The sequence below is a fragment of the Zea mays genome, chromosome 4 (assembly GCF_902167145.1).
Source record: "Zea mays cultivar B73 chromosome 4, Zm-B73-REFERENCE-NAM-5.0, whole genome shotgun sequence".
NCBI classification, from domain to species: domain Eukaryota; kingdom Viridiplantae; phylum Streptophyta; class Magnoliopsida; order Poales; family Poaceae; genus Zea; species Zea mays.
In genome coordinates, this window is record NC_050099.1 from 38,294,140 (window position 1) to 38,364,786 (window position 70,647).

Sequence of the window (70,647 nt, forward strand, 5' to 3'; positions counted from 1 at the left end):
TTTATTCTTATACCAACTCTTTTACATATAGGGTTTAATACTAAGCAACGCGTTGAGAGCGCAAAAGAATGCCGAAGACGAGAGCTATGATATTGCTTTCAACAACCTTCGATCAGAGGTTATTAAACTGAGAAACGAAGCTCTGGAAAAGGATAAAATTTTGCTTACATTGGTGGACAAGATAAAAGATGACGAAGCTGCCTCAAAGGCCCAAGCCGAAGCCCAGAAACGTGAAATTAAAGATCTTCAGAAACAGCTAGCTAGAGCTAAAGAAGAACGTATACTTGAAGAGACAAAACGAGAGCTTAGTGATCAATGGGCCAATCATCTAGAAATAAATGTTAAAGAGCTTCGTGCCTCTCAGAGAAGATGCTATGTTAAATCCATAGAGTGTGTTAAGAAGATAAAATCCAGCTTCGCCAACGTTGGCGCATTCTCTAGCGAAGAGAATTTCTCAAGGGGCAATCCTGAAGGTCCGATGGAATGGATCAGTAACGAAGCTGAGGCCTTCGAAGAAATCCTGAATAGCCGCGGAGACATATGTGCTTTTTCGGGTGCTAGAGGAATTGCTACTGTTTTGGAGAAGAAAGGTTGTGAACATGTAAAATCTTTAGCACAATCCGAAGCTACTTTGTCCTCCGAAGACATTAAAGACCCCTCAGCCGAAGCAAGCATGATTGGCGGAAATTTTTTCACCGATATCTGGGACAACGGCGGCCGAGAAATGGCGCAAGAAATTATTCAAAAAAGCGAAAAAGGCATTCATGATGCTAGAAAAGTAGCGGCGGCTGCCGAGAAAAGTACAGAGCCCGAAGGGCAAATAGGTATTAATTAGTGATTTTTATTATGTTGTAATTTTTGATTCCAGACTTTGTTCTCGGTTTGTAATAGTAATATAGCCGTATCTTTTCTTCCCTCAGAACCTGCTGAGGCATCTCCGAGCCCCCACCCGAAGGGGGACGATGAAATTAGAAAAATGGTCGAAGCCATTATGGACAAGGTTGTCGACCAATTACTGAACGAAGCTGCGGAAATAGTTCTTAAGGAGGATTAAATGCTATTGTAGAAACATTTGGAACGTAACGTGTGTAATATATTGCAACTTTGAATGTAATATATAATCTATTTATAGTTTAATTCTTTACGATGCATGAAATTTGCATACATACCATTTTTTGAGCCTTCGGCGAAAAAACACCTTCCCTTCTTTTCATGCTTCGTGAAGAAAATCTTATATCACAAGAATTTGCATACTTCTCTGATGAAGAATATCCAAGCTTCGTGAAATATTCTCCGAAACTATGGAAAAGTTTTTTGTTGTCTCTCTAACGAAGCTACAATTCTTCTTGTGCCTTAGCACGATTTTCTCTTTTCCAAAATATTCTCCGAAGATCAATACTGTATCCCCTTCTTGTTCCACATGCAATATGTTGTATGATGCTTATGTTATGCAGAATGGTGTGATGATGTTATGTTATGCAAAATGATATTTGTGTCGCAGATACATATCCCTGCAATAGAGCACACACACTTTTTATATCAGCGTTGATTTTTCGCTGTAAGCCTCCCTTAGGAGCTTCTTCGCCTTTTACTTTCAGCGGGATCAGCGTTTATTTTTCGCTGTAAGCCTCCCTTAGGAGCTTCTTCGCCTTTTACTTTCAGCGGAATCAGCGTTTATTTTTCGCTGTAAGCCTCCCTTAGGAGCTTCTTCGCCTTTTACTTTCGGCGGAATCAGCGCTGACTTTTCGCTGTAAGCTTAGAAAACTTACACTGCGCTCCCTTAGGAACGACTTTTTACTGCTTCGAATAGATTGCAGTGTGCCTCTTAGAACAAATTTTTGATAACTTTGAAAATCCTCCTTGCCAACATAAATTTTCATGCTTCAGCAGCTTAGGCCTATGGAGAAGATATATTTCTATTACAGAAAAAAGTGAAACTATTACAGAAAATTGAAAGGCGATAAAAGACATTGAAACTACCCTTAATTGTTCCTTATTAAAAAGAAAATAATAGTGAATATGAAAATGCGAAAGAGTTGCTGCTGGGGTAGGATATTTGTCAGTAAATATGCTTCGACTCTGGCACAATGCTATTGACTGTGCGAGCTTCGGACTCCTCTCTGAAGTCCCGCTGAAGGTTATTGCGCTGACTCCCTTCTGGCTGCTGACCTCTTTGTGTTGGTGGTGGCGGTGGAGGCTGCTGCCAAGATGCTTGGGGTTGGCTTGCCGAAGCGACAGAAGCTGCAGGGTGGTTGCCTACATATTCTGGAATGTAAGGCGAATGATACGAAGCAGTATGCATGACCTGCTTTGGCTGACTTTGTTGCGCTGCTGCTTCTGATATCTCCTTCTGCTTCTGGATGGTAACGTGGCACATCCTGGTGGTATGGCCCTTGTCTTCACCACAGAATAGGCAGTAAATTTTTCTTGGCTGATCTCCAAACCTTCCCCCGAAGCCCCTGGGGCCTCTGCCCCTTGGCGCTGGTGGCCGAAAAGAACTTTGTTGCTGCCCCGAAGCTTGTGAAGAGTATTGTGGCCTTTGCTGCTGGCTCCCACGATCATCACTTTGAGTGGAGTTATGAATTGACCTGACATGCCTCGGATGAAATCTTCCTCCGAAGCCCCTGGTCATCTTAGAGAACCTGAATGCCTCCTCCCTTCTCTGGCGAAAATCATTGTTAGCTCGGATGTACTCGTCCATTTTTTGGAGCAGCTTCTCCAAAGTTTGTGGTGGCTTCCTGGCAAAGTATTGCGCTGAAGGTCCCGGCCGAAGCCCCTTAATCATGGCCTCAATGACAATTTCATTGGGCACTGTTGGCGCATGTGCCCTCAGACGCAGAAACCTTCGGACATACGCCTGGAGGTATTCTTCGTGGTCCTGGGTACACTGGAATAGAGCTTGAGCAGTAACCGGCTTCGTCTGAAACCCTTGGAAGCTAGTTATCAACATATCCTTCAACTTCTACCAAGAAGTGATTGTCCCTGGCCGAAGAGAAGAGTACCAGGTCTGAGCGACGCTCTTGACGGCCATGACAAAAGACTTTGCCATGACTGCAATATTGCCACCATACGAAGATATGGTTGCTTCATAGCTCATCAAGAATTGCTTCGGGTCTGTATGACCGTCGTACATAGGGAGCTGGGGTGGCTTGTAAGACTGGGGCCATGGTGTAGCCTGCAATTCTGTTGAGAGAGGAGAAGCATCATCGAAAGCAAAATTTCCATGATGGAAATCTTCATACCAGCCGTCCTCATTATAAAAGCCTTCTTGATGAAGCTCTCTGCGCGGAGGCCTTCGGTTCTGATCATCTTGAACAAGATGACGAACCTCTTCCGAAGCTTCATCTATCTGTCTCTGAAGATCAGCTAGACGAGCTATTTTCTCCTTTTTTTTCGTTACACCTGCTGCTGAAGGATCTCCAGGTTTTGGATCTCCTGATCCAAGTCGTCCTCCGGAGGCGTTGGACTAGCGGCCTTCCTCTTCTGGCTTCGGGCCTCCCTAAGGGAAAGGACGTCCTGATTGGGGTCCAATGGCTGCAGAGTGGCAGCCCCTGTTGCTGAAGCTTTTTTCGGCGGCATGACGAAGGTGATGCTTGCCGAAGGTGTTCAAAGCTCAAGAAATGGAAGTGAGTTCACCGGAGGTGGGCGCCAATGTTGGAGACTTGTTCTCAAATGCTATGAATCAAGAACAAGGCAACATAAAATGTTAAATATCAAAGCCCTTCGTCCTTCGGATCATTATTTTCCTTAGGATATAATGAATCTAGGACGAAGGTCGTGAAGGTCATACCTTCATGATCATGATAAAAGATGGAGAACATTCATACAAAATACAGAAAGCAATATAATTTTTATAAACATTATCATTAATCTATTTCCATTCATATTCCTTGTACAAACAATAATAAACTGCAAGTGTACCTTCAGCTTGAAGGAATGAAAATACAGGCGTGACGCAAAAGTGAATGACCAGTCAGCGTGAACAGTACGGGAATACTGTTCACCTATTTATAGGCACGGGTCGCAGCCCATGCAAAATTACATTAATGCCCTTTACATTTATCAATAACTCTATAGTAATTCTTCGAGGTCTAATTTGGCTTTTCATCTTTAAGTCGGTTTCCTCTTCCTGCCGTTATGCCGAAGCTCTTCTGCGCGTAGCTTCGTGATCGTCTTATCCTTCGTCGTGATCGCCGTCCCAGTCAAGCTTCGTCTTAACCATGTTCTTGTATGCTCGCAATCTGACTTCGAAGGTACCTGTTCACATATTTCCCTTGGAAAACATAGTAAAATTACGTTTTTGAGGACCTTCGGAAGCCGAAGGCCCCCAACAGAAATAGTCAAAGGTATATGAATAAAATTGTGAGAAGCATTTTCGAGATTTGAAATTTTCTCCCCCTGTTTCAAATGCTTTTCCTTTGACTCAAACAAAACTCCCCCTGAATGAAATTCTCCTCTTAGTATTCAAGAGAGTTTTTCCAATATGAATAAGATTTAGATACCAATTTAAAAACCTCTTTTAAATATTTCATCATAAGAAACTAGTTGAAAACTTCTTTTTAAACTTTGAAATTGGTGGTGGTGCGGTCCTTTTGCTTTGGGCTAATATTCTCTCCCCCTTTGGCATTAATCGCCAAAAACGGAGACATTTGACAGCCCTCTTTACTTTCTCCTCAATGGTATGAGTAATAAGAGTGAAGATTATACCAAAGTGGAGAGCGGTGCAGAGTGACGGTGAAGGGTAAATAATACCGATAGAGTGGAGTGGAAGCCTTGTCTTCGCCGAAGACTCCATTTCCCTTTCAATCTAGGACTTACCATAGAAATACACTTGAAAACACATTAGTCGTAGACATAAAGAGATATGATCAAAGGTACATAAATGAGCTATGTGTGCAAAGTATCAATTAAAGTTTCAAGAATCAAGAATGTTTAGCTCATTCCTAAGTTTGGTAAAGGTTTTCTCATCTAATGGCTTGGTAAAGATATCGGCTAGTTGTTCTTTGGTGCTAACATAAGCAATCTTGATATCCCCCCTTTGTTTGTGATCTCTCAAAAAGTGATACCGAATGGCTATGTGCTTAGTGCGGCTGTGTTCAACGGGATTATCCGCCATGCGGATAGCACTCTCATTATCACATAGGAGAGGGACTTTGCTCAATTTGTAGCCATAGTCTCTAAGGGTTTGCCTCATCCAAAGCAATTGCGCGCAACAATGGCCTGCGGCAATATACTCGGCTTCGACGATAGAAAGAGCTACTAAATTTTGTTTCTTTGAAGCCCAAGACACCAGGGATCTCCCCAAAAACTGACAAGTCCCTGATGTGCTCTTTCTATCAATTTTACACCCTGCCCAATCAGCATCTAAATAACCTATTAAATCAAAGGTGGATCCCTTGGGGTACCAAAGTCCAAACTTAGGTGTATGAACTAAATATCTCATGATTCTTTTCATGGCCCTAAGGTGAACTTCCTTAGGATCAGCTTGGAATCTTGCACACATGCATACAGGAAGCATAATATCCGGTCGAGATGCGCATAAAAAGAGTAAAGATCCTATCATCGACCGGTATACCTTTTGATCTACGGATTTACCTCCCGTGTCAAGGTCGAGATGCCCATTGGTTCCCATGGGTGTCTTGATGGGCTTGACATCCTTCATTCCAAACTTGGTAAGTATGTCTTGTATATACTTGGTTTGCCTGATGAAGGTGCCCTCTTGGAGTTGCTTGACTTGAAATCCTAGAAAATACTTCAACTCCCCCATCATAGACATCTCGAATTTTTGAATCATGATCCTAGTAAACTCTTCACAAGTAGATTTGTTAGTAGACCCAAATATGATATCATCACCATAAATTTGGCATACAAACAAATCATTTGCAATAGTTTTAGTAAAGAGAGTAGGATTGGCTTTGCCGACTTTGAAGCCATTAGTGATAAGAAAATCTCTTAGGCCTTCATACCATGCTCTTGAGGCTTGCTTGAGCCCATAAAGCGCCTTAGAGAGTTTATAAACGTGATTAGGGTACTCACTGTCTTCAAAGACGGGAGGTTGCTCAACATAGACCTCTTCCTTGATTGGTCCATTGAGGAAGGCACTTTTCACGTCCATTTGATAGAGCTTCGACTTGTGAATATCCTTTGGCTACAAGTCAGGCTTTGTTCCTTATCACCACACCATGCTCATCTTGCTTGTTGCGGAATACCCACTTGGTTCCTACAACATTTTGGTTAGGACGTGGAATAAGATGCCATACCTCATTCCTCGTGAAGTTGTTGAGCTCCTCTTGTATTGCCAACACCCAATCTGAATCTCTTAATGCATCTTCCACCCTGTATGGCTCAATAGAAGACACAAAAGAGTAATGTTCACAAAAATGAGCGACACGAGATCGAGTGGTTACCCCCTTATGAATATCGCCGAGGATGGAGTTCACGGGGTGATCTCTTTGTATCGCTTGGTGGACTCTTGGGTGAGGCGGTCTTTGATCCTGTTCTTCTTGATCATCTTTCTTTTCTTGATCATTATCATCTCCCCCTTGACCATTGTCCTCCTCTTGAGGTGGCTCATCTTCTTGATCTTCTTCTTCATTATCTTGAGCATGATCCTCATCTTGGGTTGGTCGAGATGCTTGCACGGAAGATGACGGTTGATCTTGAGCTTGAGTGAGCTCTTCGAATTCCTTAGGACACGCATCCCCAATGGATATGTTCCTTGGAGCGACGCACGGAGCCTCTTCATCATCTAATTCATCAAGATCAACTTGCTCTACTTGAGAGCCATTAGTCTCATTAAACATAATGTCACAAGAAACTTCAACTAATCCAGTGGATTTGTTGAAGACTCTATATGCCCTTGTGTTTGAGTCATAACCAAGTAAAAAGCCTTCTACAGCCTTAGGAGCAAATTTAGATTTTCTACCTCTTTTAACAAGAATAAAACATTTGCTACCAAAGACTCTAAAATATGAAACATTAGGCTTTTTACCGGTGAGGAGTTCATATGATGTCTTCTTGAGGATTCGGTGAAGGTAGAGCCGGTTGATGGAGTAGCAAGCAGTGTTGATTGCTTCCGCCCAAAACCGATCCGGTGTCTTGTACTCATCAAGCATGGTCCTTGCCATGTCCAATAGAGTTCTATTCTTCCTCTCCACTACACCATGTTGCTGAGGTGTGTAAGGAGAAGAGAACTCATGCTTGATGCCCTCTTCCTCTAGAAAGCCTTCAATTTGAGAGTTCTTGAACTCCGTCCTATTGTCGCTTCTTATTTTCTTGATCCTTAATCCGAACTCATTTTGAGCCCGTCTCAAGAATCCTTTTAAGGTCTCTTGGGTATGAGATTTTTCCTATAAAAAGAACAACCAAGTGAAGCGAGAATAATCATCCACAATTACAAGACTCCCGCCGATGCTTATGTAAGCGATCGGGCTGAATAAATCCATGTGGAGTAGCTCAAGCGGCATGTCGGTCGTCATGATGTTCTTGTGTGGATGGTGGGTACCAACTTTCTTTCCTGCTTGACATGCGCTACAAATCTTGTCTTTCTCAAAATGAACATTTGTTAGTCCTAAAATGTGTTCTCCCTTTAGAAGCTTGTGAAGATTCTTCATCCCAACATGGGCTAGTCGGCGATGCCAGAGTCAACCCATATTAGTCTTAGCAATTAAGCAAGTATTGAGTTCAGCTCTATTAAAATCAACTAAGTATAATTGACCCTCTAATACTCCCTTAAATGCTACTGAATCATCACTTCTTCTAAAGAAAGTAACACCTATATCCGTAAAAAGACAGTTGTAACCCATTTTGCATAATTGAGAAACTGAAAGCAAATTGTAATCTAAAGAATCTACAAGAAAAACATTGGAAATGGAATGGTCAGGTGATATATCAATTTTTTCAAGTCCTTTGACCAAACCTTGATTTCCATCCCCGAATGTGATAGCTCTTTGGGGATCTTCGTTTTTTCTCGTAGGAGGACAACATCATTTTCTCCCCTATCATATGGTTTGTGCATCCGCTGTCTATTATCCAACTTGAGCCCCCGGATGCATAAACATGCAAAACAAGTTTAGGCCTTGTTCTTAGGTACCCAAACGGTCTTGGGTCCTTTCACATTAGAAACAAGCACCTTGGGTACCCAAACACAAGTCTTGGAGCCCTTATGTTTGCCCCCAACATATTTGGCAACTACTTTGCCTGATTTGTTAGTAAGCACATAAGCAGCATCAAAAGTCTTAAATGAAATGTTATGATCATTTGATGCAACAGGAGATTTCTTGTTAGGCATTTTAATATGGGTAGAATGCCTAGAGCTACAGGCCTCATTCTTATACATAAAAGCATGATGGGAAATATAATAAGTCTTCTTAGCATGAATTCTCCTAATTTTAAGCTCAGGATAACCAGTAGGATATAAAATGTAACCCTCGTTATCCTTTTGAGAGCACCTAGAGGGGGGGTGAATAGGTGATCCTGTAAAATATCAAACACTAATAGCTACAAAACTTAGTTATGAGTGTTAGTACGGCTAAGTAGCTTGAAGCGAGTTCTTGTGAACATAAACAATCACGGAGAGATCAACACAAGACACACAATTTTTATCCCGTGGTTCGGCCAAGTAACACTTGCCTACTTCCACGTTGTGGCGTCCCAATGGACGAGGGTTGCACTCAACCCCTTTCAAGTGATCCGATGATCAACTTGAATACCACAGTATTTTCCTTAGAGTATTTTCCCGTTTGCGAGGAATCTCCACAACTTGGAGTCTCTCGCCCTTACAACAAGGATCACAATGAAGGCACAGAGTAAGGTTGGGAGAAGCAACAAACGCAAGACTCAAATACGCAGCACACCCACGCACACAAGTGAAGACTCGAGCTCAAATGACAACACAGGGAGTTCGCGACTCGAATGGAGCTCAATTCTCTAACACAACAAAGCGAATGCGCGGGAGCAGAGTCTGGATGCCTTAGAATACTTAGTGAATGCTTGGGTGGCTCCTCCATGCGCCTAGGGGTCCCTTTTATAGCCCCAAGGTAGCTAGGAGCCATTGGAGACAAACTTGGAAGGCCATCCTTACCTTCTGTCGAGTGGCGCACCGGACAGTCCGGTGCGCCACCGGACAGCTACTGTAGCCTGTCCGGTGCGTGATTTCCTTCCAAATCGGGCACAGTCGACCGTTGCAGCTTCGGGCCCGTTGGCGCACCGGACACTGTCCGGTGCACACCAGACAGTCCGGTGCCCCTGCCGACCGTTGGCGTGACCATGTGTCGCGCGAAGATTACGCGGCCGACCGTTGGCGCTGACGACCGTTGGCTCACCGGACAGTCCGGTGCACCACCAGACAGTCCGGTGAATTATAGCCGTACGCCACCGTTGAGTCCCGAGAGCGGCGAGTTCACGCGTACCAGCCTGGCGCACCGGACACTGTCTGTTGCACCACCGGACAGTCCGGTGTGCCAAGCCGAGCTGGAGTTTGCTGCACATAGCCAACTCCTTTTCCAATTCTTTTCTCACTGTTTCTAGCACTTAGACAAAACACATTAGTACTAAAAACAATGTACTAAGTCTAGAAACGTACCTTTTTCTTTGATTTGCACTTCTCACTTTACTTGGCAAATAAGAACTTAATTAACTGTGTTGGGCACTTAATCACCAAAACATTATTGAAATTGCCCAAGGGCACATTTCCCTTTCAATCTCCCCTTTTTGGTGATTTATGCCAACACACCCAAAAGCAACCAAAAGAAGTGCAACAGCAATGCAATTGAGGACCAAATTGTTTTTGACTATAATTTGGCATATTTGGATCGCTCTTTGCCACCACTTGGTTTGTTTTTGCAAATCAACTTCATTTTCCTATCTCTAAGTCAAACACGCTTGTTTGGGCAAAAAGAGAGATATTCCAAGAGAAAAATTGATCAAGTGCCAAAAACTCCCTTTTCCCATCATCAAAAATTCTCCCCCACAAGAGACCAAATTTTGCAATAAGAGTATTTTAGAGAAATCAAAAGTTCTAACTCTATTGTTCACAAGTGGTAGCTGATCCATTTGTTTGGCCTTAATTTCTCCCCCTTTGGCATTAAGCACCAAAACGGGATCATTCTTGGCCCTTTAACCCCATTGTCGCACCAAAAATGTCAATTAAGAGCAAAAAGGCAATGAGAGCATAAGTATGAACTTGGAGGTGAGTACACTAATACTGGAGTGCAGTGGAAGTCTTTGCATTGTCCAAGTTCACCTTTCCCTTTCAATGCATTTTTGAGACTACATCAAGTATACTCAAACACAAAGGTTAGTCTCAAAGGGTCAAGTTGTAGCACATCTCCCCCTAAATATGTGCACCATTTGCATGTGGACTTGTGAGGTCCGGGGAGGTCATGTACAACTTGAGTACCACAAATATATGATGAGTAATGTAAATGCTTCAATGTAACATGATCAAAGGCATAGAACACATGTATGTTATAGATCAATCCAAGTTACGTGAATCTAAGACATTTAGCTCACTACGCAACCTGCAAAAAGTTTTCTCATCCAACGGCTTGGTAAAGATATTGGCTAGCTGGTTCTCGGTGCTAATATGGTACACCTCGATATCTCCCTTTTGTTGGTGGTCTCTCAAGAAGTGATGCCGGATGTCTATGTGCTTAGTGTGGCTGTGTTCAACAGGATTATCCGCCATGCGGATAGCACTCTCATTGTCACATAGGAGTGGGACTTTGCTCAGATTGTAGCCAAAGTCCCGGAGGGTTTGCCTCATCCAAAGTAGTTGCGCGCAACACTGTCCTGCGGCAACATACTCGGCCTCAGCGGTGGATAGGGCAACTGATGTTTGTTTCTTCGAACTCCAGGACACCAGGGACCTTCCTAGAAACTGGCACGTCCTCGATGTGCTCTTCCTATCTACCTTGCACCCAGCATAATCGGAGTCTAAGTATCCAATCAAGTCAAAGGTAGACCCCTTTGGATACTAGATTCCGAAGCAATGCGTAGAAACTAAATATCTAAGAATTTGCTTAACGGCCACAAGGTGACATTCCTTGCGGTCGGATTGATATCTTGCACACATGCATACACTTAGCATAATGTCCGGTCTACTAGCACATAAATAAAGCAAGGAACCTATCATAGACTGGTATGCCTTTTGATCAACAAACTTACCTCCTTTGTTGAGGTCGACATGCCCGTCGGTTCCCATCGGTGTCTTCGCGGGCTTGGCGTCCTTCATCCCAAACCTCTTGAGAAGATCTTGTGTGTACTTCATTTGGGAGCGGAAGGTGTCGTCCTTGAGTTGCTTCGCTTGGAACCCAAGGAAGTAGGTTAACTTGCCCATCGTCGACATCTTGAACTTTTGTGTCATCACCCTGCTAAACTCCTCACAAGACTTTTGATTAGTAGAACGAAATATTATGTCATCAACATAAATTTGGCACACAAAAAGGTCACCATTACAAGTCTTTGTAAAAAGAGTGGGATCGGCTTTCCCAACCTTGAAGGAATTAGCAATTAAGAAATCTCTAAGGCATTCATACCATGCTCTTAGGGCTTGCTTAAGTCCATAGAGCGCCTTAGAGAGCTTGAACACATGGTCGGGGTACCTGTCATCCTCAAAGCCAGGGGGTTGCTCCATGTATACTTCCACCTTGATTGGCCCGTTGAGGAAAGCGCTCTTCACGTCCATTTGAAATAGCCTAAAAGAGTGGTGAGCGGCATAGGCTAATGATATTCGAATAGACTCTAGCCTAGCCACAGGAACAAAAGTCTCCTCAAAATCCAAACCCGCGACTTGGGCATAACCTTTTGCCACAAGTCGAGCCTTGTTTCTTGTCACCACCCTGTGCTCGTCTTGCTTGTTGCGGAACACCCACTTGGTTCCCACAACATTTTGCTTTGGACGTGGCACCAGGCTCCAAAATTCATTCCTCTTGAAGTTGTTGAGCTCTTCCTGCATGGCCAACACCCAGTTCGGATCCTGCAAGGCCTCTTCTACCCTGAAAGGCTCAATAGAAGAGACAAACGAGTAATTCTCACAAAAATTAGCTAAATGTGAGTGAGTTGTTACTCCCTTGCTTATGTCACCCAGAATCTGATCGACGGGGTGATTTCTTTGGATCGTCGCTCGGACTTGAGTTGGAGGGACCCGTGGTGCTTCTTCCAGCACTTGTTCTTCCTGTGCTCCCCCTTGATCATGTCCCTCTTCTTGAGTTACCTGTACACCGTCTTGAGTTGGAGGATGCACCATTGTGGAGGAAGATGGCTGATCTTGCTCTTGTTGTTCCTGTGGTCGCACATCACCTATCGCCATCGTGCGTATTGCGGCCGTCGGAACATCATCTTCATCTATGTCATCAAGATCAACTTGCTCTCTTGGAGAGCCATTAGTCTCATCAAATACAACGTCGCTAGAGACTTCAACCAAACCCGATGATTTGTTGAAGACTCTATACGCCTTTGTATTTGAGTCATACCCTAGTAAAAACCCTTCTACTGTCTTGGGAGCAAATTTAGAATGTCTACCTTTCTTCACCAGAATGTAACATTTGCTCCCAAATACACGAAAGTAAGAAACGTTGGGTTTGTTACCGATAAGGAGTTCATACGAGGTCTTCTTGAGAAGGCGATGTAAGTAGAGTCGGTTTATGGCGTGGCAAGCTGTGTTCACAGCTTCCGACCAAAACCGCTTGGGCGTCTTGAATTCTCCAAGCATCGTTCTCGCCATGTCGATAATCATCATGTTCTTCCTCTCTACCACACCCTTTTGTTGTGGTGTGTAGGGAGCAGAGAACTCGTGCTTGACACCTTCTTTCTCAAGATACTCCTCCACTTGTAGATTCTTGAACTCGGACCCGTTGTCGCTTCTTATCTTTTTCACCTTGAGCTCAAATTCGTTTTGAGCCCTCCTTAGAAAGCGCTTTAGGGTCCCTTGGGTTTCTGATTTATCCTACAAAAGAACACCCAAGTGAAGCGGGAAAATCATCAACAATTACAAGACCATACTTACTTCCCCCGATGCTAAGGTAGGCAACGGGTCCGAAGAGGTCCATGTGAAGAAGCTCCAGTGGTCTTGATGTTGTCATCACATTCTTGCTGTGATGAGTGCTTCCCACATGTTTCCCTACCTGACAAGCTGCACAAGGTCTATCTTTCTCGAAACAAACATTGGTTAGTCCTAACACATGTTCTCCCTTTAGAAGTTTATGAAGGTTCTTCATCCCAACATGTGCTAGACGGCGATGCCACAGCCAGCCCATACTAGTCTTAGCTATTAAGCATGCATCTAGATCGACCTCATCTTTCAAAAAATCAACTAAGTAGAGATTGTCGTCTAATACACCCTTAAAAGCTAATGAACCATCACTCCTTCTAAAGACAGATACATCAACGTTTGTAAAAAGACAATTGTAACCCATGTGACACAATTGACTTACAAACAGAAGGTTGTAACCAAGCGACTCTACTAGGAATACATTCGATATGGAGTGCTCGTTGGTGATGGCTATCTTGCCCAAGCCTTTGACCTCACCTTGGTTCCCATCTCCAAAGATGATCGTATCCTGGGAATCCTTGTTCTTGACGAAGGAGGTGAACATCTTCTTCTCCCCCGTCATGTGGTTTGTGCATCCGCTGTCGATAATCCAGCTTGAGCCCCCGGATGCATAAACCTGCAAGGAATTTAAGCTTGGGTTTTAGGTACCCAACTCTTGTTGGGCCCTACAAGGTTAGTCACAATAATTTTTGGAACCCAAATACAAGTCTTGTCTCCCTTGCATTTGGATCCCAACTTCCTAGCAACCACTTTTTCATTCTTACATGAAAGTACAAAAGAAGTGTTGCAAGCATAAAAAATAGTAGTAGGTTCATTACACATTTTCTTAGGCACATGATGCACAACATGATTTTTCCTAGGCCTATTTCTACCATGCACAAAAGTAGAGCTAGAGGCAAACATAGCATGTGAATCATTGTAAGCATAGCTCTTATTATAATTGGAACTACTAGCAATTTTCCTATTATAAATGAAAGCATGGTTCCTTTGAGGACTACTTGCCATAGGGGCCTTCCCTTTCTCCTTGTTGAGAATGGGAGCCTTTTGGCTTGTTAAGTTCTTGGTTTCCCTTCGAAAACCAAGTCCATCCTTAATTGAGGGGTGTCTACCAACAGTGTAGGCATCCCTAGCAAACTTTAATTTATCAAAATCACTTTTGCAAGTCTTAAGTTGAGCATTAAGACTTGCCACTTCATCATTCAATTTGGTAATAGACATAAGATGTTCATCACATGCATCAACATCAAAATCCTTACATCTATTACAAATAACAACATGCTCTACACATGAACTAGATTTATTAACTTCCTCTAGCTTAGTATTTAATTCAGCATTTAAACTCCTTAAACTAGAGACAGATTCATGGCAAGCAGACAACTCAGAGGATAGGACTTCATTTCTTTTAATTTCTAAAGCAAGAGGTTTTTGTACACTAACAAATTTGTCATGTTCTTCATACAAAATATCCTCTTGCTTTTCTAGCAGTCTATCTTTTTCATTTAGAGCATCAATCAATTCATTGATTTTCTCTACTTTTGCTCTATCTAAACCTTTAAATAAACTAGAGTAATCTACTTCATCATCGGAAGATTCCTCATCACTAGAGGAAGAGTACTTAGGGGAATCTCGAATATGTACCTTCTTATCCTTAGCCATGAGGCAGGTGTGGCGTTCGTTGGGGAAGAGCGAAGACTTGTTGAAGGCCAAGGCTGCCAATCCTTCATCGTCGGAGTCGGATGAAGAGCAGTCTGAATCTCATTCCTTTCCAAGGTGTGCCTCGCCCTTCGCCTTCTTGTAAACCTTCTTCTTCTCCCTCTTCCTGTACTTTTCTTATTCCTAGTCATTGTCATTATCGGGGCATTGAGCAATGAAATGACCAGTCTTACCGCATTTGAAGCAGGAGCGCTTTCCCCTTGTTTTGTTCTTGGAGGGGTACTCTTTGCGTCCTTTGAGTGTGGTCTTGAAGCGTTTGATGATGAGTGTCATTTCATCTTCATTTAGCCCGGCAGCTTCTATTTGCGTCACCTTGCTTGGTAGCACCTCCCTGCTGCTAGTTGCTTTAAGAGCAACAGGTTGTGGCTCATAGACGGGTAGTGGAGCGTTGAGTGCATCGTCCACGTATCGAGCCTCCTTCACCATCATGCGCCCGCTTACAAACTTTCCAAGGATCTCCTCGGGCGTCATCTTTGTGTACCTGGGGTTTTCATGAATAAGATTGACAAGATGGGGGTCAATTACAGTAAATGACCTTAGCATGAGTCGGACGACATCATGATCCATCCATCTTGTGCTTCTGTAGCTTCGTATTTTGTTGACCAGGGTCTTGAGCCTGTTGTAGGTTTGCATTGGCTCCTCTCTCCTGATCATCGCAAATCTCCCCAGCTCGCCTTCCACCAACTCCATTTTGGTGATCATGGTGGCGTCGTTTCCCTCATGAGATATCTTGAGGGTGTCCCAGATTTGCTTGGCGTTGTCCAAGCCGCTCACCTTATTATATTCATCCCTGCAAAGTGAAGCTAGCAAGATAGTAGTAGCTTGTGCATTATTATGTATTTGCTCATTTATGAAAACGGGATTGTCAGTACTATCAAAATGCATTCCGTTTTCAACAATCTCCCAGATACTAGGATGGAGAGAAAATAAATGACTACGCATTTTATGACTCCAGAAAGAGTAGTCTTCTCCATCAAAGTGTGGAGGTTTCCCAAGTGGAATTGATAGCAAATGATCATTTGAATTAAATGGAATACGGGAGTAATCAAATGAATAGTTTTGATTGACCGTTTTCCTTTTTGAAGAGTCATCGTCGTGGTCGTGTGGTGAAGAAGACGAGGCATCACTGTCGTAGTAGATGATCTTCTTAATGTGCCTCTTCTTCTTCCCTTCTCTCTTCTTTTGACTCGAGCCTGAGTTAGTAGGCTTGTCGTCTCTTGGTTCGTTGAGGACGGACTCCTTTTCCTTGTCGTTGACCACCATCCCCTTTCCCTTAGGATCCATCTCTTCGGGCGGTTAGTCCCTTAGATGAAGAGTACGGCCCTGATACCAATTGAGAGCACCTAGAGGGGGGTGAATAGGTGTTCCTGTAAAAATCAAACACTAATAGCTACAAACTTAGTTATGAGTGTTAGTACGGCTAAGTAGCTTGAAGCGAGTTCTTGTGGACACAAACAATCACAGAGAGATCAACACAAGACACACGATTTTTATCCCGTGGTTCGGCCAAGTAACACTTGCCTACTTCCACATTGTGGCGTCCCAATGGATGAGGGTTGCACTCAACCCCTTTCAAGTGATCCGATGATCAACTTGAATACCACGGTATTTTCCTTAGAGTATTTTCCCGTTTGCGAGGAATCTCCACAACTTGGAGTCTCTCACCCTTACAACATGGATCACAATGAAGGCACAGCGTAAGGTTGGGAGAAGCAACACACGCAAGACTCAAATACGCAGCACACCCACGCACACAAGTGAAGACTCGAGCTCAAATGACAACACATGGAGTTCGTGACTCGAATGGAGCTCAATTCTCTAACACAACAAAGCGAATGCGCGGGAGCAGAGTCTGGATGCCTTAGAATACTTAGTGAATGCTTGGGTGGCTCCTCCATGCGCCTACGGGTCCCTTTTATAGCCCCAAGGCAGCTAGGAGTCGTTGGAGACAAACTTGGAAGGCCATCCTTGCCTTTTGTCGAGTGGCGCACCGGACAGTCCGATGCGCCACCGGATAGCTACTGTAGCCTGTCCGGTGCGCGATTTCCTTCCAAATCGGGCACAGTCGACCGTTGCAGCTTCGGGTGCGTTGGCGCACCGGACAGTCCGGTGCCCCCTGCCGATCGTTGGCGCGACCACGTGTCGTGCGAAGATTGCGCGACCGACCGTTGGCGCTGGCGACCGTTGGCTCACCGGACAGTTCGGTGCACCACCGGACAGTCCGGTGAATTATAGCCGTACGCCACCGTTGAGTCCCAAGAGCGGCGAGTTCACGTGGACCGGCCTGGCGCACCGGACACTGTCCGGTGCACCACCGGACAGTCCGGTGTGCCAAGCCGAGCTGGAGTTTGCTGCACATAGCCAACTCTTTTTCCAATTCTTTTCTCACTGTTTCTAGCACTTAGACAAAACACATTAGTGCTCAAAACAATGTACTAAGTCTAGAAACATACCTTTTTCTTTGATTTGCACTTCTCACTTTACTTGGCACATAAGAACTTAATTAACCGTGTTGGGCACTTAATCACCAAAACATTATTGAAATTGCCCAAGGGCACATTTCCCTTTCACCTGTGCCATGGGAGCCTTGCCCTTAACAAAATTGGACAATCTCTTAGGAGCATTAAGCTTGACATTGTCTCCCTGTTGGAAGCCAATGCCATCCTTAATACCAAGGCGTCTCCCATTATAGAGCATGCTTCTAGCAAATTTAAAATTTTCATTCTCTATCTCATGCTCATTAATTTTAGCAGTTAGTTGAGATATGTGATCATTTTGTTCTTTAATTAAAGCTAGGTGATCATGAATAGCATCAACATTAATATCTCTACATCTAGTGCAAATAGAAATATGTTCAACAGTAGAAGTAGAGGATTTGCAATATCTTAATTCATCTATCTTAGATTTTAGCATGGCATTTTCATCTCTAAGACAGGAAATAGAAACATTGCAAACATTTAAATCCTTAGCCTTAGAAATTAATTTATCATTCTCAATCTTAAGGCTAGAAATTGATTCATTTAATTTGTCAATCTTAGCAATTAAATTATCATTATCATTTTTAAGATTGACAAGAGAGTCATCACAACCATTTAACTTCTCAACCTTAGCAAGTAATTTGGCATTCTCAGTTCTAAAGTTAGAGATAGTGTCATGACAAATGCTAATCTCTTTAGACAAGTTTCATTTTTTCTACTTCCTGAGCATAAGCATTTTTAACTTTAACATGCTTTTTGTTTCCTTAATAAGGAATTCCTCTTGGCTATCAAGAGTTCATCCTTCTCATGAATGGCACCTATCAATTCATTCAATTTTTCTTTTTGTTGCATGTTTAAGTTGGCAAAAAGAGCAAGCAAATCATCCTCATCATCGCTAGAGCTACCCTCATCACTAGATGTTGTATATTTAGTGGAGGCTCTAGATTTTACCTTCTTATTTTTGCCATCCTTTGCCATGAGGCACTTATGGCCGACGTTGGGGAAGAGGAGACCTTTGGTGATGGCAATGTTGGCAGCGTCCTCGTTGGAGGAGGAGTCGGTGGAGCTCTCGTCGGAGTCCCATTCCCAACACACGTCGGCATCGCCCCTGTCACTGTCACTAGAAATAGGACATTTTGCTATAAAGTGACCGGGCTTACCACACTTGTAGCACACATTCTTGGAACGGGGTTTGTAATCTCTCCCCTTCCTTTGCTTGAGGATTTGGTGAAAGCTCTAGATGATGAGCGCCATTTCCTCGTTGTCGAGCTTGGAGGCGTCGATGGGGAGTCTACTTGATTTAGACTCTTCTTTCTTTTCTTCCTTCGCTTTGAATGTGACGGGTTGCACCTCGGGTGTGGAGGTGCTGCCTTGCTCGACGATTAGTTTGGAGCCTTTGATCATCAATTCGAAGCTCACAAACTTTCCTATCACTTCCTCGGGAGACATTAGCTTACATGTAGGATCACCACGTATTAATTGAACTTGAGTAGAATTATGAAATACTAGTGATCTAAGAATAACCTTGACCATTTCATGGTCATCCCATTTGGTGCTCCCGAGGTTGCGCACTTGGTTGACCAAGGTCTTGAGCCAGTTGTACATAGCTTGTGGCTCCTCTCCTTGGTTGAGGATGAATTGACCGAGCTCCCCCTCGATCGTCTCCCGTTTGGTGATCTTGGTCACCTCATCCCCTTCGTGCGCGGTCTTAAGCACGTCCCAAATCTCTTTGGCACTTTTAAGCCCTTGCACCTTATTATACTCCTCTCGACATAGAGAGGCGAGGAGTATAGTGGTGGCTTGGGAGTCAAAGTGCCGGATTTGGGCGACTTCGTCCGAATCATATCCTTCATCCCCCATGGATGGTACCTGTGCTCCAAACTCAACGATGTCCCAAATGCTAGAATAGAGTGAGGTTAGATGATGCCTCATTTTATCACTCCACATTCAATAATCTTCACCGTCAAAAACCGGTGGTTTGCCTAATGGGACAGAAAGTAAAGGAGTTCATTTAGAAATGCGAGGATAGCATAGGGGGATCTTGCTAAACTTCTTGCGCTCATGGCGCTTAGAAGTGACAGACGGAGTGTCGGTGCCGGAGGTGGAGGGTGATGAAGAGTCGGTCTCGTAGTAGACCACTTTCTTCATTTTCTTCTTCTTGTCGCCACTCCGGTGCGACTTGACGCGGGGAGGTGATTCCTCCCTTCCTTTGGCGCCGGACTCCTTTGATGGAGCCTTCCCGTGGCTTGTGGCCGTTTCCATCTCCCTCTTAGCGGATCCTCCCGACATCACTTTGAGTCGTTAGACTCTAATGAAGTACCGGGCTCTGATACCAATTGAAAGTCGCCTAGAGGGGGATGAATAGGCGAAAACTGAAATTTATAGAAATTAAGCACAACTACAAGTCAGGGTTAGCGTTAGAAATAAAATCGAGTCCAAAAGAGAGGGCAAAAACAAATCAACCAAGAAATAAAGCGAGTGACATGGTGATTTGTTTTACCGAGGTTCGGTTCTTGCAAACCTACTCCCCGTTGAGGTGGTCACAAAGACCGGGTCTCTTTCAACCCTTTCCCTCTCTCAAACGGTCACTTAGACCGAGTGAGCTTTCTCCTTAATCAAACGGGTCACTTAGACCCCATAAGGACCACCATACAATTGGTGTCTCTTGCTTTGATTACAAGTGCTCTGAAGAACAAGAATGGGGAAGAAGAAAGCGATCCAAGAACAAGAGCTCAAAGAACACGAGCAAAAACACTCTCTCTAGTCACTATTTGTTTGGAGTGGATTTGGGACTTGGAGAGGCTTTGATTCTTTTGAACTTTGTCTTGTATTGATTGCACTAGCTCTTGTATTGAATGAGAGGTCTGAAAAACTTGGATGCTTGGAGTGTGTAGCACCTAAAATTCTATTTTGGGAAATGACTTCCAATAACAATTTTATTCATTTATAGAATATATATTTCTAAAGTAAACACATAATGATAACTAAGAATTTGGTATTCAAGATTTATATCCAAAACTTAAAACTAAAAGGTTGGACAACAAATAAAAGAGAGACTTTCAAGCTATTTATTATTTCCTGTATAAACTATACAAATAATACGCCCCTTAAAAATATAGTTGAACTAAAATAATTTATGGGAGATTACGTATTAACTTCTTCTAAGTAGATATGTAATGAAGATTATCTTTTCTAAGTGTGCATTCAAAGTAATTTTTTTCTAAGTAAATAAATAAATACCATGTGTATATTTCATTATTGAAGTATTCATCTAAATATTTATATATATATATATATATATATAAAGAAAGAAGGAATGGATCATGCTATAATTTTGTATGTGCATTTAAAACACAGATTTGAAATCAACTTTGAAAACTGGAATTAAAAAAAAGAAAGAAACAGAAAACTATAAAAGAGAAATAACTTCCCCCTACGCTTGGGCCTATTCCTCTCTCGGCCCGCTCGACCTTTCCCCCCTGGCGGCCCACTTGGCCCGCCTGCGCCCTTTCCCCCTCTACTGTCTAACCGGGCCCACCTGGCAGCCTTCTCCTCTTTCTTTTCTCACTGGGCGCAGAGACCTACCTGTCGGATCTTCCCTCATCCTCGGGCGGCCGTTGCGACGCTTGCGCCGGCGACCTCGCAACGGACTCCGCGTTGCGTGTAACTCGTGCGGTTGTTGCGTACCAGGGCCCGCCTCCTAGTGCTTATATAACCGGGGCACTGTTCCTCCTTCTCATCTCTGGGGCTCGACCTGGGTGCTGCGCTAACCGAGAACATCCATGGGGTAGGAGAGAGAGAGTGAGGGAGAGAAAATCTGTGCGCCGCTACCCGCTTATGATGTCACATGGTCTCGACTTATCGCTCAGAGGATCTCACCGGGGCCACGTTTTATCCATGGGGTAGGAGAGAGAGTGAGGGAGAGAAAATCATGTGCCACGTTTTAACTCCGTTTTAGTCCGTTCAAATTGCGTTAGCTTAATAATATTATTAACTACACGGTAATATTATTATTTGTACCATATCACTTACTTTTATAATTAGATGTTGTTTAAACCTATGTTTAATAAATTAATCTCCTTAATCAAAGATTGTTTGTCTATGATTATGATCTAACTAAAATATGATCTCTACTCAAGTATAACATAGATTAGAGTTATTTATTTAATATCTTTAACTCATGATTTATAAAATCAACATAAAGATCTAGATCTAATTGGTTAATCGAGTAGGTCTTCCGAAAACCATATATCCTTGACCATAAATCCGAATTTAGTAGTTTTTGAGCCTACGATCTCGTAGCAATGCGTGGAATATTCTTACGTAGTTTGTTCTTATGTTTGATGTGATGTTAATTTTGTCTATACCATGTTTGTTTGTATTGCTACGACTAGCAGTGAGGTTACGAATCTCGAAGATCATCCTGGTACCTGGAATCTTAAGTCCTAGGCAAGTTGTGCCCTTGATCACTTGTTTTTACTCATTCATGTTCTGATTAATCATAATGATCTGCATAGGTTAATTTTGATGGGACCTAATAGGTTACCCTAGTTTGACTATCTTTATACCTTGTTCGCCACTGAATATTTGGGTAGTACCTGCTATTGCTTTATGTGGCTTTGGGTATGGAGATACATTATTCATGATTACACTTTTGTTATCAATTGTTATTTACTATTCATGATAAGATCATTATGTTAATTGGAACATGGAGCGACCACCCGGGAAAACAGTGTTACCACAAGGGTTTAATGGGACGCCCTTGGCTGATTAATTAGGAAAGCTAGTGGAGGACTACCTTACCCGAAAGGGGCAAGGGCAGTAGGGGAGTGGTCAGTGTAGGGAGGTCCTTGGTTGATTTTGCTGCGATGGCGGTCAGTCGAGGGATCCCTGCATTGGAGCTTCCTATAAACTGTAGCGGGTTTTCTGAAGCTAGTGGAACTTTGTAAAGGCCTCGTAGTGTTACCCTTCCTCGCTTCCTTGGTAGAGGTGTATGGGGCCCGTACAACCCCGTGGTAGATGGGTAACATGACTTGTGGGTAAATATGTGCAACCTCTGCAGAGTGTAAAAGTGGTATACTAGCCGTGCTCACGGTCATGAGCAGCTCGGACCCTCACATGATTAACTTATGGAACTAAATTCAATTTGTCATATGCATTGCATCGCAGGTGATGTTGTTACTTCTGTTCTACTATTTAATTGGGTTGGTATTTACTTATACTTAGTAACTGCTAATAAAATTTTGACCAACTTTAAAAGCAATGCTCAGCTCTAACCATCCTCTTTGGTAAGCCTTACACTTCACGTGAGCTCCCATCTTTGGCGAATTCATGCACATTATTCCCCACAACTTGTTGAGCTATGAACGTATGTGAGCTCACTCTTGCTGTCTCACACACCCCACAGGTCAAGAACAGGTACCACGGGATGAGGCGCATGGAGGATGCTGTGATGAGTTCATGAGTGGTCTAGGTCGTCGTCTTCCAGTCAACTTTGGGTTGCTGGACCGTTGTCTCCTTATAATGTAATTATTTATTTATTTTGTATAGAACTCCTATTATATAGTAAAGTTGTGACATTCGATCCTGTGCCATGATTCATCATATGTGTGAGACTTGGTCCCAGCACACTTGGTGATTATGTTCGCGCCCGGGTCTTAGTGCCCCTAAAACCCGGGTGTGACAGAGTGGTGGTGGTTGGGGGGGTATTTATTGCCCCAACCACCAAACCAATCGTTGGGTGGTTGTCTGTCGATGGGCGCACCGGACAGTCCGGTGCGCCACCGGACACTGTCCGGTGTGCCAGCCACGTCACCCAACCGTTAGGGTTCTGACGGTTTCGACCGTTGGATCTCTGACAACTTAGGGCACCGGACAGTCCGGTGCCGCACCAGACAGGCACTTTTCACTATCCGGTGCGCCTTCTGGCGCTGCTCTGACTCTACACGAACTGTCTGCGCACTGTTCACGTTTGTAGGCAATCGTTGGAGTCGACCATTGTGCTTCTTAGACGTTGCTCCGCTAGCACACCGGACAGTCCGGTGACCCACCGGACAATCCGGTGAATTATAGCGGAGCGGCTCTCCAGAAACCCGAAGGTGAAGAGTTCAGCCTGTACGGTCCCTGGTGCACTGGACATTGTCTGGTGGTGCATCGGACACTGTCCGGTGCGCCAGACCAGGGTTCTCTTCGGCTTCTTTTGCTCCTTTCTTTTGAACCCTAACTTTGATCTTTTTATTGGTTTGTGTTGAACCTTTAGCACCTGTAGAATGTATAATCTAGAGCAAACTAGTTAGTCCAATTATTTGTGTTGGATATTCAACCAATAGAATCATTTAGGAAAAGGTTTGACCCTATTTCCCTTTCACTATTGAATCGTCACTTCTTCTAAAGATAGTAACACCTACATCTGTAAAAAGATAGTTGTAGCCCATTTTGCATAATTAAGAAATGGAAAGCAAATTGTAATCTAAAGAATCTACAAGAAAAACATTGGAAATAGAATGGTCAGGTGATATAGCAATTTTACCCAAGCCTTTGACCAAATCTTGATTTCCATCCCCGAATGTGATAGCTCGTTGGGGATCTTCGTTTTTCTCATAGGAGGAGAACATCCTTTTCCCCCCTGTCATGTGGTTTGTGCACTCGCTATCGATTATCCAACTTGAACCACCGGATGCATAAACCTACAAAACAATTTTAGGCCTTATTGTTAGGTACCCAAACAGTCTTGGGTCCTTTGACGTTAGAAACAAGCACCTTGTGTACCCAAACACAAGTCTTTGAACTCTTGTGTTTGCCCCCAACATATTTGGCAACTACTTTGCCTGATTTGTTAGTAAGCACATAAGATTCATCAAAAGTCTTAAAAGAAACATTAGCTCATTTGATGCAGTAGGAATTTTCTTTCTAGGCAATTTAACATGTGTGGTATGCCTAGAGCTAGATGCCTCATTCTTATACATAAAAGCATGGTGAGAAACATAATGAGATTTCCTAGCATGAATCTTCCTAATTTTGTGCTCAGGATAATTATCAGGATATAAAATATAGCCTTCATTATCCTGAACCATAGGTACCTTGCCCTTCACAAAGTTAGATATTTTTTAGGGGCATTAAGCTTGACATTGCTCCCCTGTTGGAAACCAATTCCATCCTTGATGCCAAGGCGTCTCCCATTATAGAGCATGCTTCTAGCAAATTTAAACTTTTCATTTTCAATTTCATGCTCATTAATTTTAGCAGTTAATTGAGTTATATGATCATTTGTTGTTTAATTAGAGCAAGGTGATCATTAATAGCTTCAACATTAATATCTCTACATCTAGTGCAAATGGAAACATGATTAACAAAAGATGTAGAGGGTTTGCAAACATTTAATTCTTCTATCTTAGCATGTAATATGTCATTCTCATTTCTAAGACAGGAAATAGAATCATTGCAAACATTCAATTTTTTAATCTTAGAAATTAAGCTAGCATTTTTAGTTTTAAGACTAGAGATTGAGTCATGGCAATCATTTAATTCATCAATCTTAGCATTTAGACTAGCATTTTTATTTCTAAGATTGATAATTGAATCATGGCAAATGCTAAGCTCCTTAGTCAAGTTTTCACATTTTTCTACTTCCTGAGCATAAGCATTCTTTAACTTAACATGTTTTTTGTTTTCTTTAATAAGGAAGTCCTCTTGGATTTCCAAGAGATCATCCTTCTCATTAATAGCTTCTATTAATTCATTTAATTTTTTCTTTTGTTCCATGCTAAGGTTGGCAAAAAGAATAAGTAAATCATCTTCGTCTTCACTAAAGCTACCCTCATCACTAGATGTTGTATATTTGGGGATGGCCCTAGAGTGTACCTTCTTTCTCTTGCCGTCCTTAGCCATGAAACATTTGTGGCCGACGTTAGGGAAGAGGAGGCCCTTGTTGACGGTGATGTTGGCGGTGTCCTCGTCGGAGGAGGAGTCGGTGGAGCTCTCGTCGGAGTCCCATTCCCGACATACGTGGGCATCGCCGCCTTTCTTCTTGTAGTACTTCTTCTTTCCCTTCTTGTCATCATCCCTGTCACTTTCACTAGACATTGGACATTTAGCGATGAAATGACCGGGCTTACCACATTTGTAGCACACCCTTTTGGCGCGGGGTTTGTAGTCCTTCCCCCTATGCTTGAGGATTTGATGGAAGATCTTGATGATGAGCGCCATCTCCTCGTTGTCGAGTTTGGAGGCGTCGATTGGAAGCCTACTTGGTGTAGACTCCCTCTTTTCTTCTTCCGTCACCTTGAATGCGACGGGTTGCACCTCGAGTGTGGAGGTGGCACCTTGCTCCAAGTTGACGATGTGTTTGGAGTCTTTGATCATAAGTTCAAAGCTCACAAATTTACCAATAACCTCCTCGGGAGACATTAGTTTATATCTAGGATCCCCACGTATTAATTGAACTTGAGTAGGATTACAAAATACGAGGGATCTAAGAATAACCTTGACCATTTCATGGTCATCCCATTTGGTGCTCCTGAGGTTGCGCACTTGGTTGACCATCGTCTTGAGCCGGTTGTACATGGCTTGCGACTCTTCTCCTTTGTTGAGGACAAATCGACCGAGCTTCCCCTCGACCGTCTTCCGCTTGGTGATCTTGGTCACCTCGTCCCCTTCGTGCGCGGTCTTGAGCACGTCCCAAATTTCTTTGGCGCTCTTTAACCCTTGTACCTTGTGAAAGGGAAATGTGCCCTTGGGCCATTTCTAAGTATTTTGGTGATTGAGTGCCAACACAAGTGCTTTTGTGCTAATCTATGCAAAATGGTGGACAAAGTGCAAATCATATCAAAAGGTATGTTTCTAGACTTAGTACATTGTTTTATGGACTAATGTATTGTGTCTAAGTGCTGGAAATAGGAAAGATTGAATTGGAAATGAGATGGCTTTGTTCAGCCAAAGTCTGCTCAGTCTGGGTGCACCGGACTGTCCGGTGGTGCATCGGACAGTGTCCGGTGCGCCAGGCTGGCTCTGGCGAACAGGCTGCTCTCGGGACTTCGACGGCGGTGTACGGCTATAATTCACCGGACTGTCCGGTGGTGCACCGGACTGTCCGGTGAGCCGTTCACAGGCAAACTCGTCGCTCTCGGGAGATGATTAACGGCGTACGGCTAAAATTCACCGGTCTGTCCGGTGGTGCACCGGACTGTCCGGTGAGTCAACAGTCAGCCGGGGCAACGGTCGGCCGAGGATTTCGCGCGTGACGCGTGGCCGAGCCAACGGTCACATTGGTGCACCGGACTGTCCGGTGCGCCAACGGCTCTCAGACTCCAACGGTCGGTTTCGCCAAATGAGGAAGGATATCTGCACCGGACAGTGTCCGGTGGTGCACCGGACTGTCCGGTGCGCCAGTCGACAGAAGGCAAGATCTGCCTTCCAGGATTGCTCTCAACGGCTCCTAGCTGCCTTGGGGCTATAAAAGGGACCCCTAGGCGCATGGAGGAGTACACCAAGCATTCCTTGAGCACTCTTGATCACTCATACTCCATTCTTGCGCACTTGTTCGACATTCTAGTGATTTGAGCTCCATTCTAGTGTGCTAGTCTTTTGAGCTTAAGTCTGGGTCTTGAGTGTGTGTAATTGCTGTGATCTTAGTGTCTTGTGTGAGTTGCTAATCCCTCCCTTACTCCGTGCTTCTTTGTGAATTTCAAGTGTAAGGGCGAGAGGCTCCAAGTTGTGGAGATTCCTCGCGAACGGGATTAAGAAAAGCAAAGCAAAACACCATGGTATTCAAGTGGGTCTTTGGACCGCTTGAGAGGGGTGGATTGCAACCCTCGTCCGTTGGGACGCCACAACGTGGAGTAGGCAAGCGTTGGTCTTGGCCGAACCACGGGATAACACTGTGCCATCTCTATGATTGATCTCTTGTGGTTATTGTGTTTTGTTGAGACTCCTCTCTAGCCACTTGGCGATTATTGTGCTAACGCTTAACCAAGTTTTTTTTGTGGCTTAAGTTTCAAGTTTTACAGGATCACCTATTCACCCCCCTCTAGGTGCTCTCACCTTGTTATACTACTCTCGACACAAGGAGGCGAGGAGTATAGACGTGGCTTGGGAGTTAAAGTGCTGAATTTGGGTGACCTCATCTAAATCGTAGTCCTTGTCCCCCTCCTTAGGTACCTACGCTCCATACTCAACAATATCTCAAATGCTTGCGTGGAGTGAGGTTAGATGATGCCTCATTTGATCACTCCACATGCAATAATCTTCACCATCAAAATATGGTGGTTTGCCTAAGGGAACGGAAAGTAGAGGAGCGTGCTTAGAAATGCGGGCATACCGAAGGGGCATCTTACTATACTTCTTGCGCTCATGGCGCTAAGAAGTAGTGGACGGCGAGTCGGAGCCGGATGTGGAGGGTGACGATGAGTCGGTCTCGTAGTAGATCACTTTCTTTATTTTCTTCTTCTTGTCACCCTTCCTACGCATCATGGTGGAGGAAGAGGATTCCTCCTTATGCTTGTGGCTGGACTCCCTTGAGAGGGTTCTCCTTGAGCTTGCGGGCATGTCGCCGGTCACGATCTCCCTCTTGGTGTGTTCTCCCGACATCACTTCGAGTTGTTAGACTCTAATGAAGCACCGGGCTCCGATACCAATTGAAAGTCGCCTAAAGGGGGGTGAATAGGCGTAATCTAAAATTTACAACTTTAAATACACACTACAAGTCAGGGTTAGCATTAGAACTTATATCAAGTCCGGGAGAGAGGGGGAAAACAAATAAAATGGAAATCAAGCGAATGAACACGATGATTTGTTTTACCGAGGTTCGGTTCTAAAGAACCTAGTCCCTGTTGAGGTGGTCACAAAGACCGGGTCTCTTTCAACCCTTTCCCTCTCTCAAACGGTCACTTAGACTGAGTGAGCCTTCTCCTTAATCAATCGGGTCACCTGGACCCCGCAAGGACCACCACACACTTAGGTGTCTCTTGCTTTGATTACAAGTCGCTTTGGAACAAGAATGAGGAAGGAAGAAAGCGATCCAAGCAACAAGAGCGCAAATGAACACGAACACACACACTCTCAAGTCACTAGGTGGTTGGAATGAATTTTGGACTTAGAGAGGCTTTGATCTTTAGAAAAGTGTCTTGGAGTGAATGCACTAGCTCTTGTATTGAATGAGAATTTCAGAAAACTTGGATGCTTGGAGTTGTGGTGGTTGGGGGGTATTTATAGCCCTCAACCACCAAGAAGCCGTTGGGGAAGGCTGCTGGCGATGGGCACACCGGACAGTCCGGTGCGCCACCGGACAGGTTCTGTTCACTGTCCGGTGCGCCGCCACGTCACCCAATCGTTAGGGTTCGGGGCTCGGTCGACCGTTGGAGCTTTGTCTTCTTGCGGCACCGGACAGTCCGGTGCTCCTCTGACTTATGTGTTGCACTGTAGCTACACTGTTCACCTTTGTAGAGTCGACCGTTGCGTGAGTTAGCCGTTGCTCCACTGGCACACCAGACAGTCCGATGGCACACCGGATAGTCCGGTGAATTATAGCGGAGCGCGCCTGCTGAAACCCGAGAGTGGTTGGTTCAACCCTGTACGGACAGTCCGGTGCGCCAGACCAGAGCACACTTGGTTTCTTTTGCTCCTTCAAATTGGATCCCTAACTTGAATATTTATTGGTTTGTATTGAACCTTTATGCACCTGTAGAACATGTATTCTAGAGCAAACTAGTTAGTCCATATATTTGTGTTGGACATTCAACCACCAAAATTAATTGTGGGAAAAGGTTAATCCTATTTCCCTTTCACCTTCCCTTTTATAGTCCAAGGGAGGCACATTACAAGGGAGCTAAAGCCCCTACTGGTGGTCCTAAGAGTATTTACAACATGGAACATTAAATGCCAGATTGGGCTAACAACGCTAGATCTTCCTGAGCGTGTATCCCTTCTTGGTCGTCGCGCTGGCTCTTGACATCTCATCCTCCTGTTTAGTCTAATCGGATTACATGTGTATCTCTTGTTGTAGGTTGCGGCATAGTCTGATACACTATCATGCGTAGGTGTGGGCGGTGTCGTCTCGTCTCCTCCACTCGTATCTTCATGCATCGGTAACACACGAAGAACAGTATAAGTCATAATGAAGGGCACCCAAACGACGCATTGGGTCAATGCTCTTGCCTCGGTAACGTGCGAGTAATAGTAAATGCCGCACGTTGCAGACTTGGTGCATCGCGCGCATTTAATGCAGGGGATACACTACCTGCCATTGATGTGGGTAAGTATGGGTCCCATCTACATCCACTGTTGGTGTGCCCTATGTCAGAGGCTCATGTTAGGTACGTCTAGCCACGCGTTGGCACCAAACCTCTACCTGGACAAGGGGTAGGCCCGGGAATAAGTGATGACACGGTATTCCCAGGCTCTCCATGATCGTGGGCCCAAACCACACCCGAGGGTTCCAAGTCTCGGTCGTACTAATCAAGACACGTGGTGACATCAGACCTCACCTGGCCTAAGGTCCGGATGGTATTTTCTAGGCTCGGAGCTACTCTGAAGGCTTGGTGCTGTAGCCAGAGAATGTCTTCTTCTCAAGGGTCATGAGGTCCCTCCAGACCCCTTTCTCCAGGGATTCGATGGGCCCACGAGGAGGTCCGAGTTCCATTTGTAGGATCCTAGATCTATAGTTGAAGTTGTCAATTCCTCCCTTTATAGGGCTTTTATGGAGATGGTGATCTAGCCCAGGAGATGAGCTTACCCCGTCCATGACTCCATATGGTGGGCCTTAGCTAGCCATCCGTAAAACCCTCAATGGTAGCCATTGGGGTCTTACTTTGACATAGCTGGAGTGGGTACCCCATATTTAGGGTATCGATAGAGGCCCCCAGACCCACTTTGGGTGAGGCGGCGAACCCGCAGGTGGGGCCATACCCGCGTCTTATTCTAGAAATGCCAGTCTCGTGCAGCAGCGCTGTGCCTGTAGCTTCATGTTGAGTAAGTTGCCTATCAGCATACTGCTGTTGTTGCATAAGGCAAACAAAATGACTTACCCTCGTGTTTATCAAGCTTGGTGAGTCAAGAGTTTCTCTTTCTCGCCCCCTGTCACTAAGGCTCACTGGAGGTTGTCCCAGACGTGGGGGTTACCTCTAGGCCAGGGAGCTACCCCCCAAGAATGGTTCAAGAATAGTGATGAGCAGCGTAAGCTACCCCTTAGATTTGTTCAGGAGTAGTGCTTAGCAGCGTAAGTGTCGTGGTTTCATAAATCGGGGCACAATAGATTTGTGTTCGATGGGGGATGCTAGCGTGGACTCACTTCGAATGTTGAACCACCAGGGGTTCAATGAGAAATCTAAGATGAGGTTTATACTGATTCGGATTCGCACCCTACTCCAGTGTAGTGTTAATCGTAGTATTGCTTTGAGCATGTTATAATAGGTGTGCTCGAGTGTCGAGAAGAAAGAGGGCCTGCCCTTTTGTAGCTAAAGGGTTGGACCTTACATAGGAGATCTATTTTCTACAAGAGAGAGATCAGCTCCTCTGGGTTATCGTTGTGGGTCCTCTGTAGGATCGTGCGTAGTTGTACTCCTAGTATGGCATACCTATCGGTGTTTAGTGTTCGACGCGTGTCTAGAATGGACCTGAATTTTTCACTCAATTCAACAGAACTTTACAAGTGTTGTGTTCGTGTTTTCTCCCAACCTTGGTTAGCCAGAAGCTGAGGATGGCACGCGCCGCACCACCCGTCGTCCGACGCCCTCCGAGGCGCATCCGTCGACCGCCTATCGCCCTTCGACATTGGCCGCTTCGCGGCTCCCCCGTTCGCCACCTCAGCTCCGCCCAATGCTTGCCAGCTCAGTGGTTTTTCCTTGTCGGTTGCCATAGAGCCACAACCAAGAGAACCATCGAGCCAGGTCGCGGCGCCTGCTACCTGCGGGCTACGATGGTGTTCACCCCACTATTGCCGCCATTTCTCTCTTCCGTAGTTTCGTGAAAATCACACCCGCAATACTGGCCATGTGCCCATCTATTATTAGCAAGAGGCTCGTATTTCTTACCTCACATATGTTTTCTAATCATATATCATTTTATTTGATTTTGGTGGAGACTATTTCTTTATGAAAATTCGTATGTGTTAACCTTCAGTGTTGCTAAAAATAGTAGTTCGTGATCGCTTTTTGCTAAAAAATATCGATCGTGTGTCCATTAATCATGGACAAGAGGCTACTATGGGCATGTTTGTTCAGCTTTTTTCTGACCAGCTTTTCTGATAATTTGGATGTGGGGAGAATCTGGCTGTGTGGAGAATCTGAGTAACATTAGGATTACCTGCGGAGGAAGATAAATGTGTCCATAGGGCTCAGGATCTAGAAAGTGACGGATTCATAATATTGCAACGACTCAACAGATTATGTGTTTATATTGATTTTGAATGGTTTTTACTCAAACAAATTTTATAGAATCTGGATGAAAAGCTGAGTATTTGGCAGTCCGCGGCATTTTTTGGTGGCCAAAAGCTGCAAAAATCTGAAACAAACGGGGTATGTCTTTGCGAAAAATCTATGTGCGGGTGCCCAAGAGCAGTGGCCCACGTAAGGCCCAAGCCCACCACGTTTTCTCGACGCCACCCGCGCACTCCTATTAGGGTTCGGCATCTCTCCCCGTCTATATATACCTTCTGCCGCCGCCATCCTGACCCTGTTCCCCACCCATATCGTGAACCCGCCGCCGACGCAGCAGCAGGAGACGCGCCAAGGAGAGCCCGCAAGGAGGCGACTATGAGGGCCAAGGTACATCCTCCATCCCCCTAACTCCTACGCGCGTGCTATCTCGTCACGTAGATTCCTGTGGCGTAGCAACTCCTTGACACTCCCTGCCTCGAGTAGCTGTCTGCTCGGTTCATCCATGTCCCGAAGCTGCGATTGCAAAGAGAGCGATTCGTCCATGTAGGGGCGCTGCGATTACAAAGAGAGTTGTTCGTCCATGTACCGGGGCTGTGATTACAAAGAGAGAGGCTCGAGTGGCGCAATTCTTCTGGGACGGCGGATCTCGCCGTGCGTGCGTGGCGCCCCTCGTCGCAGCGGACGGGTCTGTATCTTTGGCATGGGAGGCTGATCTATGAGCTGAGCCGAACAGTGACTGATCGTTTCGTGTGAGCTTGGTATCTCTTGTCCCGTGGCCTGGCTCCGCATGGTCATGCCGCTGCGGTCGGTGGAGGTGTCGCGCTTGTGGCGCCGCCGCCTGCTAGCAGGTTCTTCCCCGGCCACGGTGGAGGTTCCTTCGCATACATTTGATATGAGCCCCATTCTAGTTAGGATATATTATTATGAAATCTAGTTACTAGTTAGGATATAGAACTATTGTTCTAGCAGCATCTGATGGTGGCTGAAGAGATGTTGCCAGTGCTTTATTTGTTGAGATTTAGATACTTCGTGACTTGATTGATGATTTGTTTGCACTGGAATCTGGCACTTGAAATATGTAATTTACTGTTTACCTAACTTGTAGATACCTAGCTTTTCTACAATGATAGATGTACACTATGTATAGGTACATATGTATCTAGAAAGTACAATAACAGTCCTGTTCTGCGTTTTACTTGCTTGCATTCTTGCCTCTTTTGTGCTATATATTTTTCTTGTTATCTAATTCTATTCATTTTCATCTGTCAATCTTCAGTGGAAGAAGAAGCGCATGAGGAGGCTGAAGAGGAAGCGCCGAAAGATGAGGCAGAGATCCAAGTAGGCTGATGGGGATTGTGGATGGTGGTGTCGGCATAGTTGTGTTACGTTTCTTCGATGCGTGAGTTCATGGAGAGATGTCACATCCTAGTTCGTCGTCACCGTTTGCCATGGGTCCAATGGCTCGTCTTGGAAACCTGCACTTCAGTAGGCCATCTATCGTGGTTTCTAGCTATATCCAGAGTTTTGTGCTAAGACAAATCAGTCAGTCGTTTTGTGAACCTATTATGATGGAGCTTTATTTGCTGCTAATATCGACCTACCTGTTAAGTAATTGCAACGTTCGTCTATGCTGTGCTTGTTTGTGATACCTGTTAAGTAATTATCAGAGAAACAACGGCCAGCACTCGAGCTGTGCTGAAGAGCACACTGATTGGTGTGCTTCAGTGGAGTGGAGCTTGTCATGCTGTCTGCTTCTGAAGATGACCAACGTAGAATATGCAGCTCGGTGCCTTGCGTTGGACGAAGCCGACACCTAACATCGTGTCTCATTGTAGTAATTCCATTGGTTTTATGACGTTCTCTGATGCTAATAGGTTGGGTTTCCCTTGGTACTTCGACGTTCTCTGGCACTCAATAAGCCTTTTTTCTTGTTTGGTTTGTGAAACACATTCTTTGGTTTGCGAAACGCAGTGCATTGATGTATTTTGTTTGGTTTATGAAATATAATACATCGATGTATCGTTATTTTATTTCTCATAAGCTAATGATTAATTAGTATAGACTGGTGTATCGTCATTATATTTCTCATAAGATAATTATTAGTATTGATATTAGGAATAAATTTATCTTATTAAATTTAAGGAATAAACTTACCTTATCTAAATTAGGGTGTGTTTGGTTTGACTTTTGGCTTTGATTTTTACCTCCTAAAAGTCGAAAGCGAAACCAAAGGGTCAGATTCAGAAAGCAGTTTTTTCTAAAAGCCGACTTTCTCGCAGTGCAAAACTGAAAGCATCTTGGATCTGCTTTTAGTGACTTTCGGATAGAACTATGAAAACATATATTGAAGAACTTTTAATGACTTTTAGTAGTTTCGACCAAACAATTTTTAATTTTTTAACAGCCCACAGCCCACAACAGCTTTTTTCATAGCTCACATCCCACAACAGCTTTTTCCACGGCCACAACCCAACCAAACAGACTTTTAGTATTGTCATTATCAAACCACACCCTTCAGAGCAACTCTAAGACTCTAATCTCTATCTTCCAACTACTCTCTAAAGTAGAAACAAGATATAAAACTCTTGTAAATTCGAAAGGTATAGAGAGTGGTTCTAGGTAAGATATAAAAAACTGTTGGAAATTGGAAAGATGTAGAAAGTGGTTTTTAGATAAAACTACTCTTAAAATGATAATTTTAAGAATGAAATTTAGAGACACTCTAGGAGATGTTTTTAATTCTCGGTTTTTTTACATTACATAAAAATCGCTTAACCTCGTCTAATTGGACTAGCCAACCACAGGAAATGCACAATCTACGGTCCGTTTCAAAGCCCAACGCGAAGCTCTATTTGGGCCTTCCGTTTACGCCCAACCGACAATGCGAAGCCTTATTTGGCCCAACCGAAGGCCCAACGCGGTCAGCTGATGTCTCTTTGACTCTTTCCACCACACGACCACACTGCTCGTGCTCTCTCGATGCGGTCACCAGTCGAATGGACGGCGCGGATATCCCCTCCCACTCCGCCGCCGATGGCGACCGGCCTCCGGAGAACGCGGACGACGGCGGCGTGGAGGACGAGCGTGCCGCCGCGCCCCCTCCGGAGCGGTGCGGGGCGTTGGCTTCCGCAATCGCAGGGGTGCTGGCCGGCGCGCTGCGGGAGCACGAGGAGCGGGCGGCCGCCACCGCCCGGAGCCAGGACGAGGTCGCCGCTGCCATCGACCGCCTCAACGGAGGTAGGTGCCTCTCCCCGCCCCAGCCTTGGGCTTTCTCTGCTGGTGGTGTCATGCGTTGCGCGCGTTGTGGCTTAGACTTCTCCAGCTTCGGATGCGTACCATTCTGTGTAGACACTAGAGTATGCGTACTGTATTGTGGAGTTCATTTAACCCAAGACTAGTGAGATTTAGATGACATACTAGCAATTGAGTTGTGAGCTCTGTATTTTATCTATCTACTTGCCTCTTTTCTTGAACTAGTCAGTACTCTTCTGTAATTTCGTTGCCATGGCATGGAAATGCAGCGACAGCCCAAAAATGTTATTTGCCTCTTTGGCGTTCAAACCATGAACAGGGTCAAGTCCATATTGTAGCCTGTTAAAACTTGTAGCTGTAGTTTAACTGATGCATTATATACTGTCTGAGAGGCTCAATGTAAACAATCCAATTCCTCTTATAAACATAGCTGTTCCTGGTTGCACCTGAATCTACTTTTTATGTAGTGCAATTTCAGCCTCTTCGTTATCTCAAGAGAGTTAACAAATAAATGGATGAACTAGAACATTCTAGCAGTTTAACAGTATACAGCGAATAAAATTATTGTACTGAGAAATTCATGATTCTGACATGATCCCATGTGTCAGCGTCCAACTTGCTTGCAGGTGGCCAGGTTTCCAATCCGATAAAAATAAAATTGTACACACCAAATACCACTTGGAGAACCCTAAAGCCACTTGGAATGGTCTTGTAGTCCCTGTTTGGGAGGGCTCTGCTCTCTGATTCTCTAGCTCCGCTCCTTAATCTCCGATGGAGTGATTCCATTGAATTCCTAGGAGGGAGCAGGATGAGGAGCTGATGAAAATTGATTCTCTGTTGAATGCTGATCCATACCAGAATTTAACAGGAAGCAAGGTGCAGGTTGCTCCTAGTGTAAATGGAGAAGTGATTCTCTCCTGATCCCTGCTTGAATTAGTTGGCGTTTTGACCACTTGATTGGTTGGGAGTGATTCTCTTCGGAGAAGCTAAAGTCGGAGCTCTCCCAAACGGCCCCTTTTACATTTTCCAAAGCCCCAAGGCTCCACTCTTTTGTTCAGATTGTCTCGCCTATTGCTATTGTCTGTGTACACATTTTTTTGATGGAAAGCATGTATATATATCCAGTAACTGTATGAAACTAAGACTAAGTGTTTGCAGAGCTAGACAGGCTATTAGAGAATGCACCCACAATGGTAATAATGCATCATTCAGCAAGGATTTCCAGCATCCGCAAGAGGATTTCAGCAATGAACATGCTGCTCAAGTCCATACAACGACGCATAGATAGCATGGATAGAATTATTTCTACTGGTACGTCAAGTGGTTCTGTCTATCATTATAATGTTTTTGCCTTGTTAATCTTTGTCTGTGGATCGGCAGAGTGAATCATTATGGACGCGTTGCTTTGTGTTTGCAGACCATTCATCTCCTGTACAGAAAGCCGGTAATGAAGTTGGAACAAGGTGCACCACTTAGTTCACCTTTTTTTTACTACTTCTCGTTGTTTATCTTTGGTGTAGTCATGGTAAATCTGAACAAGCAACGTTAAGTACAGTTATGGCTTTCAATATCACGAAGTTAGTGGTGGAGAGGTGAGCTTTTCCTGGGCTTTGGTGCTGTGGTATGAAATACAGTAAACAATAAATAATAGAATAAGTAAATCTCTGGTTCCCCCATTCCGATTTGCTACTTTATTTATCTAGTCCTTAGTTGCATTCTTACACAATTGCTCTTGATTACAGGTTCTAGCAGAATTCTGGTGGTGTCCCATCAATTGCGCACCATTTCTGTTTTGGTAGAGCTGCCATCCAACAATCACACGGTGCTGTGCATAGAAGTGAGACGTCATAATGTCGATTTTTTCCCCAGAGATGTGTCATCAAAATATTTCAATCCTTTTTGTAGCATATTGGAGTGGGGAAAGTCTTTTGTACTGGATGGTCAATGTTGCAGACAACGAATCGTGCTTTCAGCTTTGGCGTTTACCCTTGTATTCAAACATGAAATTGTCTTCAGAAATATTATCATATTGTCACTGTTGAGCGGTTTTGATGTATACTTGCTTGTTGAAGATGGCAACATCTGGAATTCGTGTTGTTATATTTTATCATAAATGCTTCTAGATACGAATGTGCCATGGATATAATTCGTTTGAACGTGCCTTCTGGCCAGGCTTGCCACCAAATGTCAACCTTCATACGGAGGTACCTGTTTAATCGGTGGATCCAATAAGCACACCTGCATAAACAATTTTGCAACTTTCATTGCTTGTGCAGGAGACTTAGTCATGTTCCAAATTGCCTCAAGACTCAGTCATGTAGCACAAGGTCTGCCGACCGCCGGCAATCGGCAATGTAAAATTGCCAGGTATGTTCAGTAAGGAAGTGTTTGAATGCATTAGAGTTAATAATTAGTTGCTAAAATTAGTTGAGACATCTAAACATCCTAACTAATAGTTCAGCTATTAGCTATTGTTGGTAAATTAGTTAATAATTAGGTAGTTATTTGTTAGCTAGCTAATTTCACTTACAATTTTTAGCCAACTAACTATTAGTTATCTGGCATGCAGCAAAGCAATAAAAACAACAGCATATTTCAGAATAAAAGCCATAGCTGTTGCTCCGACTATTTATTTCAATACGCTGAAAACAGGCAGGAATTCGCTGCGTACAACTATGAAACACGTCCACCTGGAACAACAATGACAAATTGTCGTGGGTGGTCTTCATTGAAGAACTAACACATTTTCAGAATAAATAAAAGGTGCAGTGACAGCCATGAATCTACAACAAAAACAAACTAAGCAATGAACAAGGTATGAACCTCAAATGGAGCCATGGAGGGTCTCCTTCAAACCTGTACATGTGTTGGCTATCTAGGATCTTTCCCCACAAATCTTACACTTACAACATCACTGACAATCACCTTACAGCTGAAATGGACACCGTAGTTTGCAACTGTATTGTCGTCATAGGCGCATGTAACCTTCCTTGTGACCTTTGAAGAGTTTCAGATGTCTTCTGTTCTGAGAGTTGCTCCGGGTCAGCTCACGGCGGGTTCTCCATGACGTCACATGAGAATATAATGAAGGAAACAAGAAACACAGCAACAGAAGTAACAAGATTGCAACACATATTAGCATGACATTCATGAAGCCATCCCGGTTTTTAGGGTTCTTGTTCTGCCCTGTCCACGGCACACCACCGACGTTCATCCCGAAAACTGGCAAGTTTTGCAACGTAAATAAATCAGGTAAAATGAGAGACCTGGAAAAGAAACGAAATTGATCCAGGAAAGTACACGAGCGAGCACCAGGACACTGAACTTACCTCCAGTGACAATGGAAAGAGGCAGGAATATTATGGAGAGAAATGAAAGGTAGTACAAGCTTTTGTTTATCTGCTCCGATTGCCAACTGTCCAGACTAGCCTGAAGTGTGGTGATTCTATTTGTAATGAACCCTAGGTTTTCTTTGAGCCTTCTGAGACGACCTATCAGATCTTCAAGGGCTGCTATATCTCCTGTTGCGAACCAACTCTTGCTCGCACATTTTTCCTTCACGCGGGGGAATACTTGTTCACAGTGAGAAACAACCTACACAAACAAAAACAGTAGAATCGAGCCTGTGACTTCTGTTCCATCTCGATAGATTAACTGAAATCAAGTACCTGCACTTTTAGAACCTGAAAGCCAAACTATGAGCAACACAGCATGCCAATAAACCTCAATGTCACATCAACAGTCACTTCATGCAAGTTGCCATTTTGGCTAAATCAGTGCAAATTATAAAATAGCATTCCAGGTTCCCAATGTATTTCCCAGAAACTTGAGAGAGAACTCATACCTGAAGCAACCGCTGTAGATCCAGATGCATTTTTGGGAATCTCCTGCCATCCAGCAAAAGCTTCCTCAAAAAGTGACCACCTGCGACAATCACAATCCACAGATCAATAAAAAAAGCAGGGTCCCTGAAGATAAAAAGGCTAGAATGCTAAATAATGTGTTGGTACTCCTCTAGATTTGCACAATGCTTATAAACCTTTGCTTAAGCTGTTAAGCACACATCATTTGACTAGGCATAAGTCGCATAGCTTTGATGCAAATTTTAGATTGGTTGGAACTTAAGATTCATAGCATTTCAGGAATACAGGTAACGGAGACAGAGTCATCCCTCGAAGGTACATTCAGCACCTGCAACCTGCATTCAACCATTTAGAAACGTGTGGACAAAGGCATCCATCCCACAAAGCATACCAACCCCAACCCCTCCTAACAAATATTGAATCCATTTTTTGGAGAAAACCTCGTATGCAATCATCAGTCAAATTATCTAACACCATGGATTAGGACCCCAGGAATCCATTGATCTAATTCTAGCTTATTGATCTGAGTTCATGCAGCAAGAGATCAGCATTTTGGCCGTCACCAACTAACAATAGAAGTGTAGGTTACCAGCAAGCGAATACTTTTATCCAGATGAGGAATGAATGGGAGCTTAACGCGATGATTGCCCAGCAAGAAAGCGACCTCCGACCGCTTACCTTTGTCGAGCTGCAGCTCGACGGCGTCCAGGTCCATCTCGAGGCGCGTGACAATGTCGTGGACGTGGTCTACGTGCGTGCCGAGGACGTGCACGAGGAGGTTGGACACCGTCCGCGGCACCGGGTTGTCCGTGTGCGCGCCGTCCGCGTGGTTCATGGCCAGCAGCGACTCGAGCAGGCGCTCATCGATGATCACGCCGCCGTCGACGGCGCGGCCCCCGCCATGGCCCTCGTCGGAGAGCGAGGCGGCGACGCCGAGCGGAACCTCCGAGAGGAGCGACGCCTGCCTGGTCCCGAACGCGAGGCGCGGGACCCCGCCGACGGACACGGTGACGACGGAGCTCTCGGTGACGCGCGCGGCGAGGCGGAGCGCGTACGCGCTGCCGACGGGGCCCGGCGCGCTGACGCGGAGCAGGAGCGCGCCGTCGCCCGAGGAGGCGCAGTGCGGGCCCGTGGCGACGAACGCGAGGATCTCCTGCAGCGTGAGCGGCGGGCAGAGGAGCTCGATGAGCGCCTGCGCGTGGTGGAGCGGCTTGGCCGCCGCGGCGCCCGCGGAGCGCGGGAGCTCCACGTGGTGCCACGTGAACTCCCCGGTCCGCGACGAACCGGACACCGCAAGGCCCCAGGGTGCCTCGGAGAAGCCGCCCTCGCCGTCGAACACGAACGCATGGCGCGGCACCGCGCCGGACGGGAGCGGCTTCCCGACCGCGGGGGACGGGGACGGGGGTGGAGGCCCCCGCCGCGGCCGCAGGTGGTTGCAGCCAGAGCCGAAGCCGGACGCCTCCGAGCGCGGACCGGGCTCGCCCGCGCCGGCCGCGGCCGCCATTGGCATTGGAATTAGCGCCCGCGCAGCGCCACGTGAGGGCGTATTATTGACAAGCCGCAGGGACCTTGCAGTGAACTAGCAAAATATCTATGGACATTTATGCAAAACGATCTCGGTTAACACTATATTTATACACCAAATTAAAATCCCGTAACCTACATTAAATCCACCAAACAAATTACGCTTAAATTTAACACGCTATTAAACTAATAGTTCATATCACTCGATAACCACATCATACTTACCCAAATCTAATAAATAATATTATTTAATTATCTATCATCTCTCTCCCTCCCCATGACCTTACTGCTTCTAGCCTCCCCTCCCACCTCCCCGCATCCTCTCACTCACATCGCCGCCAACTCCTTCCCTCGAGCCGCCACCGTCATCATCGATCTCTCCCTTCCGCGGTATCATAATGTTAGCATGGGATCTATGCTAGTAATACAAATACTAGAGTTTTCAGTTTTTTTATAGAAATAATCATATCATAGCAGTAATAGTAATTCCATTTTATTAGTGAAAACCCACTACTACATGCATATGTTATGAGTAGGACTATTTTTCTAGGGAAATGCTTCACCTACGATCCACTCGTACAATTGAACTATTGTTGTTGCCTCTTGTTCTGAACTAATAAATCATGAACCATTAGATGATTCTAGTCTGTCTATCGGTCTAACACTAGAACCGTACGTGTAGGAGCACCCATTTTACAAAAATACACTAGTACAATGCCCGTTGCAACGACACACGACCAATTTGATACCAAAAAATATATCAAAGTGAATATATGCTCCCTATATCAGATATTAATCAGATAAGGACAAATATTACCCTTTATTTTAGCCAAAAGGCTGAGAAAAAATATGAGTTAAAAAGAAGCCCGATCCCTCTTTTTATAGCTCGCTCGGTCGTTCATTCTCCTTAAGTTAGCGAGATGGTAATATGTGCGAGCGTTGCGTTGTGTATGGCTTCCTGTCGTGTTGGTTTTGGGTCGTTTCTCACGGTCTTTCTGTTGTGCAACGGCTCATTATTGACTATGTATAGCAATAGACTCTAAATATCATGTACGCTATATATGGCGTCCGACAATGCTTGCAAGCGTCCAGCAACGAGCGCTATAGCTTTTGGTAAAATAGCGGAGGCAGCCAACATCCTCTAAGTGTGGCGGTTCTTCTTCGTACTCTAACGGCTGCGTTGTCATCGTTGTTGTGCTCTCTGTCCACGGGGCAGCGGGGCATCGTTGTGTTGACCTCGCGCCAGTTCTGGACTGCGATCGAAGCATGCTGCAGATAACATGCTGACGGGAGCTCAGGGAGTAATTAAGCCCCTTTTGGCAGAGCTCCGGCTTCTTTAAAAACGGCTCTGGCTCCTTGGCTTCTCTAAAGGAGCCAGAGCCATTTTACATTTCGTTTGGCAAAATAGCTTTTCTGGTGTTTTATTGGAGGAGACTATGACAGTTGCGGTAATTTTATCAAGGATTTGATAGGAGGAGCCGCTATAAGCTAAATTTTTTATGTTCTGGCTCCTAATAATAAAATAGTTCTAACTTTTGAAAGGCTCTCGATGAAAAGTTGTTTTTATGTGGCCGTTTGGTAGAGCTTTACGATGAGTCCAAGCTAAAGCCCCCAAAGAGCTGTGCCAAATGGGCAATAACTATAAGAACGTTTTCATGTGCTCCTCCGAAGTCCCGTTCTTTTGTTTTTAGTTCTTTTGTTTTTAGTAACTATATATAACTATTTTCTACGAACAAATGCATATTTTTTTTAACAAATACTACGGTTTGTATAAATTACGCTAATATAATTAAGTGAACGGTTTTCTACTAACGAATGCATATTTTAATAAACAAACAGTACGGTTTGTATAAAATCCGGTAATATAATTAATGATAAATATAGAGGATAAGATATAGAGGACACTGTTAGAGTGAATAAAGATATAGATGACGAAATTTTCTAGAGGGTGCTGTAAATAATGAAGATTTTTTTATGAATTAAATTTAGAAGACGTTGCTAGAGACAACTTTAGGCGAGAAGTAGAGAGAGGAACACAGACCTACGTATTTCGCACGTGCCGCTCGAAACTGATGCTTTGAAAGAGTAGAGATGTGCAGTTAGGGTTAGTGTCGGTGATTACTGATAAATATTTTATGCAAGATGGTTTGATTAATGTGAGGGGAAGAGGATGAGGGTGGGTGTGGGTGATCTTTGTATGGGGTTGACTGAAACTGAGAATCTCTCTGGTGCTCCGTGCTTGGAGGGCTGGAGGTGGATCACATGCGTGCAGTATTTTTTTTTATACTCCGGTTTGGTTTAGGTCATACGCATGCATGTGAGCCTAGTCAGCTTTTAATATGAAAAAAAACTAAATTACTAAGGTCCAGCCATGCGCCCGCGAACGAGGCCCAGCCCGTTACGAAAGCTGTTGTGGTGCTCTCGTGGACGAGAATCGCTACCACAGCCCAGCCCAGCCCACCGTGGAACCCCGGCCGGCGTGTTCCGCGGCCACGCTCGAGCTGTCTCCGATCCGACGACTGGTAGGTGAGAGAGACAGAAGCAGTCAGTCAGGTCGCCGTCGCCCAGGCCGCGGAGGTGAGGTGATCGATCGAAGTCGGGTGAGACAGTACAGAAGCATGGATTTTTGCATGAACTTGCAGTCTAGTTGCCGCCCACATCCCCATCAGGCATCGCTGAAAGGTGCCTGTTTCTGTTTTCCTTTCGTTCTTTCTTTTGCCTTCTGGGATAACCACGTCGAGATCAGCAGCACTTTTCAGTTCAGCGCACTGTGAAAAAAAAAACTGAAAACGACCAGCGCAGTTTCTGCATAAACTGCCTAGAGAGTTTAGGCTGCAGAATCTTATCATGGGCAGCACTATCCTTTCTCTCGGTTTTTTTTTTTCAGCCGGAGAATCCGAATTTGCAGATAAAGCGCTAGAGTGCAGAGTCGACTCAGCGTGTCTGACCTTGGCAGGGCAAGAATACAATTCCAGGGGCACAAAGGCGCACACGGGTGGCTATAGCATGTAATGTATTTACAATTTTCAGATCTTTTGCTGCTCAACAGCTACTGCTACTCTGCCTCTTTTCTTTTTTTCCTTATATGAAAAACATCAAGCGCTTCAAAACACACTTGATTTTACATTAGCTGTCGTCGTTGTCGATGATGACGAGATTAGCCGGAATGAAGTGAGTTGTTGGTCATCTTTTCCACGAGGTGACACCAACGGCAACACTGCTCACCTGCAGGAGGCATATCAGGATTTCAGAACAGTCAAGTCTGATGACTGATTATTGTTCATAGCTTTCACTTGGTGACTTGAAAACGATCGAGCGAATTATGGCCGTGGCGTCTGAGAGATAGATATATAGTCTCACCAGTTTGCCCTTTTCATCCAGCGTCTTAGGATTCTCCACCAGAACCATCGTCTGCTGCGGCCGAGCATCCTGCAAGTAGGAGGGAGCATGGAAGTTGAGCGAATGAAGAATAAGCCTGTTTCAATTCGTCATCGACGATGAGAAGACAGGTTCGTCAGCTGTGCGTGCACATACCATACGTACCCTGGTTGGAACTGGATTGACGTTGCGGCATGTCGGGCACCCGACTGTCGTCGCTCCCGGCGGGTATGCCAGGGTTGTCCGGCATTGCCCGCACGACAGGTGCCCCATCTGGTTTCCTGCTTCGGTTTAGGGTCAGTAATAATCTTTCGTCAGTTGGCAGCGCTGTAGCAGAGAGACTAACAGGGAGCTGGGCATGCATGAGGTTTCACCTGATCTTGTCGAGCCGAGCCTGCCGCAGTGAGGGCACCGTACGTTAGTTGCGCTGCGGGAGTGCACCAGCATGGTGAAGCAGCCGCCACACACGAGCTCAGACATCGCCGGCCCAAGCATGCAAGCTAATTAATACGCACACGAAAATTGGAGAAAGAAAGGGATCCTGTTTATTCGTTTAAATTGCTGCTGCTGGCAAACCTAAACCCAATCAAATGCATGCAAGCTATATGCACACCAAGAAAAATGAGGGCTTTGCCAAGGGCAAGAACCCCAATGCAAGCTAGAGCTGGCTGTGGTGTGCAACAAGAGCTAGCAAGCAAACGAGAGAGAGGGACGGTGGAGATTGGAGAAGCAGCTGGATGGAGAGAGAGAGAGGTGCCGGGGTCTTGGTTTCTGGAGCTCCACGGTGGCAGGAGATGGGGGGCGGGGATTTAAGGGCGGGCGGGAGATTCGGGGCGGAATGGGATTGAGATAGATGAGTATTATTCGCTGGCCTCTGGCCATGGAGCGAGGAATCTATATATCCCGGAAAAGAAACCGACGTCGGCGCCGGGGGAGATGATGCTGAGTCATGAGTGGATGGATTTGGCGATGCGTCGGACGGATCGGAATGGATGGATGCCTTTTCGGATATGGACGGCTGGTGGACGCCTCTCTTCTCCGACGACCTCTCCTCCACCTCCTCCTCCTTCCATGCATGGAATATAATCTCCCCGGCCCCATGTTGGCGCCAATAATTCCGCTTGCCCAATCGTCCGGGCTGGCTTCTTTTCGTTTCAAATACAAATCTACACACACACATATATTTGTCGCGCAGTATTTTTCTAACATGGGGATCGATCAAACATTTAGAGTCAAGGTAGAGAGCTCTCTAAACACACCACTTAGTATAAGAAAGAGAGAGAGTAAGGAGAAGCTTGGTGAGGAGTAGTAGGGGCTATCAACATGTCAACATCCTCTCTCTCTTGTGTACCTCAACGAACACAACTCAACTCTTGTTTGAGTGACATCTAGGATCTTCTATGATAACTAAAATCCTTTGGAGTAACTAATAAGCGTTGATTCATATATCATTGTTGTTTATAGATTCATCGGTCTTTATAGGATGCTCTAGTCCGATCTAGATTAGAGTAGCACACTAGTACACAGAGGCTCTATAGTGGCGGTTCTAGAGCTGTTTGCACTGGCGTTTTTCAGTGCCGCCAATGCTAGGGGCCAGTGGAAATCGCCATTTCCACTGGCGGTTATTCTAGAACCGTCTGTGAAAATATCATTTCCACTGGCGGTTTTCTTAAGAAAACGCCGGTGAAAATAGCATTTTCACTGGCGGTTTTATTAAGAAAACCGTCAGTGGAAATTGTATTTTCACTGGCGGTTTTTTATTTAGCCGCCAGTGAAAGTTTTCCCGCCTTTTTTTAAATTTTCAATCAGTACTGAAATTTATATATATTTACACACACAAACATATATATATATATATATATATATATATTGATATTGATATTGATAAACATGTAGTATTGATATTAAAAGCAACATGGAATTAAATTCTATCATACATTTATATACATCAAAGTCTTGTTTACAACCATGTATGCATCACACATTATATACATCAAAGTTTTCACGAAAGCTCTAATAACTATCTCGGCTAAGAGATAGTCTACTAATTTCTGTTAGTATTCTAAACTCTGGCAAAGCTAATGTTCCGGAAGCATCGTGATATTTCCCTTCTGCGGGAATGACCTCTTTCAATATGAATGTGCACAGGTCCTCAACTATGCCATATAATGCACCTTCAGTCAAGTTCTCCGGGCTTCCTTGTTGAAATTGCTGTAAAGGAAGTTTATAAACATCATCTATTTATACTCAATAATAACACATTTGCATCTTTAATGACATAAATACATACGTGACTATTACTAATAATACCTTGCCAGGGTTCGTGATGTATCGTCCGTTCATTCTCATGAACTCGCACACGTAGAACCCACATAGGACCGATCCGGGTGGTTGCTTGTGGCACTACATAACAGGAGATTGGTTATTTAGTTGCAACATTGTCCTATGTACGTACATGTATGATATGTATTCATAAATTCACATACTTACCGGCCAGTTATAATGGATGTCTAGTGGCACGCCTTTTTTGGATGTGTCGTACTTTCCACCTTGTAGCTTATAAAACCTAAATGCCCTGTGATCTTAAATAGAATCACCATGTTATTCTACAATTCTCATCGATATAAGTATGCATGCATAGAAAAGGCTTGCATCTCTAAGATGCTGAGGAATTTTGAATAGGCCGAAGGCTCGGTGTGCAAGGAGTCGAGCACCAGCACCTTTCCAACCTTAGGATAAATGAAGAAGCATATCCAGTGGTCCCTGTACGAATCAAACTTGTGATACATGTGTATTGAAATTATTAATTTTATTTATGCAAAATCACACTTACTTAAAGTTGTACGCGGCCACTATGTATTCCCTGTCTTGAAATTGAAGCATCGCGTGTCCTATGTAGGTGGCGTATCTTGCTTCAAAATCCTTCTTCAGATCCTGGATACACACCTCAATTTCTTCGTCCGTTAGTCCCTGTAATGCTTCGTTGTTTTTTCCGATTCTAAAAGTGTGGTTACCCTCGCATATCTTTATTGGGTTGAGATACCCAACCCTTTTACTGGCATTAGCATTGGGATTGGTACCATAAAGGATCTCCTGCTGATCATGCTGCATTCTGCAACGCACACGTGCATGTCAGATATTGAAAATTTATACAACTCACTAATAATAACACATATATATATATGAGTGACACTTACAATGCAAATATGGTTACAAGTTGTGCGTCGAGTCTCTGAAGGTTCATCATTAACCACATGTCCTCGAATGCAACAAAGGCTTTTTGATTTGAACCAATAAAAGCATGGGCTGGTATATTGACACTAATGGTGTCGATGCCAACTGAAGATGCCCGCATGTACCAATCATGCAACCTTTTAATATTAGCCAGGACCTTCATTAGTTTCTCAAAAGTGAGTAGTGGTCTGCTCGACACATATTTTTTAGGCACGTTTTTATAATCTGCCTTAGTTGGCTTCTTTATCTTTGCGGCCATTGCCTCAGCCTTTTTGCGGACTCCTCGAGATCGGCCAAATCAACAGTGTATGACGTGAGGCTCCGTCCAATCCCTTTCAAAAAATGAGCTGTGCCAGCAGTGGATTTACTCTTCTTTTTCTTCTCGAACGGGGACACTAATTTTGGTATAGAAACTTTAGATTTCTTTGATGGTCGTGGATCCCTTGATGGCTGTGGAGAAGGTGGATCCCTGAAGGGCGATGTATGTGGCGGAGACGGTGGGCCACCATGAGGATGAGGAGAAGGAGGGTCAGAAAGAGGATGAGGAGCAGCATGTGAAGTTTGAGGAGGTGATGATGGATGTACAATAGGAACATCAATTTGAGAAGGCGGAGACGGTTGGGCCTGCGACGACGGCTGTCGTGGTGGATCAACCAATTCGACATCCCTTCGAGGCCAAAGGATAAAATTCTTATAGCTTGTCCAAGTGTCTCGATACCTTCGGGCCCAGGGATGTCTAGCATGTCGTCCTCGGATCCTTGAATGATTGTCGTCACTTCTACCCTGCAATATTCTTCTGGAATGTCGTTTCCATGGAACTTGTGTCCTGGGATCGCAAGGCCTGTGGCTACTTTCTTTGTACGCTGATTGTTAATACCATATCTTATAACTAGTGTGCATGCCACAGGCCTTGTGATGTCATCAACTGGATAGCGGACCTTATTTCCCGTTGACGCGATAGAGCTTGGGATGGTCGTACCCTCGGTGGAAGCCAGCGTTTGAGCTGCTGGAATTATTTGCATCTGTGGAGTGGTCATCTGTTGAACAGACATCGCACTCGCCATCGCCAATTGCTGCATCAATTCTAGAGGAGGATTCGATAGCATTTCAGACATCAGGCCTTTGAACTCTTTCTTGGCCTCCTCCTTAAAATAATTCGCCATCTCTTCCTTGTATTGATCACGTTTCTTGTACAAACCTTCCCATTATGGTCCGAATCCTTCCTTCCATCCTTCCTTAGATGAGATTCCTCGTACACGACCAGGATGCTCAGGGTTACCGAGACCAGCCGTTAGAATGTCTCTCTCCCTGTGCCTCATGTACACTATCTTCTTAGATGCAGTAAGGGACACGTAAGCAGTTCCATCAACGCATATTGTACAGCCAACCTTTCCCTTAAACTGGCCTGATAATGTGAAGAGTGCAGGGTAATCGTTGATCGTAACAAAAATAATTGCTCTCAGCGTGAATGAATCTTTACGATACTCATCCAACATTTGAACACTCGTTACCCACAATATTTTCATATCCTCCATTAAGGGCTCTAAAAATACATCCATATCAACTCCAGGTTATGTAGGTCCAGAAATAAGGATGGTTAGCAAAATGTACTTCCGTTTCTGTATCAACCATGGAGGAAGGTTGTATATGGTGAGGATCACTGGCCATGTGCTATGCTTGCTGCTCCTTTCAGCAAATGGATTCATTCCATCAGTACTCAGTGCGAACCTAACATTTCTTGGTTCATCGGCAAAGTCTCGGTGGTTCTCATTGAAATCTTGCCACTGCTTCCCATCGGCTGGATGTCGAAGCTTCCCATCGTTTTTGTGCTCATCAAAAGCATGCCAGCTCATAAGTTTGGCATCCTCAGGGTTAGCGAACAAACACCTCAATCGATCGACGACGGGGAGGTACCACATCACCAAAGCAGGAATCTTTTTGAGCGCATAATAGTCTACTTCTTCTTTTTCTTTGCTCGTGGATTTTGAAGTCTTCTTTTTGGCTTTCTTTCGCTTCTTCTCTTTAGACACAGATGCAACACACTCTTCCTCTCGATAGTCTTTATTCGTCTTGTACCTACTTGCACCACACTTTGGGCAGCTCTCCAAGTCTTTATAATCATCACCTCGATAAAGGATACAGTGATTTCTACACGCGTGGATCTTCTCCACGCCCATAGTGAGTGGACTGATTAGTTTCTTTGCATAGTACGTGTTAGCAGGCACTTTGTTCTCCTTTGGAAGCATGTCTGCGACAATACTCAAGAATGCATCGAAGCCAGCATCAGACAGACCATATCTAGCTTTTAACATCAACAACTTTAACATAGACCGGAGCGTCGTGAACTCTTTGGTACAACCCTTAGACTCGTCGTACAAAGGCTCTTCTGTTGCCTTCTTCAGGGACTCCATACCTTTCATGAAGAACATCGATGGATCTGTATGACGATGCAACATTGCCTCTAACAACTCTGCATCTTCCTCGTCCATAACATTTGGCAGAACATGGGTTCTTTCACGTTCATTTCCTCCAGCGTAACCATGATCAGTAACATTTGGCACTACATGTTCGCTCTGTGGAAGAGGTTGTTGTGTCTTGTGAACGAACTGAAAGCTGTCGTCGATGTTCGCAGGGTTTCCAGCTGTATAAGGCGAAGAGCTACCCTCTCCATGCTTTGTCCAAATTATGTAATCCTTCACAAATCCTCGGCATACCAGATGAGATATGATTTGTTCTGTGTCATCAAATACAACAATATTTTTGCAGTCCATGCATGGACAATATATGTGCTTTGTCTTTGTTCTCCAAGCATGGTTCGTAGCGACAACATAAACCTATGGACCTCAGATATGTATGATGGATCTAGCCTTGATAAGTTATACATCCAGGATATCCTCTCTGTCGGTGTTTTGGGTCCGACCGCACACCCGGGGTTGTCCCTCAAGGTGTTTTAGGAGTAGGACGGTGTCGCCGACTGTAGCTAAATGGTTCGTGCCAGATGCACGAGGAACAATGGACAGTGTTTACAGGTTCGGGCCGCTTTGAGATGCGTAACACCCTACGTCCTGGCGAGTATGCTTTATGTAATGGGTTACAAGGTAGCTCTCGTAGAGAGTTGGGGTGGATGGCTGAGTAGTGGGATCGATCGTCTTGAAGGGGTGCCCCCTATGCCTTATATATTCGACCGTGAGGCAATACATGTGGATATGATAACAATGTGCACCTAAAAGATAGTGAACTGTTTGAGTCTATCTTCCTATAATTCTACCGACTTATCCTCGCCTGGTTCCGTTGTACGAGGCTCCAGCGCGGGAAATTCGGATCTTTTGTTGTGGTTGTTGCTCAACGTTGTGGGGCCGTCCGGGCTTGCACCGACCCGGCCTTATGTCGATCTGCTTTACTGATTGTTCCTCCCCAGGCCCATGAAGGAGTGACCTTATGATCTATTGGGCCCTTGGGCCTTTCGTGAGGTCTTTTATCCTTCCAGTGGACCCGAGAGATATCTGTCCCCCACAAGCCCCCGATCTTTGGGTTGATTTTGAGATAATCGGCCCAAAGATCCTAGGTCCAGCTTGCGGGCTTCGTTTACGACAAGAAATGCTTTTCGGGCAGTTCGGTAAAAACGATTTCTTACTGTCTCCTTCTGCTTTGATCACTTGAAAACTAAAGCTTTGTCTCACACTCATGCCTTGGAGGTCGGCATTTCGTATTGTAGGACCCTGAACTTCATTGGGTGTAGCCCCCGAGCTTTGAGTGGATTTTTGAAAATAATCCACTCGAAGGTCTTCATTTCGTGTCCCTTTGCTAAGAGTCATCTTTTCTTTTTTCGAATGCCTTAGAAGTCAGCATTATGTCATCGATATTATGCTTTAGAGGTCAGCATTATGTCATCAATATTATGCTTTAGAGGTCAACATGTATTTTGTCTTTTGCGGCCGAGTTCGTGATCCGCCCATATCTTGCTAGGTGGTGCAATTTATTTGCTCTGCGACTGATTGGACGTTTGATGGACGTTCCCTGGCTAGTCTTCACGTCGCTTCTGTCGGTCAGATTTTGTACTTCACCAGCTATATTTGGCTTTCCTTTGATCCTTACTGATATCTCATTTTTGTCTTGAGGTATTCATTGCATGCCCTGCACGGATGTGATAGTTTTGAAAAATATACCGATAATTCCTGGGCGTCCCCCCAATGGGTGTGGGCAAGGGACGGCTTGGTACGCTGAGTGTTTTAGCCGGCTGCTTCTGAGTAGTAATGTGATGTAATGGCGGGTGTAATCATATCGCCCGTGCAGTTGGCTGGAGTCCCAATGGGTGTTGCGTTGCGTGAAACGGCGTTAGCCGCCTGACGTATCTTCAGACGGGTTGTTCAGTATATTGAATATTTTGCGACTGTTCAATGACCGTGGTAGGGGGTGAGCGGTTGCCTTCTTCTTCTATAAATAGTGCATTTGCCCCTCTGGTTTTTTCACATCTCTTGCTGTTCTCCACTTCTTGCTTTCTTCCTCTCCTTTCATTTCCACCATGGGCAAGAGCAACAAACGCAAGCGCGAGCCGACTCCTCCATCGGAGGACTTCAGCGACTCGGAATACTCGGAGGAGTTCTCCTCCGAGTCCGAGGGGTCTCCGGCTCCCGTCTCTCCCCCGGCGTCGTCTGACGATTCAGACGACTCCCAGGGGCTTGCCGCGGAGGTCTGGACTTATATCCGGGCCGTCGAGCGCTCCGGGCTCGAGGGCTCGGATGAGTCGGAGTACTCCTCGGACGAGGAGGACTCGTCAGAGGAGGGCGGTGGCGGCGATGGCGGAGACGACGACGACGATGACGACGGAGGCGACGGTGACGACGGCGACGATGACGGCAGCAGCAGGGGCGGCAACGGCGGCGGCAACAGGGAGGGCAGCAACAAGGCCAGTGGCTAGATGCCACTGGTCTTTAGATGTTAGTATAGGTTAGAAGTAGTATATTGAAATAATGTAGTAGTATTTAGTAGTGTAGAGTAGTATAGTGTAGTAGTAGTAGTAGCAGTAGGGAAGTATCAACTCATAATGAGTTGATTTGTAAGTACTGTAACTTCCCTTAATGAAGAATGATTTTGTTTCCTTCTGTGTCGATTATTTTGCTTCGTAGTCAATTGATCTCTGTCGTGATATTTATTGCCCGTGATGTTCTCTATCTGTTATGTTCGTGGCATAACTTAGAGTTCTTGAATCATTCCTCCGTTTGCCTTATTTGTGAAATTGATTCCTCTGGAGCAGTAACTGAGTAACTTGGGCGTCATATCATCACTCTTAGGGGTGATGGCCGAGCTATTATTGTCAACATCTACGCTTTTGAAATAGCGTCCGAGTGATGACGAAACCACGCCAGCGTCGGAATGATTGATGACCACGTCGGCGCTCTTAGAGGTAGCAGCCGAGTGATTTATGACGACGTTGGTGTTTTAGAGGTAACTACCAAGCGACTGAAAATGACGTCGGTGTTTTAGAGATAACTGCCGAGCGACTGAAGACGACGTCAGCGTTTTAAAGATAACTGCCGAGCGACTGAAGACGACGTCAGCGTTTCAGAGATAACTGCCAAGCGACTGAAGACGACGTCGGCGTTTTAGAGATAACTGCCGAGCGACTGAAGACGACGTCAGCGTTTTAGAGATAACTGCCGAGCGACTGGTGGTAACGTCGGTGTTTTAGAGATAACAGCCGAGTTAGAACGAGCTGCGTCGGCTACTTTGAGGATAATAGCCGAGTGATGATGTGGCACACCGGTGTTTTAGAAGTAACCGCCGGGTGATGACATGGCACGCCGGTGTTTTAGAAGTAACCGCCGGGTGCTGACTGGGCGCTTTTTGGAAACGATATCTGACTCGGGAATATCCCATAAGTACTGCGCTTTCAGCCGCCTCTGCTTTCCGCGCCCTAGTTCTTGCTTTCCTGCCTCCAGATCCTCTCTGCAATTCGGCTCCCGATCTGTTCGCCAGTGGAGTTGAGATGGCGCCCAAGCGAAAGGCCTCGAGTTCATCCGCTGCGGTGATTCCCCCCATCGACCCCAACAGCCAGTTGCCTTTCGCAGGTAACCATATGTTTGTTGTCTCCGAGCCTGACCTTCTCCATCTCGTGTCCATCGGGGTCCTTCCCCCGAGGGAGCTCTGTTCTTGGCGGATTTGCCACGAGGTCACTGTTCCGACAGAGGATACCCACGAATCCGTGGTTTATGTTCCTTTTCTTCTCTGCGGTCTCGCTCTTCCTATTTCTCCCTTTTTCCGCGGCCTCCTTGATTTCTATCGTCTTAATTTGACCCATTTGAATCCCAATTCCATTCTGCAAATTTCCATTTACGTTCATTTATGCGAAGCTTTTCTTGGCGTGCTGCCACATTTTGGACTGTGGAAGTACTTGTATCACTGTCGCCCTGGGATGGCCGGGGGGCAGCATCAGCTGGTTGGGGGTGCTAGTTTGGAGATGCGTCGTGGGAGGAAGACTGACTATCTTGAAATCCCTCTCAAGGATAGTATTAAGGGATGGCGCTTGGAGTGGTTTATTGTTGAGAACCATGGAAGTTCTCTCCCCCCACGATCGGGGAGACAACCGGATGTTCGCACTCCGAGTTGGACCGAGTCCCCCACGGATCAGGAGGTGGCTGAGGCAGGGGCTTTGCTAGCTGAAGTTGGACTGCTGAAGGAGAGGGGTCTGACTGTAGAGGCTGTGGTTGCTGATTTTGTCTTCAAGAACATTCAGCCGTTGAAGGACAGGGCATACCCGGCTTATCTGTACCGAGGTCTAGCTGACTCAACTCGGGTTACCAACAGAAGAATTCCCGCTGTAGATTTGGTGAACCGACTTGAGATGATTCTTAGAGGCAAGGTATCAAATGTTGGTGCCCCAGTGGCATACTCAGCCTGGAACCTGCCCCCTTCCATGGCCTTCACTCTTTTTGTGTCGAATCCACCTGTCGCTGATGGCGGTTTGGGCCTTAGAGTGCGACCCTCTGCCGAAGAAGTTAGCGCTTTGGTTGCCTCGCTCGGGGAAATTCCTGATGATGAACGGCAGGTCCACTTTGAGCTGCCTTTGGATCCTAGTGATGCAGAGATAAGTGCTATGCTTGATATGCTGGCTGTGGACTCTTCTGATGCTGCTCCTGCTGGGACATTGGTGGTGGCGCCTCTCCCAGAAGCTGGTACAACCTTGGATATTCAGAGACCTGTCAGTGTTCGCCCGAGACGCCCTTGCCGAGCCAATCAACTTGATTCTCCTGCTGATGAGCAGAAAAAAAAAGAGACGTCTTCGGCGAGTATGTAGTTTGGATCGGGACGTTGGTCCTTCGGTCCCTGCTGCTGAGGAAGTGCCTGTGCCTGAGTTTACTGACGCTGACCCCAATGGGTGTGCTCCATCTGCTGCTGATCCCAATGGGTGTGCTCCATCTACTGCTGATCCCAATGGGGGTATTGTTTGTGTTGCTGATGAAAACGACGGGGAGGAAGAAGATGAGGTCCCTTTGACTCGGAAGAACAGTCGGTAGTATGTCGCCAGTGGGGAAAGTAGTGGAGTTCCTTCTTCTGCCCTGTCTGCCCTCATTGGTCTACAAGAATTGTCCCTGGCGAACTTTGATCAGACTCTTGAAGATATGGTTCCAGAGGATCTGTTATCAGAGCCAGCGGATGATGGTGCGACGGATGTTTGTGCTGATGTGCTCGACGCCGGGTTGGGGTTATCCCGGGCAGCGTCCCGTGCCTCATCGACCTTAGAGCGCGGTCTTGAGGGTCAGGAAACTGACTTGGATCGTCTTGGTCCCATGGAAGTAACTGAGGGACCCTCAGCCTTAGAGGCGGCTACTGCAGAGAACTTGGTCCTCAAGGATGGTGTTGACACTTACCCAGCCCCCGAGGATGTTGCCGGGGATGACTCGGCTCGGGTGGAAAGCGCAAGCCACTGCCCAGCCCCCGAGGGTACTGCCGGAGATGATCCGGCTCAAGTGGGTAGCGCAAACTATGGCCTAGCCCCCGAGGGTGTCCGAGCGGGGTCTCCCTCTTATACTTCCATGGATGTTCACGCGGGATCTCCTCCACACTCCGGTTGCATGGTGGTAGCCCAAGCTTTGGGCCAGGGAGTCGCTTTAGAGGCTAGCGTTCCCGCCGACCAGGTTTTGGGCTCTGTTGATGGCACTGAGTTGGTTCCTGCTGGTTCATTGCGAGCTGCTTCGGGTGGCGACCCTATGCCAAGTCATCAATTGATCTCTCACGATTTGGGAGTCCCTTCGTTCTTCTCCAACCTCCAGGTACTGTGATATATTCTAGCCTGACTTTTACACCGTACGAACTGCTGTCATTACACTCATCTATTCTCCATATCAGGCATTAGTGGACGGGATGGCTAGTCAGCTGAGGTTGCAAGGTGCTTCTGTTCCAGAAGGAGCTTCGTCTCTGGCACATTGGAATCCGGTGTTGCTTCAACATCGTGTCTCTGACTTGGAGGCGACAAATGCTGGTTAGTGCTCTTTTGCTTCTCTTCGTCTACCTTATCGAACTGCTTTACACTTTGACCCTTTTTGCTTGATTGTCTCTCGCCAGATATGGCTCGGCAGATTTCCGTTCTTGAAGAAAAACATTCTCAAGGTCAGGCCGAAATGGTCCGACGGTGTTCTGATTTTGAGGAAAAGTATTCTCAAAGCCAGACTGAGCTGGCCTAGGTCTCTGCTGCTCTAAATGACGCTAACACGCTGAACTCTACTCTTCGCGCTCAGCTTGATTCTGAAAAGGTGACTTATGAAACTGTGCCTTGTATTGCTGTGTTCTTATTGCTTGCTTGATGTTTGAAGGAGTTGATTCTTGTTTGCAGGAAGAAAAGCGTGCCCTTGTTGCTTCTCGCGACAATCTTGACAGACTGTATCATGATTCTAGCAACTCGTTGACCATCCTAGAGAGGAGTCATCGCTTCACCATGGAGGAGTTAGACAACCATCGCTGTAAGCTGCAGGAATCCACGGATGACGTGATCCGTCTCCGGCAGTTGATATCGGCTAAGGATGCTGCTATCAAAGAACTCCGTGCTTCCAAGAAGTCCATCGCCCAGGAGCTAGAGACCACTCAGTTGGCTGCCAAAGTTGCTGAAGAAACTTCCATTACTCTGAGGGCCCAGCGCGACAGAGCCATGGATAAAGCCATTCGCGCGGGGCGGATCTTGATGAGGAGACCCGGCGTGGTTGTTCCTGATGATATAAGGGCTGACGTGAACGCTGCTCCTGATTCCTCAAGTCGCCCTTCTTCGTCGGTTGCTCCTGAGAAAGATATTGCAAAATAGAGAAATATTTGTGTGCTTTGAGCGCGCGGTTATCATGATCGGATATTTTGTTAGAGGACACCAGTTCGGTATTTGAATGATATTGTTACTCTCCTATTGTTTTAGAATTCGGCAGTACGTAAATTTGCTGGAGTAAAATGTTGTGTGATGATTTTGAAACTCGTCTACGGGATATAGAGGTCACCCCTATATATGAGTAATCGTAAGCATGTGAAATCGCCTTAAGTCGCTGCTGATTTAAATCGATTGCTTTTGTTAATAGGGCATAGTGGTCATCCCAAGTTAAGTAAGCGTGAGCATGTTTCACCGTCTTAAGTCGTTGCCGACTTAAGCCGATTGCTCCGTTAGCTGGGTATAGTGGTCACCCCGAATTAAGTAAGCGCGAGCATGTTGCACTGTCTTAAGTCGTTGCCGACTTAAGCCGATTGCTCCGTTAGCAGGGCATAGTGGTCACCCCGAGTTAAGTAAGCGCGAGCATGTTGCACCGTCTTAAGTCATTGCCGACTTAAGCTGATTGCTCCGTTAGCAGGGCATAGTGGTCACCCCGAGTTAAGTAAGCGCGAGCATGTTGCACCATCTTAAGTCGTTGCCGACTTAAGCCGATTGCTCCGTTAGCTGGGTATAGTGGTCACCCCGAATTAAGTAAGCGCGAGCATGTTGCACCGTCTTAAGTCGTTGCCGACTTAAGCCGATTGCTCCGTTAGCAGGGCATAGTGGTCACCCCGAGTTAAATAAGAATGCCGGTCAATCATGAACAAACTGAGTATTCTTGAAGCCCTTTTTTATTGATGACATATTTCCCCTTTTACAGAGTACATTATCGTCCCGTTAGCTTTTGAAATACAGCTAGGGGTAAAACTTCCTGAGGTGTTATATATTCCAGGAGTTCCCAATTTCTGTGCCGTCCATTTGAGTGAGACGATATGATCCCGGTCGAGTGACTTCTGCTACTATGAATGGTCCTTCCCATGAGGGAGACAACTTGTGCCGTCCCTCCCCCGTTAGAATTCGGCGGAGGACGAGATCTCCCACTGAAAAGGATCGTTGTCGCACGACCTTGTCGTGATAGCGTCTTAGAGTCTGCTGGTATCGTGCTGATTGAATTACTGCGTTCAGCCGTTCTTCTTCGAGTACATCAATGTCCTCTAGCCTAGTAGCTTCGGCTTCTGCTATGCTTTCGAAGATCAACCTCGGCGCCCCAAACTTGAGATCAGCAGGTAATACCGCCTCTGACCTATAGACCATGAAGAAAGGAGTGTTTCTGTGCAGAGCTCGGCTAGGTTGGGTTCTTAGGCTCCAAACGACATAGGGCAATTCCCTTATCCACTTTCCTGCGAACTTTTCATTCTTATCGAAGACCTTTTTCCTGTGTGCCTCCAATATCATCCCGTTAGCTCGTTCAACCTGCTCGTTGGCTCTTGGGTGTGCTACTGAAGCATACTTGATCTGAATGCCTTTTTGCTCGCAGAAATCGAAGAACTCTGAACTTGTGAAGTTGAATCCTAGGTCAGTTATGATATTGTTCGGTATCCCGAACCTGAATATTATGTCTTGTATGAATTCCACGGCCTTAGCTGAGGTTAAAGAAGCAATGGGTTTGAACTCTATCCATTTAGTGAATTTGTCGATTGCTACCAGTACATGAGTGTATCCTCCTTGAGCTTTCTTGAAAGGTCCAATCATATCCAGTCCCCAGCATGCGAAGGGCCAAGTTACTGGTATGGCCTACAGTTGTTGTGCTGGTAGATGTTGTTGCTTTGACAAGTACTGGCAAGCTTCGCACCTCTGAACTAACTCGGCTGCGTCACTTTTCGCTGTTGGCCAATAGAATCCTGACCTGAAGACCTTCCCGACTAGCGTCTTGGGTGCTGCGTGTATTCCACATTGCCCAGCGTGGACCTCATCTAGAAGTCGCTTCCCAGTAGATGAGAGAATGCACTTCATGAGGACGCCTGATGCACCCCTTCTGTATAATGTCTCCCCAATGAGTGTGTAGTGAGCTGACTGTCTAGCGATGCGCTCGGCTGCATTTTTGTCATCTGGTTCCTCTTCATTCTTTATATATCTGATGATCGGCCTTCTCCAGTCATCAGAGTCTGACTCTGGTTGATTCACGATATTACACTCTTCTGCCTGATCCATTGAGATGCTTGGTTGTGGTATTTCTTGTACAAAGACTCCAGGTGGGACCTGAGTTCGACTGGACCCTAGCTTGGACAGTACATCGGCTGCCGTGTTTCGATCTCTTTCTACGTGATGAAATTCCAGACCTTCAAATTTATCTTCTAGTTTTCGGACGGCAGTGCAGTACTTTCCCATTGAATCGCTTGAACAATCCCATTCTTTGTTTATCTGGCTTATGACTACCATAGAATCTCCGTACACCATCAGTCTCTTGATGCCTAGTGATATAGCAATGTTTAGTCCATGAATTAGGGCTTCATACTCGGCTGCGTTGTTGGAGGCTGGAAATAGCAACTGGAGGGCATATTTGAGGTGCTCGCCTCCAGGTGCGGTGAAGAGAATTCCCACGCCTGCTCCCTGCAGCCTCAGCGAGCCATCAAAATACATCCGCCATACTTCTGCAGTTTCAGGGTTGTCTGGTACTTGTTGTTCAGTCCATTCTGATACGAAGTCAACCAGCGCTTGAGTTTTGATGGCAGTGCGAGGTCGAAATTCGATGTCATGAGATCCCAGTTCACAGGCCCACTTGGCTATTTGGCCAATGGCTTCCTTGTTGTGAAGAATATCCCCTATCGGAAAACCAGTGACTACTATGACTTTGTGGTCGTCAAAGTAGTGACGTAGCTTGCAGGCAGTTAGAAGTACTGCATATAATAGCTTCTGAACTTGAGGGTACTTTTTCTTTGAGGGACCCAGAACTTCACTAATGAAATAAATAGGATGTTGCACTGGGTAGGCATGTCCTGCTTCGGCTCGCTCGACTACCAATGCGGTGCTCACCACGTGAGTCGTGCAAGAGATATACAGCAGCAAGTCTTCAGCTGGTTGAGTTGACGTGGCTCGCCACGGCGGCTTCAGCACTGGTGGTGTTGTCAAGAATTTTTTCAGTGTCTCTAGGGCTTCCTGTGCTTCTGAAGTCCACTGAAACTTATCCACTTTCTTGAGCAGCTTGTAAAATGGTAAACCTTTTTCTCCCTTTTCTTTTGTGAACTTTCTTTTGTGATCGTGGTGCCTCCATTTTCATGATAGCTTCAATCTTATCCGGATTAGCTTCAATTCCCCGGTGGCTGACAATAAATCCGAGTAGCTTTCCTGCTGGCACCCCAAAGACACATTTTTCGGGATTAAGCTTCCATCGATATCGCCGTAGACTGTTGAAAACCAGTTGTAAGTCTTCGATGAAGTTTTCTGAGTTCTCCGTTTTGATTACCACATCATCTACATAGGCTTCCACACGCTTGCCCCAGTGATCGGCTAAGCATGTTTGAATGGCTCTCTGATAAGTCGCTCCAGCGTTTTTGAGGCCAAACAACATGGAGGTATATCAGAAAGCACCGAACGGAGTGATGAACGCTGTTTTTTCCTCGTCTTCCTTTGCCAAACTAATCTGATGATATCCGGAATAGCAGTCCAGGAAAGACAGCACAGAACACCCAGCGGTGGAGTCTACCACCTGATCTATCCTAGGGAGCCCGAAGGGATCCTTTGGACAATGTTTGTTGAGATCTGTATAGTCAACGCACATGCGCTAATCCACTTTATTCTTTTTGAGTACAAGAACAGGGTTGGTTAACCACTCGGGATGTAGTACCTCTCTAATAAACCTAGTCGCGACCAAGCGAGCCAGCTCAGCGCGAATGGCCTCTCTCTTGTCGGGCGTGAAGCGACGTAGTTTTTGCCGGATCGGCCTCGCCTGGGGATAGACCTTCAGTTTGTGCTCGACCAGTTCTCTTGGGACTCCCGGCATATCCGCAGATTGCCATGCGAATACGTCTCGGTTATCTTGCAGAAACCGGACGAGCGTGCCTTCCTATTTATCGTCCAGGCTGGAGCTGATGAGGGCAGTCTTGCGTTCATCAGCGAACCCCAGGTTGATCCTTTTAGTTTCTTCATTCGGCCGCATATAGGTCGCTGCTTGAGCTTCAGTTGCCGGTGGCGCGAGGCCTTCCTCAGGCTTAGAGTTTGCCGGTGTTGAAGAAGTTGCCGATGGTTTGGTGGTGAGGGCCGCCTGGATGACCACTCGGAAACATTTTGCGGCGCCTTGGAAGTCAGCGCGCACAGTTATGATTCCTTGTGGTCCTGGCATCTTCAATATCATGTACGTGTAATGCGTAATGGCCACGAATTTTGCCAATCCCGGCCTCCCGATAATGGCGTTGTACCCGCAGTCAAAGTTCGCCACTTCGAACCTTCGGAACTCGGTTCTGTAGTTCTCCGGAGTTCCGAAGGTGACAGGCATGTAGATGTGGCCCAGCGGGTATTCCCCTTCAGTCGGTACGATGCCGAAGAAAGGAGTATCTGACTCGTGGAGCTCTTTGAGGTGAACTCCCAAGCCTTGGAGTGTCCGGGGGAAGGTGACATTGATGCTGCTCCCCCCGTCCACTAACACCTTCTTCACCCTGCTCTCTCGGATCACCGGATCGACGAGGAGCGGGTATTTACCTGGGTGGTCGAAGTTGAGCCATTGATCTGCCCGAGTGAAGGTGATCGGGTGCTCCGACCATCGATACGGAGCGGGAGGACCGGTGGTCGCCACCAATATCTGGCGATCGTTGAGCTTTTGTTGTCTTCTGTTCTCCTGCGATCCGTGTCCGCCGAAGATGACGTTGACCTCCCTGTCAACGCGCGGGAAGGCTCCTCCTCCTCCCTCCTCCTGCTGCTGGGGTTGTCGTGGTTCTTCTGGTCCTCCCCGCGGCTAGGGATGGCAGCGGGTCGGATTTTGTTCGGGTATAATAATACCCGACCCGAAATTTTACCTGAGACTTCTACAAATATCCATACCCACCAAACCAATCGGGCGAGAAACTGTACCCGTACCCATGTCCACCGGGTATCCACCGGGTATCGGGTATCCAGTGGATATGTTATTGTAGACTAAATAACATTCAGTTAGTGTTATAATAAATGCATAAAATATTTTAATTTCCATCTAAGCACCAGTACAACACGAGAATGACTATATTTGGTTACATGTCGATACAATATCTCAACTCATAATTATCGCATCCAATAGATTTAAATTCGAGTACAGAGAATAAAAATTTAATGAGTTCATGATAGTTGACAGTCATATCATTGTCAATGTCTCATTGGTCTCTAGTATATTACAGTTGACTGTTAACACAACACAAATTAATATTCATTAATCAACAACACATGCGCCATGATAAATTGATAAATAAAAACAGCATGCAGCAACCAGCTCGAGCAGCCCGTGACATGGTGTATAGTAACAGCAGCCTGCCGCCAGCAACAGCAGCCTGTGGTCGTGTCTATGTCTATGGTGAAGTAGCAGCAACCAGCATGCAACAAAACCAGGATTGTTGTGTATTTTTTTGGCTCCATTCTATTATGGTCCTTAATTTTTAGTGGATGTAGCATATTTAAAAAGGTATATTGATATCTCGGATATCCACTGGATACCCACGGGTAAAGTATTTTACCCATACCCGACCCGATATATTTCGGGTATCCGACCCGATAGGATCCACGGGTGAGTTTTTCTACCCGTATCCATATCCACCGGGTACGAAACCCGCGGGTATCCATACCCACGGGTCCAACTGCCATCCCTACCCGCGGCGGAGGAGGAGGTAGAGGTTGGAAGGGTCGGCCGTATCCGACAGAGTGCTTGAAGTCCCTGCAGTTCCGAAGGGTGTGGCGCATGTCCTTGTGGTATGGGCACTGGGCATCGAGGATGTCGTCCAGCGTGCGCTCGCCTCCGCGAGGTCCTCCCCGGGCGCGAGAGGCAGGTGGTCCGGCGGCGTGCACTTCTTCGCGAGGTCTCTTCTCCCAGCGTTTGTCGGGTTGCTGGTTCGCATCGCGTCGTGGTGCTGCTGGTGCGGGCTTCGCTCCCCCGATGAGGTCCTGAGCTCGCTCGTCGGTGGTGATGTAGAGGTCGGCTTCCCAGAACAGCTGCTCGGAGGTTGTCGGCGCCTTCTGCAATATGGCTCGGACAAAGGCCGAGTCATTGGATCCTCTGTAGAAGTCCTCGATCATGGCCGCCTCCGTGACCTCGGGGATACGATTTCTCATGGTCTGGAACCTTTTGAGGTACGACCGGAGAGTTTCGTCCCCCCGACGCTTGATGGATTTGAGGTCCCATGGTTGCGCTGGTTTGTCGGAGAGGGACTGAAAGTTGGCGGTGAAGCGTCGACTGAAGTCGCTCCAGTCGTCGATGCAGTGTCGGGGTAGATGTCGCAGCCATTGTAGTGCGTCTTGCCCGAGGACAATGGGTAAGTATGCAGTCATCACGTCATCGGACGCTCCGACGGCTCGAGCGGCGGTGGTGTAGACGGCCAGCCAGTCCCCTAGATCCTGCTTAGGTTCATATTTGTCGACATTGGATACCTTGAAGTTAGGGGGCCATTGAATGGCCCTAAGGCATGGAGTAAGGGCAGACACTCCACACGTGTCTTCCTGTCGTCGGGGATGATGTCTGTCCCGGGGAGGGGAGTAGTTGTTGTGGTTCCTCGACCGTCCCCGGGTAGTACCGCTAGTCGAGGCCGTCGTTGACTCGGTTCTGGTGGCCTGACTCCGAGCTGGGATGCCATGATCCCTGTCGTACTCCTCCCGGCGACGGATCTCGTTCTCATGTCGTCGTTCACGCGAAGCATTGATGGAGCTTCGCGCGTCCCGGCGACTGTTGATGGCATGTCGCCGATCGTTCGGCGGGTGAGCAAGAGGTAGAAGATGGTTGGCTGCCTGGGTAAACAGCCGCCGATAGCCCTCAGTGTCGGGAGTCCGAGGGAGTCCGTCAGCTATCCGAGCTAGTACCCCTCCAACTTCACTCGGCGTGTTCATGGCTCGGGCGAAGTCGGGATTCAGGTTGCGCCCGAAGAGTGGATTTTCCCGACGTTGCCTTGCATCATGCTCGGCTTGTTCCTGAATTCGTCGGCGATCACGCCGTCGGGAGTTCCTTCGTTCTCTGAAGACGCGTTCCTCCGGAGTTTCTCCTATCTCCGAGACCTCGTCTCGCGAGACAGGCTGCTCTGGATCCCGCTCTCCGGCCTCGTGATGTCGCCGGATGTTTCGGCGCCGATTTCTCCGTCGACGGGACTCCCGCTGAGGTGGTTCTTCTCCGGGCGCAGTCAGCTCGTCGTCGGAGACGGGGGGCGACTCCACTCTCCCGATGAAAAGAACGTCGGGGTAGAATGGTGCGGCTGTCGTGGCGATCTTCTTTCCGTTCTCCTTTGAGGGTGGAGGCACGGAAAGAACGACTTGCTTCCTACCGGTCTCTTTCTTCCTTGCGATTTGTGTCCATTCTTTCGTCGGGGAAGTAGATAGTGGAGTTCTCCGGGTCAACGGGCCCTCGGCCCCTGGCTTGCTGAAGGCGATCTTTTTTCGGAGCGCTGGAGGCTGCGCTTTTTCTTTCCTTACTCTGATATTCTCGGAGTTTGTTGGAGGAGACTTCTTCTTTGGCGGATCTGCAATGCGGTGTAGAGTCCCCTCTTCATCTGCTACGGATGAGATTGTTCCAAAGCAGAATACAGACCCGGGACGGAGGGTGATCTTGCGGTGGAAGGTGACGGCCATTGAGCTAGCTTAGATCGGCGACACACCCCCTACCTGGCGCGCCAGCTGTCGGTGTTTTGGGTCCGACCGCACACCCGGGGTTGTCCCTCAAGGTGTTTTAGGAGTAGGACGGTGTCGTCGACTGTAGCTAAATGGTTCGTGCCAGATGCACGAGGAACAATGGACAGTGTTTACAGGTTCGGGCCGCTTTGAGATGCGTAACACCCTACGTCCTGGCGAGTATGCTTTATGTAATGGGTTACAAGGTAGCTCTCGTAGAGAGTTGGGGTGGATGGCTGAGTAGTGGGATCGATCGTCTTGAAGGGGTGCCCCCTAGGCCTTATATATTCGACTGTGAGGCAATACATGTGGATATGATAACAATGTGCACCTAAAAGATAGTGAACTGTTTGAGTCTATCTTCCTATAATTCTGCCGACTTATCCTCGCCTGGTTCCGTTGTACGGGGCTCCAGCGCGGGAAAGTCGGATCTTCTGTTGTGGTTGCTTGCTCAACGCTGTGGGGCCGTCTGGGCTTGCACCGACCCGGCCTTATGTCGATCTGCTTTACTGATTGTTCCTCCCCAGGCCCATGAAGGAGTGACCTTACGATCTATTGGGCCCTTGGGCCTTTCGTGAGGTCTTTTATCCTTCCAGTGGACCCGGGGGATATCTGTCCCCCACACTCTCCATCATCACCTGTAAAAAAAGTAACATAAAACACACAAGAACACAAATTGGCAAGAGAAACATATACCAATATTTCCTAACAACTAAATATATCATGGATAAAGAAAATTGGCAAAAGAAACATGAACAACCTTTCTTAGCGACCTTCTTCCAAAAAATAAAGATCAAAACCTCCCCCTTGTATTTTGTGAAATCTGGCCTTCCAATGAAAGTTGGGCTGCGCGCGAGCTACATAGTTTTTGTCGGGAAGGATGAAGGGGTATTTATACAACAAAGGTCATAGGCAGTTGGATTAGGCAACCTAACTACTTTATCTCTAACACATGGTGAAACCCTAGACCCAAAATGTGGCTAAAATGGAGGAAAAATGAACAAAATTTGGCAAAAGAAACATAAGCCAAACTTTCCTAGCAACTAATAAACAAAAAATCTTAATACCCAAACCTATCTCTAACACATGGTGAAAGCCTAGTTTCAAAATGTAGTTAAAATTGAGCAAAAATGAACAATAATTGGCAATTGAAACATAATTAAACCAACCTTTCATAACAATTAATAAAAACAATCTTAATTACCAAACCTATCATCCTCCCTCTCCATACAACACATTCACCATTCATTAAGCAACTAAATATTTGTCATGGATAAACTGATTTGAGAACTAAACATGAAAAAGGAGAGGGAATAGACAAAATCTAACCATCTTAAGAAACCTCATTTGAGGAAATCGAGAAAATAACCTAGCTATACTCTTCTCTCTCACATGTAAAACCCTAGATCCAAAATATGGCTAAAATTGAGCAAGAATGAACAAAAATTGACAAAGAAACATAAACCAACCTTTCTTATCCACCTTCTTCCAAAAAATGAAGACCAAAACCTCCCCCCTTGTATTTTGTGAAATCTGGACCTCCAAAATCGTCTCCAATGGAAGTTGGCTGCGAACGTACAGCTCCTGTCGGGGGGAGGAAGAGTGGTATTTATAACACATAGTTCACTGGCGGTTGGCTTGAAAAACCGTCAGTGGAAAACTATTTCCACTGGAGGTTATCTTAACACAACCGCCAGTGGAAATAGGATATTTCCACTGGCGGTTGGTGTAACAGAACCGTCAGTGAAAATTAGATTTTCACTGGCGGTTCTGTTACACCAACCGCCAGTGAAAATATCCTATTTTCACTGGCGGTTGTGTTAAGATAACCGCCATTTTCCACTGGCGGTTCCCAAGCCGGGCCCACTTGGTCTTTTCTACTGGCGCGCGGTAACTGAAACCGCCAGTGATAATTTATGGGTGCCGCAGGCTTTGAGCTCTTTTCTACTAGTGGCATCGCCCCTAGCAGCTTACCTATATGACCGTGTAAAATATTGTTTTTTTGCAGAGTGGAGGACTGGAGGTTGAATATAGAGATGAAAATGGATAAGTTGCTAGAGATAGTCTAAATACCATATTTAGACTATAGCTTATTACATGGAGATACTTGTTCAAGTATATATTAAACCAACATGATTGCCATGTAATATTATCTTTTTAACGATATAAGTCTTGACTTAATTTTCTTTGTATAACTAAGCACACTAAGACTATATATATAGACTACTAGTGATTTCCTATTTGTAGAACAACATATATAGTCTCTGTGTGTGCCTGGACCTAGATATGTTGAACTATGAACAGCACAGTGGTTTGCTAGTTTTTTTTTCAATGGGGTTATTATTAAAATAATTATTAACAATATTTATTTTTTTTAAAAAAAGAGAGACCCTCCAACATAAGTGGTTGTAAAAGATGTCTATTCTTAAATCGTTGATGATTAATTCACTCGATATACTTATTTTTGGCAATATACGAAACATAATCATTTGTGAAGTAAGAAAAGATCTTGTCAACAATAATGAGACCAAAGGTGGTTTGCATCTCTCTGGTACTGTAACAGCACCACCAGTTAGTTACAGATTCTTCCATTGGAGGTGTCGCTCTCGACCGATGCCCTGAATAATATTTCCTAGTCAGAGACGACCATTGCAGCTGCCACGTGGCGTTGTGATCCTTCACACAGTTATGCCACGTCAGCTTTGTTCTTTAATTTGGCGTCAAATCATTGGCAAATGTCAAAGGGAATACTTGTACAGGATATCGACGCGTGGATGGCTGCCATAGCAATTGCATGCGTGCGTGCCCTTTTCATGGGCATGCATGGGTATACCCCGGCCGGTGCGCCCGTCAATCAATGATCGTGTGCGAGCTCCTGGCATTGCATGCATGCACTTTGCACAGTAAATATAAAAGTCAAGAGAAAATGTCTAATAATGTAGTTTGAAATATTAGTATTTATACGGAATTTTTCCCTTAAATCTATTTTTTATATGTGAGGATAAATTATATTCTCTGGGCTATAATAATACCCCAACTGATTTTGATATCTATTTTTTGTGATTTTGTCCGTGTGGAAATAGATGCCATTGCAAAGTTAGTCTCTTGCGACATTTGGAAAATGATGTATATAGAATCATATGGCAACGCCATTATCTTTGCCACTGTTGTATCTATATATTTCAACTCCGTAAAATTTGTGGCCGAGAATAATCTAAATCTAAGTCAGATATTCTATATTAAAAATGTACAGCTAAATCATACTATTTGATTTTTTCTGTTTTCACGATAAAAGAAATGTGATGAGAAAAAACTCTCGTCCATACATGTGAGGGTCTTCATGGCCGCGAACTGGTTTATCAAAAGTGTTGTAAAAAAAGTGTCTTCTCGAGAGCAAAAGTCATAGTGAGCATTACCGGAAATAACTGCTTTGCCAAGTGTTTGAATTACTCGGCAAAACCTGAAAAACACTCGGTAAAGGCTTTACCGAGTGCGACACTCGGCAAAAAAGGCTCGGTGAACTATACATCGGTAACAGCTTCTATGTCGAGTACTTTTTTATCGGTCATTCGACAAAAAAAAGTTGTCGTCACGGTGCCAGATAACGGCGACGGAGCCTGTGCCGAGTGTCCGATGTACTGGCACTCGACAAAGGAACTCCTCGTGGGCCCCTTTACCAGTTCCGTTGTTGAGCGTATTAGGTGGCACTCGACAAAGACTACCTTTGTCGAGTGCCCGACTGACTAGCACTCGGCAAAGGGATCACCCGCGGACCCCTTTTGTCAGTGTGGGGGACAGATATCCCCGGGCCCACTAGAAGGCAAGAAGGCCTCGCAAGAGGTTTTGGGCCTGTTATCTAACAAGGCCATCCCTTCGTGGGTCAGGGGATGACTACTGGCGGAATGGGCCGATGTGGGAAGGAAGCAGGCTCAGGCCCAAGCAACTCGTCAAACTCGAGCGCTATCCGTAGCATCCGCCCGACTTTCCCGCGCGCAACGCCCTTGAACATCGGAATGGATTAGAGATAAATCGGCAAAATTAAAGAAAGATAAGTTCAGTCGGTTCACTATTGTTTAGGTACACATCATTATCACATACACATGTAGTGCCCCACGGTCGAGTACATAAGGCCTAGGGGATACCCCATCATTTCAACCATCCATCTACCCAACTCATTAGCCTTTCTCCATACTGGAGACTTCTCTTGTAACCTACCACATAAAGATCCACACCAGGAAGTAGGGTATTAGGCTATGCGCAACGCTGCCCCCTTGGCAGTCCCCTCCCCTTGCATGCGGCGCGTAGGGGGCACTCTACGGCCGCAGCGGCGCCCCCTACGCGACGGTCCCCTTCTCTCTCCCTCCAGTTATAGTGTGTCACTGTTCATCCCCCAAACACTATGATGTGGGTCCACGAGTAATTGTTAGTAGATAAAAAAAATTAATAGTTGGTATAGAAAATAATATTTTATAGTGGTAGTGGGGTATAGGGGGAGTATTTAGGGGGAACCGCTGCGGGAGATGAAAAAATAGGGGGGAAAAGTGATATAGGGAGAAAAAATTAGGGGTAATGGTTGCGGATAGCCTTACACATCTCAAAGCGACCTGAACCTGTAGAAAATTGTCTGTCGTCTCTCGTGCATCTCGCACGAACCATTGAGTTACAGTCAATAACACCGTCCTACCCAAAAACACCTCAAGGGGTAACCCTGGGTGTGCTGTCGGACTCCAAACACTGACAGCTGGCGCGCCAGGTAGGGGGTGTGTCGTTGACCAAAGCTAGCTCAATGGCCGTCACTTCCCAGTGCAAGGTCGCTCTTGGTCCTGGATCTGTATTCTGCTTCGGGACCATCTTGTTCGTGGCAGATGAGAAGGGAATTCTGTACCGCATAGCAGATCCACCGGAGAAGAAACTTTCCTTGGAAATCCCCAGGAAAACCAAAACAAGACAACGGACAGCGCAACCTACTGCGCCCCAGGCGAAGACTACTTCTTGCAAGCCGAGAATTGGGAATTTACTTGCCCGAAGAACTCCATGTCCACTTCGCCCACAAAGGAGTGGACACAGATTACAAGGAAGAGAGAAGCAAGTGTTCCTAGAAAGGGAACGGGGCTCTGTCGAGCTATCTTTCCAGCACCTTTGCCCTCAAAGAAGGACGGAAAGGAACTCGCCACCACAGTAACTCCTTTCTACCCCGACATCCTCTTCATCGGGGGGAGATTGGAGTCGTCTCCCATCTCCGACGACGAACCGACCGTGCAAGGGGAAGAGCCTCCCCAGCGAGAAGCTCGACGACGAAGGAACAGACGCCGGAACATTCGACAACATCACTAGGTCGGGGAATTGGGACCCGGCGCAGCCCGTATCTCGGGATGAAGTTTTAGAAATAGGAGAAACCCCTGATGAGCGAGTATACCGAGAAAGGCGGAATTCTTGCCGTCGTGATCACCGACAAGCTCAGGACCGAGATCGAGAACAAGCTAAGCAGAGCGCAAGGTTACGCCGAGAGAATCCCCTCTTTGCTCGAAACCTGAACCCTAACTTCGCTCGTGCAATGAACACGCCGAGCGAAGTTGGAGGAGTGCTAGCCCAGATAGCTGATGGCCTCCCGCGGACTGCGGATGCAGAGGGCTACCGACGGCTGCTTACTCGGGCAACTAACCACCTTCTGCCTATTGCTCATCCTCCGAACAACCTGCGACATGCCATCAACTGTCGGCGGGACGCACGGAGCTCCATCAATTCTTCGCGCGACCGACGGCACGAAAATGAGATAAGGCGCCGGGAAGAGTATGATCGGGACCATGGCGTCCCTGCCCGAAGCCATGCCACTCGAGTTGAGTCGGCTACGGCCTCAACTAGTGGCCCGATCCGGGGATGGTCGAGGCGACACATCACTGACTCCCCTCCCCGGGACAGACATCATGAACACCGACAGGAAGACACATGTGGAGTATCCGCGCTTACTCCGCGTCTCCGGGCCATTTAGTGGCCCCCTAACTTCAAAGTCTCCAACGTCGATAAGTACGAGCCTAAGCAGGACCCGGGGGGTCGGTTGGCCGTCTACACGACCGTCGCCCGGGCCACCGGAGCAACAGAAGATGTGATGACAGCCTATTTGCCCATCGTCCTTGGGCAAGATGCGCTGCAATGGCTATGACATCTGCCACGACACTGCATCGATGATTAGAGCGACTTCAGTCGGTGTTTCATTGCCAACTTCTAGTCCCTCTCTGACAAGCCGGCACAACCATGGGACCTCAAATCCATCAGGCGCCAGGGTGATGAAACACTTTGGTCATACCTCAAAAGGTTTCCGACCATGAGAAATCGCATCCCCGAAGTCACCGAGGCAGCGGTGATTGAAGATTTCTACCGGGAATCCAATGACTCGACTTTTGTCCGAGCCATACTTCAAAAAGCGCCGACCAACTCCAAACAGTTGTTTCGAGAAGCGGACCTCTACATCACCACTGACGAGTGAGCCCAAGACCTCATCGGAGGAACGAAGCCTGCACCGTCGGCGCCACGATGCAACGTGAACCAGCAACCCAGCAGGCGCTGGGAGAAAAGGCCACATGAGGAGGTGCATATCGCTGGACCCCCCGTCGCTCGGGCCCGAGGGGCACCCCGCGGAGGCGAACGAACACTGGACGACATCCTCGACGCCTAGTGCCCGTACCACAAGGACATGCGCGACACCCTATGGAACTGCAGAGACTTCAAGAACTCTGTC

At 46.0% G+C, this 70,647-nt stretch overlaps 3 protein-coding genes and 1 non-coding gene across 10 annotated transcripts; 1 reads left to right on the forward strand and 3 right to left on the reverse strand.

Annotated features, from left to right (window-relative positions):
- Positions 1-31,806: 31,806 nt before the first annotated feature.
- On the forward strand, positions 31,807-36,972 carry LOC100277481 (uncharacterized). 6 transcript variants are annotated; one of them, XR_004857556.1, is made up of 6 exons: positions 34,571-34,847; positions 36,021-36,173; positions 36,280-36,325; positions 36,418-36,518; positions 36,605-36,699; positions 36,768-36,941. XR_004857556.1 is itself a non-coding variant. In XM_008678797.4 (6 exons), the coding sequence occupies exons 1-5, from the start codon at positions 34,607-34,609 to the stop codon at positions 36,659-36,661; spliced, it is 534 nt and encodes a 177-aa protein (XP_008677019.2). In that variant the 5' UTR covers positions 34,571-34,606; the 3' UTR covers positions 36,662-36,699; positions 36,768-36,941. The 6 variants fall into 6 exon arrangements, 4 of the variants coding, with proteins under 4 accessions (XP_035822741.1, XP_008677019.2, XP_008677018.2 ...); XM_008678797.4 differs by having other exon boundaries at positions 36,418-36,454; XM_035966848.1 differs by lacking the exon at positions 36,418-36,518 and adding an exon at positions 31,807-31,997 and having other exon boundaries at positions 32,887-34,847; positions 36,605-36,972.
- A 554-nt stretch (positions 36,973-37,526) lies between these two features.
- Positions 37,527-40,291, reverse strand: LOC103653111 (Magnesium transporter CorA-like family protein). Its single transcript, XM_008680074.4, has 4 exons — positions 39,404-40,291; positions 38,707-38,786; positions 38,192-38,456; positions 37,527-38,084 (listed from the first exon to the last, which is right to left on the reverse strand). The coding sequence occupies exons 1-4, from the start codon at positions 40,233-40,235 to the stop codon at positions 37,831-37,833; spliced, it is 1,431 nt and encodes a 476-aa protein (XP_008678296.1). The 5' UTR covers positions 40,236-40,291; the 3' UTR covers positions 37,527-37,830.
- A 609-nt stretch (positions 40,292-40,900) lies between these two features.
- LOC111591477 (U2 spliceosomal RNA) lies at positions 40,901-41,098 on the reverse strand. Its single transcript, XR_004858091.1, has one exon. It is a non-coding gene; the product is annotated as a U2 spliceosomal RNA (small nuclear RNA).
- Positions 41,099-43,107: 2,009 nt separating this feature from the next.
- On the reverse strand, positions 43,108-44,491 carry LOC103653112 (protein LOL4). 2 transcript variants are annotated; one of them, XM_008680076.4, is made up of 4 exons: positions 44,002-44,491; positions 43,793-43,908; positions 43,610-43,678; positions 43,108-43,474 (listed from the first exon to the last, which is right to left on the reverse strand). In XM_008680076.4, exons 1-4 carry the CDS (start codon positions 44,120-44,122, stop codon positions 43,433-43,435), a joined length of 348 nt encoding a protein of 115 aa, XP_008678298.1. In that variant the 5' UTR covers positions 44,123-44,491; the 3' UTR covers positions 43,108-43,432. The 2 variants fall into 2 exon arrangements, with proteins under 2 accessions (XP_008678298.1, XP_008678297.1); XM_008680075.3 differs by having other exon boundaries at positions 43,784-43,908; positions 44,002-44,490.
- Positions 44,492-70,647: the final 26,156 nt, after the last annotated feature.

Excerpts from the sequence above, each read along its gene's own strand:
- LOC103653112 (XM_008680075.3), bottom strand. The coding sequence starts at position 44,122 with ATGCTTGGGCCGGCGATGTCTGAGCTCGTGTGTGGCGGCTGCTTCACC. Across the intron at positions 43,909-44,001 it reads GCTCGGCTCGACAAGATCAG|GAAACCAGATGGGGCACCTG; the intron begins GTGAAACCTCAT and ends AAACCGAAGCAG. Across the intron at positions 43,679-43,783 it reads TTCCAACCAGGGTACGTATG|GATGCTCGGCCGCAGCAGAC; the intron begins GTATGTGCACGC and ends TCCTACTTGCAG.
- LOC100277481 (XM_035966848.1), top strand. The coding sequence starts at position 34,340 with ATGTTTTTAATTCTCGGTTTTTTTACATTACATAAAAATCGCTTAACC. Across the intron at positions 34,848-36,020 it reads CATCGACCGCCTCAACGGAG|AGCTAGACAGGCTATTAGAG; the intron begins GTAGGTGCCTCT and ends AAGTGTTTGCAG. Across the intron at positions 36,174-36,279 it reads GGATAGAATTATTTCTACTG|ACCATTCATCTCCTGTACAG; the intron begins GTACGTCAAGTG and ends TTGTGTTTGCAG.
- LOC103653111 (XM_008680074.4), bottom strand. The coding sequence starts at position 40,235 with ATGCCAATGGCGGCCGCGGCCGGCGCGGGCGAGCCCGGTCCGCGCTCG. Across the intron at positions 38,787-39,403 it reads CGAGCTGCAGCTCGACAAAG|GTGGTCACTTTTTGAGGAAG; the intron begins GTAAGCGGTCGG and ends TGATTGTCGCAG. Across the intron at positions 38,457-38,706 it reads ATCTACAGCGGTTGCTTCAG|GTTGTTTCTCACTGTGAACA; the intron begins GTATGAGTTCTC and ends TTGTTTGTGTAG.